The sequence below is a fragment of the Anomaloglossus baeobatrachus genome, chromosome 2, assembly GCF_048569485.1.
Source record: "Anomaloglossus baeobatrachus isolate aAnoBae1 chromosome 2, aAnoBae1.hap1, whole genome shotgun sequence".
NCBI classification, from domain to species: Eukaryota; Metazoa; Chordata; class Amphibia; order Anura; family Aromobatidae; genus Anomaloglossus; species Anomaloglossus baeobatrachus.
The window spans coordinates 800,788,760-800,860,848 of NC_134354.1; the positions used below are offsets into that span (position 1 = coordinate 800,788,760).

Genomic DNA, 72,089 nt, shown 5'->3' on the forward strand with positions numbered 1-72,089 from the left:
CTGGGAGGAAATTTCTTGGCGTATATGGTCAATTTTTTCTTTAAAGTAATTGGCCAGGTCATCTGCACTGAGGTTGGTGGTTGGGGCCAGAACTCTTGGTCCGAGGAGGGAATGGAAAGTATCAAAGAGTCGTTTAGGATTGTTGGCTAGAGAGGTGATGAGGGTGTTGAAGTCGCTTGTTTGGAGAGGTGAAGGGCAGCATTGTATGTTTTGAGCATAAACTTATAATGGATGAAATCTTCGGCTAGATTGGATTTTCTCCAAAGACGTTCAGCACACCTGGAACACCGCTGGAGAAAGCGTGTTTGCAACGTGTGCCAGGGCTGCTGCCATTTGCGCCGAGTTGTTCTGCGGATAGCAGGTGCAGCTTCATCAAGGGCGCTCTGTAGGGTGTCATTATAATGTTTTACAGCAGAGTCAGGACATGAGAGGGAGGATATTGGGGCCAGTGATGACTGCAACTTCTTCAGAAATTTCTGGGTGTTAATGATGTGTATATTCCTATATGGGAGGTAAATGGGGGCGTCCTGAGTGGGTTGACAGCTCTTGACCAAGAATGAAAGAAGGTTGTGGTCAGAGAATGGGAGGGGGGAGTTAGTGAAATCATGCACTGAGCAGAGACGGGAGAAGACCAGGTCCAGCGTATTTCCACCTTCATGCGTAGGAGAGTTAGTAAGTTGTGAAAGGCCAAGAGAGGAGGTTAGAGATAAAAGATGAGCGGCAGCTGGGGAGAGGGGATCATCAATAGGGATGTTAAAGTCCCCCATGACAAGAGTGGGGAGGTCACAGGCTAGGAAATGTGGAAGCCAGGTGGCGAAATGATCCAAGAACTGACTGGTTGGATCTGGAGGGCGATACACAACTGCTACTTGCAGGGAGAAGGGTCTGTAAAGCCTGACAGTGTGAACCTCAAAAGAAGGGAAGATAAATGAGGGAGCAGGAGGGATGACCTGAAAAGTGAAGTTTGGGGAAAGCAACAGACCAACACCTCCGCCTGATCTGTTGTCAAGTCTAGGGGTGTGTGAAAATTGTAGGCCACCATATGAGAGAGCAGCAGCTGCGGTGGTGTCTGACTGCTGAATCCAGGTCTCAGTAAGAGCCAGGAGGTTGAGGGAATTGGAAAGGAAAAAGTCATGGATGAAGGAGAGTTTGTTACATGCTGAGCGTAAATTCCAAAGGGCACAGTTAAGAGACAGAAGGTATGCAAGGAATATTAACGAGATTTAGGGGGTTTCTGAGAATGCCAGGGAAGGAATTGAGCTTACTATTATAAGAAGGTCCTGGATTAGGTGCAATATCTCCTGCTAAAAGGAGAAGGAGAAGAGAGTGAGCATGTGGTTAAGAGATTTATTAGAGTGTCTGTTACGTTGCATGGTGGGAGTGGATGAATCTGGATGGTTTATAATTTTAACATTATCATTATGGACAGATCGGACGCTCCTCAGCCGCCTCCTGATGACACATTATGAACAGATCGGCTGCTCCTCTCCCTAGTCGGCAGTTCTCCTGCCTGGTTGGTCATGTCCTACCTCCACATTATGTACAGATCAGCCGCTCCCCTGTCTGATTGCCCGCTCCTCAGTCTGGCTTTCCACCTCCAAATGACACATTATGGACAGATCGACTGCTCCCCTCCCTAGTCGGCAATTCTCCTGCCTCCACATTATGAACAGGAGATCAGCCGTTCCCCTGCCTGGTTGGCGGCTCCCATGCCTGGTTGGCCGCCTCCTGATGACACATTATGCACAGATTGGCTGCTCCCCTGTCTGGTCGGCCGCTCCTCTGTCTGGTCGGCAGTTCTCCTGCCTGGTCAGCCGCCTCCTGATGATACATTAGGCATAGATTGGCTGCTCCTCTCCCTAGTCGGCAGTTCTCCTGCCTGGTTGGTCACCTCCTGCCTCGACATTATGTACAGGAGATCAGCTGCTCCCCTGCCTGGTTGGCCGCTCCCATGCCTGGTTGGCCCCCGCCTGATGACACATTATGCACAGATCGGCTGCTCCCCTCCCTAGTTGGCAATTCTGCTACCTGGTCGCTCCCCTGCATGTTCGGCCACCTCCTGCCTCCCCATTATGTACATGAGATCAGCTGCTCCCCTGCCTGGTCGGCTGCCTCCTGATGACACATTATGCACAGATTCGCCGCTCCCCTGCCTGGTCGGCCGCCTCCTGATGACACATGCACAGATCGGCTGCTCCCCTCCCTGGTTGGCAGTTCTCCAGCCTGGTCGGCTGCCTCCTGCTGATACATTATGCACAGATTGGCTGCTCCCCTACCTAGTCGGCAGTTCTCCTGCCTGGTCGCTCCCCTGCATGTTCGGCCACCTCCTGCCTCCCCATTATGTACAGGAGATCAGTCGCTCCCCTGCCTGGTTGGCCGTCTCCTGCTGATACATTATGCACAGATTGGCTGCTCCCCTACCTAGTCGGCAGTTCTCCTGCCTGGTTGGTCACATCCTGCCTCCACATTATGTACAGGAGATCAGTCGCTCCCCTGCCTGGTTGGCCGCTCCCCTGCCTGTTCGTCCGCCTCCTGATGACACATTATGCACAGATCGGCTGCTCCCCTCCCTGGTCGGCAGTTCTCCTGCCTGGTCGGCTGCCTCCTGATGACACATTATGCACAGATCGGCTGCTCCCCTCCCTGGTCGGCAGTTCTGCCTGGTCGGCTGCCTCCTGATGACACATTATGCACAGATCGGCTGCTCCCCTCCCTGGTCGGCAGTTCTCCTGCCTGGTCGGCTGCCTCCTGATGACACATTATGCACAGATCGGCTGCTCCCCTCCCTAGTCGGCAGTTCTCCTGCCTGGTTGGTCACCTCCTGCCTCGACATTATGTACAGGAGAGCAGCTGCTCCCCTGCCTGGTTGGCCGCTCCCATGCCTGGTTGGCCCCCGCCTGATGACACATTATGCACAGATCGGCTGCTCCCCTCCCTAGTTGGCAATTCTGCTACCTGGTCGCTCCTCTGCATGTTCGGCCACCTCCTGCCTCCCCATTATGTACAGGAGAGCAGCTGCTCCCCTGCCTGGTTGGCCGCTCCCATGCCTGGTCGGCCGCCTCCTGATGACACATTATGCACAGATCGGCTGCTCCCCTCCCTGGTCGGCTGCCTCCTGCTGATACATTATGCACAGATTGGCTGCTCCCCTACCTAGTCGGCAATTCTCATGCCTGGTTGGTCACATCCTGCCTTCACATTATGTACAGGAGATCAGTCGCTCCCCTGCCTGGTCGGCTGCCTCCTGCTGATACATTATGCACAGATTGGCTGCTCCCCTCCCTAGTCGGCAGTTCTCCTGCCTGGTCGCTCCCCTGCATGTTCGGCCACCTCCTGCCTCCCCATTATGTACAGGAGATCAGTCGCTCCCCTGCCTGGTTGGCCGCCTCCTGCTGATACATTATGCACAGATTGGCTGCTCCCCTACCTAGTCGGCAGTTCTCCTGCCTGGTTGGTCACATCCTGCCTCCACATTATGTACAGGAGATCAGTCGCTCCCCTGCATGGTTGGCCGCTCCCCTGCCTGGTCGGCTGCCTCCTGATGACACATTATGCACAGATCGGCTGCTCCCTTTCCTGGTCGGCAGTTCTCCTGCCTGGTCGGCTGCCTCCTGATGACACATTATGCACAGATCGGCTGCTCCCCTCCCTGGTCGGCAGTTCTCCTGCCTGGTGGGCTGCCTCCTGATGACACATTATGCACAAATTGGCTGCTCCCCTCCCTGGTCGGCAGTTCTCCTGTCTGGTCGGCTGCCTCCTGATGACACATTATGCACAGATCGGCTGCTCCCCTCCCTGGTCGGCAGTTCTCCTGCCTGGTCGGCTGCCTCCTGATGACACATTATGCACAGATTGGCTGCTCCCCTCCCTGGTCGGCAGTTCTCCTGCCTGGTCGGCTGCCTCCTGATGACACATTATGCACAGATTGGCTGCTCCCCTCCCTGGTCGGCAGTTCTCCTGTCTGGTCGGCTGCCTCCTGATGACACATTATGCACAGATCGGCTGCTCCCCTCCCTGGTCGGCTGCCTCCTGATGACACATTATGCACAGATCGGCTGCTCCCCTTCCTGTTCGGCAGTTCTCCTGCCTGGTCGGCTGCCTCCTGATGACACATTATGCACAGATCGGCTGCTCCCCTTCCTGGTCGGCAGTTCTCCTGTCTGGTCGGCTGCCTCCTGATGACACATTATGCACAGATCGGCTGCTCCCCTCCCTGGTCGGCTGCCTCCTGATGACACATTATGCACAGATCGGCTGCTCCCCTTCCTGGTCGGCAGTTCTCCTGTCTGGTCGGCTGCCTCCTGATGACACATTATGCACAGATCGGCTGCTCCCCTTCCTGGTCGGCAGTTCTCCTGTCTGGTCGGCTGCCTCCTGATGACACATTATGCACAGATCGGCTGCTCCCCTTCCTGGTCGGCAGTTCTCCTGTCTGGTCGGCTGTCTCCTGATGACACATTATGCACAGATCGGCTGCTCCCCTCCCTGGTCGGCAGTTCTCCTGCCTGGTTGCTCCCCTGCATGTTCGGCCACCTCCTGCCTCCCCATTATGTACAGGAGATCAGCCACTCCCCTATCTGGTCGACCGCTTCCTGATGACGCATTGTGTACAGCAAATTACCCGTACCATATAAAAGCAGTAATTTATTAGAATCAAACCAAATAGCAAAAGAAAAGTCACAGCAGTCGACGGTGACACTGGTCGAGCAATGGAGTCAGGACCCGAGCCAGGGACGTACTGGGGGCCCATAGTCTCAGATCTGGAGTAATGGAGCCCGACTAGCCTTATCCTACTCGGGGCTTTTACCTATGTCAGGTCCTTGGCCCTCTGGTAACCTGAATTTGCCAAGATCAAAGACGTGGAAAGTAAAATCTCTAAAATTACAATCATCACACATTAAAGCCTCGAATGTGCAAATCTGCACTCCCTGAGATCAACAAAAGTGTCAGTGTGAATCTCCAGACTCCAGAAAATCCAAACCAGTGAGGTGCAGTCTGTACCCGGATGTGGGATAACTAAAGCGTCGCAGAATGGACCAGACACAGCGCACGTACTAATGATAGCTAATGTGCGATGCGGACCCAGCAACATTCATCTGAACAGAGGCGGATGGGGTGAGGCACAGAAGTACAGCTAGAGACGGAAGGACTGGACCATGGAGGGAGCTGGGGATACTCTGATGGGACTTGTCCTGACTCCAGTACAGGATATTTTCTGCAGCATGATGTAAGGGAATTGGGGCAGTTTCTGCTCCTCTTGCTTCTACAGATCCTTGTTTTGCTCCCGACAGTGGCCTCTGTTTGTTATCGCCCCAAGACAGATCCAGACACAGCGCCATCCTTACTATTAGCAATTATCATTTCTGGACTTAATTTTTTTTGTTTTTAGATCTTGAGGATCCATCTGGAGAATTCAGCTGTGTAACTGAGCGTCACAGTAATGACTTCAGAAGTTCAGGGTAATTCGGTGTCCCCCAACCAGTCACCGGGTCCCAACTGGGAGCAGCACAGAATCCTTGTGCTAGAACCTTGTCATCAAAACAAGAGAGGTGACATCCTTCTGTGACCTGAGGGTGAAAGCAGAAAGCATCATCGGATCAATAGGACGACGGGTGGCAGAGGGATCGGAATGAATGGTCAAGGTAGACTAGGACACCTGGGATCATTAGGAGAACGGTTCTATAGAGGTCTGGCTGGATGGTCGAGGTAGACTAGGACACCTGGGATCATTAGGGCAGGTGCTATAGAGGTCTGGTTGGACGGTCAAGGTAGACTAGGACACCTGGGATCATTAGGGCAGGTGCTATAGAGGTCTGGTTGGACGGTCAAGGTAGACTAGGACACCTGGATCGTTAGGACGGGTGCTGGAGGGGGTTGGGGATAGACTAGGGCACCTGGAGAACGTTTATTAGGATCCACCAAGATAAACCACTAGGTTTTGTGGTAAAATGTGAAACAAAAATGGGACACCTGCTATATGATGGTCTTACACAGCAACCCATATCAGGTGGTCATGGATGACCCTGCATTGTACAGAGAGCAGTGGAGACCCGGGGACTATATAACTAAGTTGTATGGAATTGTCTGATCTCATCGGTTGTATGCAGGTAGCAGTCATCGTCAGTCCTGCGTGGTGGATGGCTGCACACTTCAACTCTCCACGTCTCACCATAAGGCCCGTTTCACACGTCAGTGAAAAACACAGACGTTTTTCACTGGCGTGTAAAACACGCACATGTTCCTGCGTGTGCCGAAAATCACGGCACACGTGGGTTGTCTAAGTGCAATCCAGGTTCCGTTCTCCGTGGCCCGTGATTGCACTTAGAGATTCACTCACCTGCGCCCGCTCCCGCTCTCCATGGTGCTGATCGCTCCCGCGACGCAGCATCCGGCCGGCGGTGACCCCTGCAGGAGCTGCTTCCGGGTCGGCTGTGTCGCGCATAATGAATATGCGTGACAGTAATCAGCCGGCTTAGAAGCAGCAGGGAGAACGGGCTGCAGAGGACATCGCTGGACGCCGGGTCAGTTAAAATGTTTTTTATTTTAAAAGCACGTTTTTTGCTGGCACGTGTTTCACGGACCACACCACTGCGTGTTCCATGAAACATCAGTGATGCCAGAAAAAATGGACATGTCTCCGTGCAGCAATCACGCACACGCGGGTACGCCGCACGGAGACACGTGCAGTGACAAATCACTGATGTGTGAGCAGACCCATTCATTATAATGGGTCTGCGTATGTCAGTGATTCTGGGACGTTTACAAAAAAGCACAAACGTACCAGAATCACTGACGTGTGAAAGGGGCCTAAAAGCAATATCCTGCTGGATGAGACACCGGCACCACATGGGTTGCTTTTCTCTGGTCCATGAATTTAACTTACATCATACAGGGCATCAGTGTCGCTCCTGTGTAGCTGATACAGCGCTGGATTCAGGAAACCCAAAGGGGAGAGACCTCTCTTTATCCGCTGGTCATTAATTAGGGCGAGAATCCCACCAAACACCGGAGTGGACGCCTGCAACGTGACACAATAAGGGGACAGTGATGACAGGGATAAGACCGTGCACTGAACTTTCCTGAAAGAGGAGAAACTGAGGAGAATGAGAGAGGCAATGATGGAGGACATGGGGGGGAACTCTGAGGAGAGGATGGACGACACTGAGGAGAGGAGGGAAGACACTGGGGAAGGAGAGCAGAAAGAGGAGGGAAGACAACCGGGGAGGACACAAAAGGAGGGATAACACCAGTGAGGGGGAGAAGACACAGGGGGAGAAAACCAGGGAAGACAGGGGAGGAGAGGGAAGATACCGGGGGAGGAAACCAAAGAAAACAGGGGAGAAGAGGGAAGATACCGGAGAAGGCAACCAGGGATGACACTGGGTAGAAGAGGGAAGACACCAGTGAAGACCATAGAGGAGAAGAGGGAAGAGCGAGGAAGCAAAGCAGGGAGAAGAGTGAAAACATCAAGGAAGGCCATAGAGGAGTGGAGGGATGACACCGGGAGAGGAGACTAGAAATACACCAGGGGAGGAGATCAGGGAAGACATTTTGGAAGAAGAGGGAAGACACTGGGGAAAAAGATTAGGGAAGTCAACGGGGACACTGTAGAGAGGTGGAAAGAAAGCAAAGCCGTAAGAAAAGAAAGGAAGACCCCTGGGAGGACATTAGGAAAAGAGGGGAAGACACAGGGGAGAGGAGAGAAATTAGGGGTAATAGTAGGGAAGACCGGAGGGGAGGGAAGACAGCAGAGGAGAGGAGGGGAGGGAAGACAGCAGAGGAGAGGAGGGGAGGGAAGATAGCAGAGGAGGGAAGACACTGGCATGATACTGGAGAGAGAAGGAAAGAAGACACTAGAGAGTGGAAGGAACACTTCAGGCAGAGGAAAAAAAGACACCAGAGAGAGAGAATGCCAGGGAGACTAAAGAAGACACCAGGGAGAGAGGGAAAGACATCGGGGCAAGAGACCAGAAAGAGGAAATAAGACACCTGGCAGAGGAAGGAAGACACTGGGGGAAAAGAGGGGAGAGACTGGGGGAAGAAGAAATGACAGCGAGAAGAGACCATAGTAGGGTTTGAGAGAGAGAAGAGACATTGGGTATGGAGGACACGGGAGGACAGAAAACAGTGCTTGAGAATTAGATCAGGAGGGCCAAAGGACTGAATGGCTTGTTGGAGGTCGGCGGACACCTTATCACTGCTTCGTCTACATCAGGAGTGGGGAACCTCCGGCCGACGGGCCGTTTGCGGCACGCAATGACATTTTATATGGCCCCCGTGCACATTCCCGGGGACCACAGTGTTGTGGCAGTAACTGCAGTTTTCCCAGCTGCCGGCCCTTTCAATCCCATTGCGTGATGAGAGGAAGTGCACGCTTCTTGGCCTGTGGGTAGATGCTAAAATACCCCCTTGGTGATGTCTAAGCTCCCTCAGTACTGTCCATACCACCTAATGCTGTCCATGCTGCCGCCAGTGCTGTCCATGTCACGGTCTGTACTGTCCATGTGCCCTAGTCCTCTCCGTGCCCCCCTTATGCTGTCCGTGTTCCCCAGTACTCTGTACCCCCCCAGTGCTATGTGCCACCCTGCAGCACTGGGGGGGTGGCACACAGTGCTCTTTACTCGCCACTGCTGTCCGTGCCCCCCTAGTGCAGTCCGTACCCCCTCCTGCTGATATCTATGCTCCCCCAATCCTTTCTGAGCCCCTCCCGGGATGTCTACGCCCCCCAGCCTCTCCCGGGATGTCTATGCCCCCAGCCTCTCCCGGGATGTCTATGCCCCCAGCCTCTCCCGGGATGTCTATGCCCCCAGCCTCTCCCGGGATGTCTATGCCCCCAGCCTCTCCCGGGATGTCTATGCCCCCAGCCTCTCCCGGGATGTCTATGCCCCCAGCCTCTCCCGGGATGTCTATGCCCCCAGCCTCTCCCGGGATGTCTATGCCCCCAGCCTCTCCCGGGATGTCTATGCCCCCAGCCTCTCCCGGGATGTCTATGCCCCCAGCCTCTCCTGGGATGTCTATGCCCCCAGCCTCTCCTGGGATGTCTATGCCCCCAGCCTCTCCTGGGATGTCTATGCCCCCAGCCTCTCCTGGGATGTCTATGCCCCCAGCCTCTCCTGGGATGTCTATGCCCCCAGCCTCTCCTGGGATGTCTATGCAACAGCCCCTCCTGGGATGTATATGCCCCCAGCCTCTCCTGGGATGTATATGCCCCCAGCCCCTCCAGGGATGTATATGCCCCCCAGCCCCTCCAGGGATGTCTACGCCCCCAGCTTCTCCTGGGATGTGTATGCCCACAGCCTCTCCAGACCGAGACAAACATGGAAAAACAGTTGTGAGAAACAACATGATCAATATCACCGAACATCACAGCAGCACCAAAGAGAAGTAGCTCCAACCACCGCAGTAAGGGGGGAGTTAATTGGTTGACCAAATATAACAGGGTAGTTTTCAAGTTCATGATTTTGTGCGGCCCCCAAAGGTTGGTAGAAAATTGTAAATCTTCCCTGGCAGTAAAAAGGTTCCCCACCCCTGGTCTATGTCTAGACTGGATTTCCTGCACACATGACAAATGTATGATGACAACATGCACAGAAAGATAATCTGTGGATACTTACAGAGGTTCCCGACACCCAGGGCACTGGGACACGATTCATCACTACCCAGTAGTTGTCAGACAGAGCTGCCACGTCAGGATATGCTCGCCCGCTGCGGTTGTAGTAACTCTCTGGTGGCATCTTCACGGAGGATGTGAAATAATTTGATACTGCAGAAACCTTTGGGATATAGGAGTAGGGTGACCACAGAGCTCATGCCTCCAGACCAGCAGGTCCTAGGACATGATGGCACCTTACCTGGTAATCGGGCATAGGGAACACATTGCTGAATCCTCCCCCACTGATGTAATCCGTCACCTCATAAGTAACCTGGAAGGGATTCTTAAAAGATGTCCCCCCTACCGTCGTCACATATGGGCTGAGGAAAGACACAGACGTCAGGTGTGAGGCCCATTGGTCAGAGCATGGACCCCCGGCTCCATGGCACATGTGGCCTCTCACCTGGAGGCTGGGAAGCTCGGGCGGAACACGTTTTTGTCTTTAGACACTTGTCTGCATCCGGCGCCGTCATCACCTGGAGAATCAGCAGCAAAGCGCAGTTTTAGTCACTGAAGCAAAATTGTTGGGCAGAAAATATAGGGAGACATTACCTGGTGAGGTCCTCACCTTGAAGGGGCCCGACCTGCCCATTTCCCACGGCAGTAGTGGCGTGGCTGTGCCGATACTACTCCCCCCAATAAAAATGGGACCTTCAGAGAACCAATGTGTCAGTCATGAGAAATCTAACATAGAAGCCCCATGCAAATCCGGCTCAGAGTGCACGGGGGCGTCAGTTTAGTGGGATTGACACTCCTCCAGTGCACTTCCAGGCTGATTTGCATAAAGCTTCTACACTAGGTGTCTCATGACACATTGGATCTCCTCAGGAAAGATTAAAAATGTGCGGGCGTCTGGACCCCCCGACTGACTGTAAGGCCTCTCCTCGCAGCTGCGGCCCCATCAGACGGTGGAGCCGGCTGGGATACGACAGACGGAGCTCTGTCTACAGACCTGTTAGTCCTTGCTGGGCTTTGGTACAAACTCCGCGGGGTAGACACCGATTACCCCACAGAGGTGTAAACATCAGGCAAGTTCTCTGGTCATCATCCCATAATGACCGCGTAAAATTCACTATCTGTCTATGTAGAATCTGGTATAGGTACGGGGGGAACAAAGGGATGACACTGAACGTGAGAAGCCCGGATTATGGCAGGACCCGCGAGCGCCGGGCACACGTTATATCAGGGCCGTGTGCACGGACAGTCGTCACTTATAGGGACTGACACCAGGACCGTCCGCCAGGCTCCGGAGATCAGGACATTCCCCATATGATTACCTGATGCAAACAGGATGGAGAGGCCCCGGGCGGCCGCCTTCATGAACTCCACATTGATTCTCTGCATAAAGGCCAGGGACAGACTGTCTTCATCATCGCCGTAGCTGATGGTGTGGACCCAGGGGACAGCGGACGTGTTACTCAGCAGTAAAATCCAGTCTAGGAACGGCTCCTGGGACTCGTGGCGACCTGAGGAGATGTCACACTAGTGAGCCCCGAACAGGGACAGCCGAGCACTGCGGCCCAAACCTGCCGAAAACTTACCCGGGTTACTGAACACCCAGGTGGAGATGTTGGCCCCCGTACTCATGATGTACTCCACATCCAAGCTGGCCTCTATTCCGGCCCGTCCTCCGCCCTGCTGCCCGACCACCTGATCCACCGCACTCCGGTGCTCAAAACTTCTTCCGAAAAGGCTCATGAACTCAGAGAGGTCGGCAGGACTGAAATACTGCTCCAGAAACTGCGAAGAAACCAAGGATGAGAAATAAGGCGAACGGCGTGCACCATCATCAGCGCATCATACTGACCGCGGATTAACTGCCCTGCACCATCATCAGCGCCTCCTACTGACCGCGAAGCATCAACTGCCCTGCACCATCGTCAGCGCCTCCTACTGACCGCGGATTAACTGCCCTGCACCATCATCAGCGCCTCCTACTGATCGCGAAGCATCAACTGCCCTGCACCATCGTCAGCGCCTCCTACTGACCGCGGATTAACTGCCCTGCACCATCATCAGCGCCTCCTACTGATCGCGAAGCATCAACTGCCCTGCACCATCGTCAGCTCCTTCTACTGATCACGGAGAATTAACTGCCCTGCACCATCATCAGCGCCTCCTACTGACCGCGGATTAACTGCCCTGCACCATCATCAGCGCCTCCTACTGACCGCGAAGCATCAACTGCCCTGCACCATCGTCAGCGCCTTCTACTGATCACGGAGAATTAACTGCCCTGCACCATCATCAGCGCCTCCTACTGACCGCGGATTAACTGCCCTGCACCATCATCAGCGCCTCCTACTGACCGCGAAGCATCAACTGCCCTGCACCATCGTCAGCGCCTTCTACTGATCACGGAGAATTAACTGCCCTGCACCATCATCAGCGCCTCCTACTGACCGCGAAGCATCAACTGCCCTGCACCATCGTCAGCGCCTTCTACTGATCACGGAGAATTAACTGCCCTGCACCATCATCAGCGCCTCCTACTGACCGCGGATTAACTGCCCTGCACCATCATCAGCGCCTCCTACTGACCGCGAAGCATCAACTGCCCTGCACCATCGTCAGCTCCTTCTACTGATCATGGAGAATTAACTGCCCTGCACCATCATCAGCGCCTCCTACTGACCGCGAAGCATCAACTGCCCTGCACCATCGTCAGCTCCTTCTACTGATCACGGAGAATTAACTGCCCTGCACCATCATCAGCGCCTCATACTGACCGCGGATTAACTGCCCTGCACCATCATCAGCGCCTCCTACTGACCGCGAAGCATCAACTGCCCTGCACCATCATCAGCGCCTCCTACTGACCGCGAAGCATCAACTGCCCTGCACCATCGTCAGCGCCTTCTACTGATCACGGAGAATTAACTGCCCTGCACCATCATCAGCGCCTTCTACTGTGAGTGGAGGGGAATACACCCGACCCGTGCGGCCCCTTCTGCGGTGGAGGGGAATACACCCGACCCGTGTGGCCCCATCTCCTGTGAGAGGAGGGGAATACACCCGGCCCATGCGGCCCCCTCTCCTGTGAGCGGAGGGGAATACACCCGACCCATGCGGCCCCATCTCCTGTGAGCGGAGGGGAATACACCCGACCCATGTGGCCCCATCTCCTGTGAGCGGAGGGGAATACACCCGACCCATGTGGCCCCATCTCCTGTGAGAGGAGGGGAATACACCCGACCCATGTGGCCCCATCTCCTGTGAGAGGAGGGGAATACACCCGGCCCGTGTGGCCCCTCTCCTGTGAGTGGAGGGGAATGCATCCAGTCCGTGTGGCCCCATCTCCTGTGAGAGGAGGGGAATACACCCGGCCCATGTGGCCCCTCTCCTGTGAGTGGAGGCGAATACACCCGGCCCATGTGGCCCCATCTCCTGTGAGAGGAGGCGAATACACCCGGCCCATGTGGCCCCTCTCCTGTGAGAGGAGGCGAATACACCCGGCCCATGTGGCCCCTCTCCTGTGAGAGGAGGCGAATACACCCGGCCCATGTGCCCCCTCTCCTGTGAGAGGAGGCGAATACACCCGGCCCATGTGCCCCCTCTCCTGTGAGAGGAGGCGAATACACCCGGCCCATGTGCCCCCTCTCCTGTGAGAGGAGGCGAATACACCCGGCCCATGTGCCCCCTCTCCTGTGAGAGGAGGCGAATACACCCGGCCCATGTGCCCCCTCTCCTGTGAGAGGAGGCGAATACACCCGGCCCATGTGCCCCCTCTCCTGTGAGAGGAGGCGAATACACCCGGCCCATGTGCCCCCTCTCCTGTGAGTGGAGGGGAATACACCCGGCCCATGTGCCCCCTCTCCTGTGAGTGGAGGGGAATACACCCGGCCCATGTGCCCCCTCTCCTGTGAGTGGAGGGGAATACACCCGGCCCATGTGGCCCCTCTCCTGTGAGCGGAGGGGAATACACCCGGCCCATGTGGCCCCTCTCCTGTGAGCAGAGGGGAATGCTCAGAATGAGAATCTGCAGGAAGGCCCCGGTGCTGGCCCTGGTCCAGGCGACTTCGTGGGGATGGAGTTGCTACCTGTGCACAGGCCTGGCTGTTGTTTGGATGTGTCCCGACATCAGTAGCAGACAGGTTGTATCTTTGTCTCAGAACGGCGGGGGTAACGCCCAGGTGGAACTCCGCAGTCACGTTGTCTTCTGCCCCTTTCCTTCGTCTCAGAACTTTCCGCTCATTTGGAAACCGGTGAAGCCCTCCGACTGAAGAGACAGACCATGAGTGTGAGTGAGCTGGAAACTGCAGAGAGAGTGACCGTGGTCTCCATATATCTGTGCATACCCTCCGCACTCTAGACCGTCTACCCCTCCTACGCTGCGGCGGGAGACCGTCTACCCCTCCTACGCTGCGGCGGGAGACCGTCTACCCCTCCTACGCTGCGGCGGGAGACCGTCTACCCCTCCTACGCTGCGGCGGGAGACCGTCTACCCCTCCTACGCTGCGGCGGGAGACCGTCTACCCCTCCTACGCTGCGGCGGGAGACAGTCTATCCCTCCTACGCTGCGGCGGGAGACAGTCTACCCCTCCTACGCTGTGGCGGGAGACAGTCTACCCCTCCTACGCTGCGGCGGGAGACCGTCTACCCCTCCTACGCTGCGGCGGGAGACCGTCTACCCCTCCTACGCAGGATACAGTCTACCCTTCTATACACTGTGGCAAGTGACGATACTCCCGATCCTGCAGGTGGCTGTCTACCCCCCCGTTAATGCAGCAGGTGGCCATCTACCCAGTCTTCCCCCTGCAGGTGAACGCCTACCCCTGATTGTGCAGGTAAGTCTACCCTCTGCTCCTGCCGGTGGTGGCTGCAGTCCAACCCCCTGCAGATGAGCATCCACTCCTGGTTGTGGAGATATATCTTCCTCCTGCAGGTCACCGGTTACCCTCCACTTCTGCAGGTGGTGACCGTCTACCTCCCGCCGTTCCTGCAGGTGGTAAGCGTCCATCCCCTGCTCCTGAGACGAAAGTGTCTATCCCCCACACCTGTGTCTATCCTCGTTCTCATTGGTATCTCACCAAAGTCAATATGTGGAGCAACGTCCGGATCCAGCGAGTACGGGGCACTAGATCGAACAACGTGTTCATCTCCCTTCACGTAACGGACAAATCGGGCTCCGGGCAGCAGTTTCTCCGCGATCCTGTAAGATGAGATGGGGGGGTTATGAGGCGTCTTGGGTGCGGCAGGCAGAGCACCGCCAGGGGTAGCACCATTATCAGCAGCGTTACATTAAGAGTCTCAGAGGTTCCTTTCTCACCCCTTAGCAACAAGAATCCTGTGTTGTACATGGGGGCACATAGAAGGGTCACAGCAAAAAACAAAGGCCCCACCTCCCCCCATGCTGCTGACCAGCGGCCCTGTCTGCCTGGACTTATTTGGCTCCACCCCTTTCCTGGTATTAGCTCCTCCCTCTCATATTTTCCACCTTCCCTTTGGCACTGACAAGCATTGAATACATTGACCCTCGGGCTTTTTCTATGGCGTCACATGCCCCCGGCACACGGCTGACCTGCTGTATGTCTGGCACTGTAAGAAATCCCCCGTCACAATAGTATCACAACTCAGGATACCGTGATTCTCCAGCCAGGTCCTCACTGTCATCAGGGTATCAGGTGACGGCTGCACGAGGGTCCGGAGCTCCTCCAGGGATAGAAAGCGACCTGCAGGAGAAACCAGGGTAGACATCACAGGGCGGCCATCACCAGACCAACACAGGCCTCCATCCTGACAGATGACGAGCCCTCCGACTCCTTCAGCAGACGGGACCCTCACTGATGAGACCAGAATGGGTCACCAGTCAGAATCTGCCCGGAAGACAACATCCAGATGCTGTAGACATCAAAGAAGACATCACAGGGCGGCCGTCACCAGACCAACACAGGCCTCCATCCCGGTTGATGACGAGCCCTCAGGCTCCTGCAGCAGACGGGACCCTCACTGATGAGACCAGAACAGGTCACCAGTCAGGATCTGCCGAGAAGACGACATCCAGCCGCTGTAGATATCAGAGAAGACATCACAGGGAGGCAGATTTCCAGACCAACGCAGGCCTCCATCCCGACAGATTACGAGCCCTCAGACTCCTGCAGCAGACAGGACCTCTCACTGATGAGACCAGAACAGGTCACCAGTCAGGATCTGCCCAGATGACATCCAGCCGCTGTAGATATCAGAGAAGACATCACAGGGAGGCAGATTTCCAGACCAACGCAGGCCTCCATCCCGACAGATGACGAGCCCTCAGACTCCTGCAGCAGACAGGACCTCTCACTGATGAGACCAGAACAGGTCACCAGTCAGGATCTGCCCAGAAGATGACATCCAGCTGCCAGGCGAAGGGCAGAGTGTGGAGAAATCAGGGGCAGCGCTGGGAATATTCAGTCTGGACGGAAACAGATCATACATATTACATCTATATACAGTGTGTCCACCCATATCCTGTATACACCGCACCTATATACAGTGTGTCCACCCATATCCTGTATACACCGCACCTATATACAGTGTGTACACCCATATCCTGTATACACCACACCTATATACAGTGTGTACACCCATATCCTGTATACACCGCACCTATATACAGTGTGTCCACCCATATCCTGTATACACACCTATATACAGTGTGTCCACCCATATCCTGTATACACACCTATATACAGTGTGTCCACCCATATCCTGTATACACCGCACCTATATACAGCGTGTCCACCCATATCCTGTATACACCGCACCTATATACAGTGTGTACACCCATATCCTGTATACACCACACCTATATACAGTGGGTCCACCCATATCCTGTATACACCGCACCTATATACAGTGTGTCCACCCATATCCTGTATACACCGCACCTATATACAGTGTGTCCACCCATATCCTGTATACACCGCACCTATATACAGTGTGTCCACCCATATCCTGTATACACCGCACCTATATACAGTGTGTACACCCATATCCTGTATACACCGCACCTATATACAGTGTGTCCACCCATATCCTGTATACACCGCACCTATATACAGTGTGTCCACCCATATCCTGTATACACCGCACCTATATACAGTGTGTCCACCCATATCCTGTATACACCGCACCTATATACAGTGTGTACACCCATATCCTGTATACACCGCACCTATATACAGTGTGTCCACCCATATCCTGTATACACCGCACCTATATACAGTGTGTCCACCCATATCCTGTATACACCGCACTTATATACAGTGTGTCCACCCGTATGGTGTGCAGAGGCCAGATGTGCATTGCAGCCAGATACAGTATGCTGTGCAGAGGCCAGATGTGCATTGCAGCCAAATACAGTATGCTGTGCAGAGGCCAGATGTGCATTGCAGCAAGATACAGTATGCTGTGCAGAGGCCATATGTGCATTGCAGCCAGATACAGTATGCTGTGCAGAGGCCAGATGTGCATTGCAGCCATATACAGTATGCTGTGCAGAGGCCAGATGTGCATTGCTGACATACAGTATGCTGTGCAGAGCCCAGATGTGCATTGCAGCCAGATACAGTATGCTGTGCAGAGTCCAGATGTGCACTGCAGCAAGATACAGTATGCTGTGCAGAGGCCAGATGTGCAATGCAGCCAGATACAGTATGCTGTGCAGAGTCCAGATGTGCATTGCAGCAAGATACAGTATGCTGTGCAGAGGCCATATGTGCATTGCAGCCAGATACAGTATGCTGTGCAGAGGCCAGATGTGCATTGCAGCCATATACAGTATGCTGTGCAGAGGCCAGATGTGCATTGCTGACATACAGTATGCTGTGCAGAGCCCAGATGTGCATTGCAGCCAGATACAGTATGCTGTGCAGAGTCCAGATGTGCACTGCAGCAAGATACAGTATGCTGTGCAGAGGCCAGATGTGCAATGCAGCCAGATACAGTATGCTGTGCAGAGGCCAGATGTGCATTGCAGCAAGATACAGTATGCTGTGCAGAGGCCAGATGTGCATTGCAGCCAGATACAGTATGCTGTGCAGAGGCCAGATGTGCATTGCTGCCAGATACAGTATGCTGTGCAGAGGCCAGATGTGCACTGCAGCCAGATACAGTATGCTGTGCAGAGGCCAGATGTGCATTGCAGCCAGATACAGTATGCTGTGCAGAGGCCAGATGTGCATTGCAGCAAGATACAGTATGCTGTGCAGAGGCCAGATGTGCACTGCAGCCATATACAGTATGCTGTGCAGAGGCCAGATGTGCATTGCTGCCAGATACAATATGCTGTGCAGAGCCCAGATGTGCATTTCAGCAAGATACAGTATGCTGTGCAGAGCCCAGATGTGCATTGCAGCCAGATACAGTATGCTGTGCAGAGTCCAGATGTGCATTGCAGCCAGATACAGTATGCTGTGCAGAGGCCAGATGTGCATTGCAGCAAGATACAGTATGCTGTGCAGAGGCCAGATATGCATTGCAGCAGGATACAGTATGCTGTGCAGAGGCCAGATGTGCATTGCAGCCAGATACAGTATGCTGTGCAGAGGCCAGATGAGCATTGCAGCAGGATACAGTATGCTGTGCAGAGGCCAGATGTGCATTGCAGCCAGATACAGTATGCTTTGCTGAGGCCAGATGTGCATTGCAGCCAGATACAGTATGCTGTGCAGAGTCCAGATGTGCATTGCAGCCAGATACAGTATGCTGTGCAGAGTCCAGATGTGCATTGCTGCCAGATACAGTATGCTGTGCAGAGGCCAGATGTGCATTACAGCAAGATACAGTATGCTGTGCAGAGGCCAGATGTGCCATTGCAGCAAGATACAGTATGCTGTGCAGAGGCCAGATGTGCATTGCAGCCAGATACAGTATGCTGTGCAGAGGCCAGATGTGCATTGCAGCAGGATACAGTATGCTGTGCAGAGGCCAGATGTGCATTGCAGCCATATACAGTATGCTGTGCAGAGGCCAGATGTGCATTGCAGCCAGATACAGTATGCTGTGCAGGGTCCAGATGTGCATTGCAGCAAGATACAGTATGCTGTGCAGAGGCCAGATGTGCATTGCAGCCAGATACAGTATGCTGTGCAGAGTCCAGATGTGCATTGCAGCAAGATACAGTATGCTGTGCAGAGGCCAGATGTGCATTGCAGCCAGATACAGTATGCTGTGCAGAGGCCAGATGTGCATTGCAGCAAGATGCAGTATGCTGTGCAGAGGCCAGATGTGCATTGCAGCCAGATACAGTATGCTGTGCAGAGGCCAGATGTGCATTGCAGCAAGATGCAGTATGCTGTGCAGAGGCCAGATGTGCATTGCAGCAAGATACAGTATGCTGTGCAGAGGCCAGATGTGCATTGCTGCCAGATACAGTATGCTGTGCAGAGCCCAGATGTGCATTGCAGCCAGATACAGTATGCTGTGCAGAGGCCCAGATGTGCATTGCAGCCAGATACAGTATGCTGTGCAGAGGCCAGATGTGCATTGCAGCAAGATACAGTATGCTGTGCAGAATCCAGATGTGCATTGCAGCAAGATACAGTATGCTGTGCAGAGTCCAGATGTGCATTGCAGCCAGATACAGTATGCTGTGCAGAGTCCAGATGTGCATTGCAGCAAGATACAGTATGCTGTGCAGAGGCCAGATGTGCATTGCAGCCAGATACAGTATGCTGTGCAGAGGCCAGATGTGCATTGCAGCAAGATACAGTATGCTGTGCAGAGGCCAGATGTGCATTGCAGCAAGATACAGTATGCTGTGCAGAGGCCAGATGTGCATTGCTGCCAGATATAGTATGCTGTGCAGAGTCCAGATGTGCATTGCAGCCAGATACAGTATGCTGTGCAGAGGCCAGATGTGCATTGCAGCAAGATACAGTATGCTGTGCAGAGGCAGATGTGCATTGCTGCCAGATACAGTATGCTGTGCAGAGGCCAGATGTGCATTGCTGCCAGATACAGTATGCTGTGCAGAGCCCAGATGTACATTGCTGCCAGATACAGTATGCTGTGCAGAGGCCAGATGTGCATTGCAGTAAGATACAGTATGCTGTGCAGAGGCCAGATGTGCATTGCTGCCAGATACAGTATGCTGTGCAGAGGCCAGATGTGCATTGCAGCAAGATACAGTATGCTGTGCAGAGGCCAGATGTGCATTGCAGCAAGATACAGTATGCTGTGCAGAGGCCAGATGTGCATTGCTGCCAGATACAGTATGCTGTGCAGAGGCCAGATGTGCATTGCAGCTGACGGGGGCCACTAATGAGCGCCATATGCGTGACCAGCATTCAATGTTTTGGGGGTGGGGGAGGGGTGTCATGGGTTTCATATCATAGCATTTCTGTATGCAAGGTATCGATTCGTATTGAATTGATGATGTCCTACAATTTTGTAATTCACTTTTTTTCTCTATCTCGTTCCGTTTTCGAGATAAAAATGTTAACTCCGTTGTTTTCCACCAGGTGGCGCTATAGGTGGTTTCATTGCGTAGCGCATTGGTACTTTACTATACCTAGACACCACTTCTATGCCTATAGCTGCCGCCGTTCTCAAGTTAATGGCGGTGGAAAGGATATGGGTGGATACACTGTATATAGGTGCGGTGTATACAGGATATGGGTGGACACACTGTATATAGGTGCGGTGTATACAGGATATGAGTGGACACACTGTATATAGGTGCGGTGTATACAGGATATGGGTGGACACACTGTATATAGGTGCGGTGTATACAGGATATGAGTGGACACACTGTATATAGGTGCGGTGTATACAGGATATGGGTGGACACACTGTATATAGGTGCGGTGTATACAGGATATGGGTGGACACACTGTATATAGGTGCAGTGTATACAGGATATGGGTGGACACACTGTATATAGGTGCGGTGTATACAGGATATGGGTGGACACACTGTATATAGGTGCGGTGGATAGGATATGGGTGGACACACTGTATATAGGTGCGGTGGATAGGATATGGGTGGACACACTGTATATAGGTGCGGTGGATAGGATATGGGTGGACACGCTGTATATAGGTGCGGTGGATAGGATATGGGTGGACACACTGTATATAGGTGCGGTGGATAGGATATGGGTGGACACACTGTATATAGGTGCGGTGGATAGGATATGGGTGGACACACTGTATATAGGTGCGGTGGATAGGATATGGGTGGACACACTGTATATAGGTGCGGTGGATAGGATATGGGTGGACACACTGTATATAGGTGCGGTGTATACAGGATATGGGTGGACACACTGTATATAGATGCGGTGGATAGGATATGGGTGGACACACTGTATATAGGTGCGGTGTATACAGGATATGGGTGGACACACTGTATATAGGTGCGGTGTATACAGGATATGGGTGGACACACTGTATATAGATGCGGTGGATAGGATATGGGTGGACACACTGTATATAGGTGCGGTGTATACAGGATATGGGTGGACACACTGTATATAGGTGCGGTGTATACAGGATATGGGTGGACACACTGTATATAGATGCGGTGGATAGGATATGGGTGGACACACTGTATATAGGTGCGGTGGATAGGATATGGGTGGACACACTGTATATAGGTGCGGTGGATAGGATATGGGTGGACACGCTGTATATAGGTGCGGTGGATAGGATATGGGTGGACACACTGTATATAGGTGCGGTGGATAGGATATGGGTGGACACACTGTATATAGGTGCGGTGGATAGGATATGGGTGGACACACTGTATATAGGTGCGGTGGATAGGATATGGGTGGACACACTGTATATAGGTGCGGTGGATAGGATATGGGTGGACACACTGTATATAGGTGCGGTGTATACAGGATATGGGTGGACACACTGTATATAGATGTGGTGGATAGGATATGGGTGGACACACTGTATATAGGTGCGGTGTATACAGGATATGGGTGGACACACTGTATATAGGTGCGGTGTATACAGGATATGGGTGGACACACTGTATATAGATGCGGTGGATAGGATATGGGTGGACACACTGTATATAGGTGCGGTGTATACAGGATATGGGTGGACACACTGTATATAGGTGCGGTGTATACAGGATATGGGTGGACACACTGTATATAGGTGCGGTGTATACAGGATATGGGTGGACACACTGTATATAGATGCGGTGGATAGGATATGGGTGGACACACTGTATATAGGTGCGGTGGATAGGATATGGGTGGACACACTGTATATAGGTGCGGTGGATAGGATATGGGTGGACACACTGTATATAGGTGCGGTGGATAGGATATGGGTGGACACACTGTATATAGGTGCGGTGGATAGGATATGGGTGGACACACTGTATAGACACAGACACGGCAAGTCAGTGGTAGTTTGAGTCTCCGCCCATACAGCCAGCCATAAGCACATCACAGAGTGGGCGGGCTTTTTCACACTTTTTTTTGGGTTGCACAGTACATGTGATCACGCTGTTGTCACCGCCAGTGTGAGCTGTACAAAAACTGCAAGAGGGTCGCACTGGAGTGAGCACAGAGTGTACCCGAGCACAGCATTGCTCGGAAAGGTTTGTTCGCACATAAAGCATCCGAACCCCGAACCCAAACCTTCACTTTAAAAGTCAGAGTTCAGTACGAAAACCGAACCTCAGGGTCACTCATCTGTACACACAACACAATATAAACACCCCAGAAACACATCCCCCCCCCACACACCATATACAGTTAGGTCCAGAAATCTTTGGACAGTGACACAATTTTGGCGAGTTGGGCTCTGCATGCCACCACATTGGATTTGAAATGAAACCTCTACAACAGAATTCAAGTGCAGATTGTAACGTTTAATTTGAAGGTTTGAACAAAAATATCTGATAGAAATTGTAGGAATTGTCACATTTCTTTACAAACACTCCACATTTTAGGAGGTCAAAAGTAATTGGACAAATAAACCAATCCCAAACAAAATATTTTTATTTTCAATATTTTGTTGCGAATCCTTTGGAGGCAATCACTGCCTTAAGTCTGGAACCCATGGACATCACCAAACGCTGGGTTTCCTCCTTCTTAATGCTTTGCCAGGCCTTTACAGCCGCAGCCTTCAGGTCTTGCTTGTTTGTGGGTCTTTCCGTCTTAAGTCTGGATTTGAGCAAGTGAAATGCATGCTCAATTGGGTTAAGATCTGGTGATTGACTTGGCCATTGCAGAAGGTTCCACTTTTTTGCACTCATGAACTCCTGGGTAGCTTTGGCTGTATGCTTGGGGTCATTGTCCATCTGTACTATGAAGCGCCGTCCGATCAACTTTGCGGCATTTGGCTGAATCTGGGCTGAAAGTATATCCCGGTACACTTCAGAATTCATCCGGCTACTCTTGTCTGCTGTTATGTCATCAATAAACACAAGTGACCCAGTGCCATTGAAAGCCATGCATACCCATGCCATCATGTTGCCTCCACCATGTTTTACAGAGGGTGTGGTGTGCCTTGGATCATGTGCCGTTCCCTTTCTTCTCCAAACTTTTTTCTTCCCATCATTCTGGTACAGGTTGATCTTTCTCTCATCTGTCCATAGAATACTTTTCCAGAACTGAGCTGGCTTCATGAGGTGTTTTTCAGCAAATGTAACTCTGGCCTGTCTATTTTTGGAATTGATGAATGGTTTGCATCTAGATGTGAACCCTTTGTATTTACTTTCATGGAGCCTTCTCTTTACTGTTGACTTAGAGACAGATACACCTACTTCACTGAGAGTGTTCTGGACTTCAGTTGATGTTTTGAACGGGTTCTTCTTCACCAAAGAAAGTATGCGGCGATCACCCACCACTGTTGTCATCCGGGGACGCCCAGGCCTTTTTGAGTTCCCAAGCTCACCAGTCAATTCATTTTTTCTCAGAATGTACCCGACTGTTGATTTTGCTACTCCAAGCATGTCTGCTATCTCTCTGATGGATTTTTTCTTTTTTTTCAGCCTCAGGATGTTCTGCTTCACCTCAATTGAGAGTTCCTTAGACCGCATGTTGTCTGGTCACAGCAACAGCTTCCAAATGCAAAACCACACACCTGTAATCAACCCCAGACCTTTTAACTACTTCATTGATTACAGGTTAACGAGGGAGACGTCTTCAGAGTTAATTGCAGCCCTTAGAGTCCCTTGTCCAATTACTTTTGGTCCCTTGAAAAAGAGGAGGCTATGCATTACAGAGCTATGATTCCTAAACCCTTTCTCCGATTGGGATGTGAAAACTCTCATATTGCAGCTGGGAGTGTGCACTTTCAGGCCATATTATATATAGAATTGTATTTCTGAACATGTTTTTGTAAACAGCTAAAATAACAAAACTTGTGTCACTGTCCAAATATTTCTGGACCTAACTGTACATTCTACACAACACATTGTACACACACCACTATACAGAGACCATACACATACACATACACACCACTATACAGAGACCATACACACACACATTCTACACAACACACATTGTACACACACACCACTATACAGAGACCATACACACACTATACCCAAGCATCACACCATGCACACACATTATACACAACACATTGTACACACACACCACTATACAAAGACCATACACATACACATACACACCACTATACAGAGACCATACACATACACATACACACCACTATACAGAGACCATACACATACACACCACTATACAGAGACCATACACACACATACACACACATTCTACACAACACACATTGTACACACACACCACTATACAGAGACCATACACACACTATACCCAAGCATCACACCATGCACACACATTATACACAACACATTGTACACACACACACCACTATACAGAGACCATACACATACACATACACACCACTATACAGAGACCATACACATACACATACACACCACTATACAGAGACCATACACACACACATACACACACACATTCTACACAACACACATTGTACACACACACCACTATACAGAGACCATACACACACACATTATACACAACACATTGTACACACACACACACACCACTATACAGAGACCATACACACACTATACCCAAGCATCACACCATGCACACACATTATACACAACACATTGTACACACACACACCACTATACAGAGACCATACACACACTATACCCAAGCATCACACCATGCACACACATTATACACAACACATTGTACACACACACACCACTATACAGAGACCATACACACACATTCTACACAACACACATTGTACACACACACCACTATACAGAGACCATACACACACTATACCCAAGCATCACACCACACACACACACATTATACACAACACATTGTACACACACACACACACCACACACACACACCACTATACAGAGACCATACACACACTATACCCAAGCATCACACCACACACATTATACACAACACATTGTACACACACCACTATACAGAGACAATACACACACACATACACACATTCTACACAACACACATTGTACACACACTCCACTATACAGAGACCATACACACACTATACCCAAACATCACACACACACACACACACACCATATACATTCTACACAACACACATTACTATACAGAGACCATACACACACTATACCCAAGCATCACACCATGCACACGCACACACACACACACCATATACAACACACACCACTATACAGAGACCATACACACACTATACATAAACATCACACCACACACTACACAAACCATACACTCCAGTAACTATACACACCACACTACAGACAAACACACACACACACACACACACACACACACTATGATGACTCAGAGTCAATGAAGAATGTCTGGCCACTTGTTCGGGTGTGAGCTAGTCTTAATTTGCCAGATGTACCATTCCATTGATCATTATGTAAAGGACCATGAGCCATTGTTTCATGTAAGACTGTCCAGTGCCCCTTTTTGTATGCCAATTTGTGAAATTCCTGATGATTATGGATTGCATCAGCTCCCTTCTCTCTATTAGTCTGCATCATTTGGGGGACAATTATGCAGTCTAATTGAGCTAAAAATAAGGAAGCAGCCATGTTTATCTACCTCCCAATCCTGTGGGGCATAATGCTCTGAAATGGCAGCTGAGGGATATTAAAAAGGGCCTTGTCCCGGTCTCTGCTGATCCTACAGGACCTCATCCTAGGGACTGTTGTTCTAGCTGGTGGATTACAGAACTGCTCCACTGCCCAACACAGAGGCCACATATTTGTTTGGAGACTCCAGGTTGGGACAATCCAGTCTCCTGGCTACATACGTTGCTGTGCTCAGTTAGCTTCGTAAGTTTGCCGCTATCTCCTTTGAGTGGATGCCCACCAAAAGTAGGGTGCTGCTGCCTGGGGTAGTGGTCCTGGATGCCTCGAGGTTGCAGAGGATCTAATCCCTGGTGAGTAAGCAGAGAGACTCATTTGTGTCCTTGTGGGGAATGTACTATAAGCTGTTGACTGTTGGTGTCCCTATAAAGTCTTACCGGAGTGTAGTGACCTCACCCTGTGTTGTCTGTATCATCTTCTGCCTAGGAGCAAGGAGTATGGTGGTTCTGTGGGATGAGCCCTGTCCCATGCAGTTTTTCTAAAGACAGTCAATCCAATGGATGGGAGCACTCACAGACCCTCGGCACTTCACAACTGGTAGCAGCAGGGTATACCACTCAGCCCGGCTGATCTGGGGGAGATTAAGGGGACTGGTGTTCATAGACACTGTCCAAGGGCTCCACAACCAAGGAGGCATATAGGCATACCCAACAGGCCATAGGTGAGGCATACAATGCAGGTTTTGGACGACACCGTGTCCAACCCCATCAGCTCCATTTTGAGAAGAGGACCGGAGTGGACACAGCCACAACAGGATTTGGCAACTACAAGCGCTGTGTCAGCTTCGATAGCATGAGCACTGGGCCATTGACACCTGGACGGATTTGATCCAGGAATTGGTCTGTTGAGATGCCCAGAAAGTCTTTGAGGATAACGAAAACCCTGCCAAGGATGACCCAGAGGATATAAACTGCTTGTCTGTTCAATGAGCTGGCTGGAATTAATCAAGTCCCAAGCAGCTCGAATCAGAGTTATTTATCACATTGGGGCCCAGAGCATCAAGGGTGGGAGGGGGGGGGGGGGGGGAAGTCTTGTGGTATGGAAAATGATTTGGAAGTTCCAGATTTCTTACCACCAGCACATACCTCCATGATGGTCCACCAACAAGGAAATCATCCCCACTGCAGGGACATACCAGTATATAATGAGTCCAGCACCGAGCTAGATGAACCCCTGCAAAATTTTGAGCCCCCGATTCTGATGCACCAGATGCTCACAACTGATGGGGCCACATACCTGTGGACTAGTCTGATTGACTGGTCCCAGGAGGCTGTCCGGTCGCTTGAGTCTCGAAACTGCCTGGACTATTAAGGATACACAACGTGATAAAAAGGTAAACCAGCTCACCGCATGATCAAGATTCTGCGCAAGGAAAAACGCTCTGAAACATGGCATCTCTGAAGAAAAACTGAAGGTCCAATTCCCGGAAGCTGGAGCTTCAGTTTTTCTTCACTATTAAGGACACCCTGTTGGTCTTTTTTACCTTCACCCGCAAGAGTTACAGCACAAAGTTACAGACTTGGTCTTGCCTAGGGGCCTCCCATTTTTAATTTGGCAGTCAACTCAGATGGCACTGCAATAACTAGTATGATGGTGGGCTGCCCACTCCTCTGCTGCCCTCTGGAACGTAATCACACTTAACTTATGGAGAAGATGATTCCAGAAATACGAGAATGGGTAGCCAACTGGAAGCTGACACTCCAGAGCGAGCAGCCCGATTGGCTGACGAGTTTACAGCCAATCAACCTTGCTGGAGACACAATATGCCCAGCAATCCCAGGAGACCCTTCAATCAGGGACTCGAGTGGCCATCAGCCAATGGAGCAGGACTATCATGCTACCCAGCAGAATCCCCACCAGGACAAAAGTTTACCAACGGGGTCCGTGAATTGTCTAATCCACAACACATATACAGTATATAGGCAGGCATATATCCAAAAATTGTCGCCAAGGCCTCATGCCTAGAGCCCATCTGTTGGTCCAGCCAATCAATGTCTACCGAGACTAGCCATCGGGGTATGGGATACACCAGCAGTTGGGAAAGTGATATACCTGCCCACACCCCATACGGCAGGTTGACCACCCTATACCTGCCAAACTCCATCGCTACAACCAGCCGGTCAAAATCTGTTAACTCTAGACTCAGGTTTCAGGACACTGGGTCTTCCATCACTCTGGTCACCCGTGATATTTTCTCCCAGAACATTTGCCGGCCGCCAATTGACTATCTCCCTGGCTGGGAGTCAGTGGTTGGACAGCCCTCTGGCACCTATGCAGTTGAACTGGGGGACCGACCAAGGAGAGGTCTAACGGAGGCGCTCATGGACGGAATCCCATCCTTTACAACTCTTATTTTGGAGAACGATCCAGGATAAGGGCTATCCAGCCAGTTTATTACAGTCATCACCTGCAAACAAGCCCAGCAGCATGTAAATCCTTCTGTCACTCATTCCAAACCTCCCTCATCCTCCTCTGAGCCGGCGACAGTAAGTACACCTGACCAGACTGTGGCCATTGACTGGGGGGAGATAAATCGTAAGGAGTTTAGAGAAGCCCAACTCATGGATCCCATCCTAGAACTTATCCGGAGTATGGCTGCCCGACATGGGGAAAGAAATCAGAGGATGTGTATAGATGAGAGAAGGAGCTCATATATTGGGAAGAGCTTACATTCTGCCCAAAGAAACCAAGGATACATGTTCATTAGCTCAAGGGACCCCAGCAGCACAGACCCAAACTCCTGTGCTTGGCCCATCACATGCCTGAAGCTGGGCACATGGGTGAAGGGGGTCAAAAATTCCCGGGCCTGCCTGTTGTATAGTTTTTTTTGCCCGAGAATCACTCTGGAGGTGCAGAAATACCAACCCTCTTGTCCGCTGTGTCAATGGATGAGGGCTATTGTTGCCTCCTTCAATCCCTGCTCTTATTAGGTAAACTGTTCTAGGGGATTGTCATAGTAGGCCCCTTAGCTGTCCCCAGCTGCAGCGGAAACTGGGTCATCCTCTCCCTGGTTGATTTTGCTATCCGTTAAACTGTCATCCATAGATGCAGAGCACATGGCTCAAGCTCTACTGGATATCTTTAGTAGAGTAGGGTTCCCACAGGAGATATTGACCGACCTGGGGACCCCGTTCCAAAGCAACTAAATTCAGACTATGAGAAACATGGCTTCTGCCGCTTGCGCATCACCCCTTACCACCCTGAAACTATCGGGTTATGTGAGCGCTTCAACGGAAAGCTCAAACAGCTCATTAGCCGGTATGTGGAGTCAGAGGGGTGAGTGGGAGAAAACCTGCAGCAGCTCCTCTGCCAAACGGGAGGTGCTACAGTATTTTACAAGGTTCTCCCCCATTGAGTGCTGTACGGCTGAAAGATACGAGGGCCTTCAGAGCTGGTACAAGAGAGTTGGAAGGGCAATTTCGCCACAAAAGAGGTTCCCATTTTGGATTGTGTCAGACCCTGAGGATTTGCATATGGACAGAGGGTTCTAGTACTACTATGCTAAAAAAAACAACAAACAAATCTGTAAGCCACGTGGATGGGTACGTTCACCATTACCAGGAAATGCAAGAATAATGACTACACCGTGGCTGTGGCTCACACAGGGGTTTGTGTACGGCCCACCATGTCAACAGGCTAAAAGCTTATGAGGAACAGGAGGTCACCAACTTAGCAGTTTCTTGTCGCCCGTTTGATGACCCAGATATGGATCAGATCCCGGACTTATTCATGGACTCCAAAATTGGAATTGTGGTAACAGATGTCCAGTTGGGGCAGTGGCTTGGTCCATCACAGAAGCAAAAGTTAACAAACCTGCTAAGAACATATCGGCCTCTGCTCATGAGCAAGCCTAGTCGAACACCCCTGGTCCAATATTACAGGGGCAACCACCCCACTCAGACAGCCCGCCTACAGGGTGACACCTCCAGTGTTGGCAATAATGAAGGCTGAGGTGGATCAAATGTTCATTATGAGGGTCATCGTTCACTCCCACACCCCATTTGCTGCCAGTGTAGTGCTGGTGCCCAAGAAGGACAAGAGTACTCGCTTCTGCGTGGACTATTCGAGACTCAACGAAGTCCCAGTTACAGACGCCTATCCCATGCCCCGAGTGCATGAACTACTGGACGGGGTAGGTGGGTCTCGGTTCATACCCACCCTCGATCTGGGTATGGATATTGAAAGATCCCACTCGTAAGAGAGGCTCAAGAGAAATCCGCGTTCATCACCCAATTAACCTGTAAGAGTTTACCATTATGGCATTTGGGATGAAGAATCGCCTGTGAGGTGCAATATGCAGCCAGGACCACGGGCAGTACCCAGAGGTGTATACTGCTAATCCCTGCCTCACCGTCCCTGTATACACCAGCATAGATAAAGGGATCTTTACAAAAACTATGTCTAAAGATCCCATATGATATGCTAATGAGCAAGGGGACTAGTCCCAAGGGCGTTACTTCCCTTGGCTAGTTGGCGCCCTTAGCATGTATGCATGCCCCTGTGGGTGTACTATCACATGCTAATGAATGCGCAGCATCCGAGGATAGTCGCACTCCCCTCTCTGCTGCCAGCGCGTCCGACTCCTGGATTTTAACCCCGGAGTTTCGGTCATGCACACACTCGTCCCCCGGGGCTGCAGCGTCTGCGCAGACTCGTCCCCCGGGGCTGCAGCGTCTGCGCAGACTCGTCCCCCGGGGCTGCAGCGTCTGCGCAGACTCGTCCCCCGGGGCTGCAGGGGAAGGTGAGGACCTCCTTGGTGAGGCTCAGATCTTACGTCGGTTTCGGCACTGATGCATCAATTACCGTATTCGGGGGAGTCGGGTTCGGACACTCGTCTCACCAGCGCTTCCAATTTCTTCACATTTTGCTGCTTCAGAGCGAAAGTCAGAACAACCGGGTCATTATAGGCGAAATGCTCTGCAGGAAACCAACCCTGTGGGACGCTGGAGAAAAAATGCAGAGTATCACCCCTCAGCTGACGAGGATAAAACCCAAGAGGATAAGGTGCACAGGACGTGTATCTCCTGCAGGATAGTCCGTGCTGTGTATATATTACAGGCAGGATAGTCCGTGCTGTGTATATATTAAAGACAGGATAGCCGGGTGTACAGGACGTGTATCTCCTGCAGGATAGTCCGTGCTGTGTATATATTACAGGCAGGATAGTCCGTGCTGTGTATATATTACAGACAGGATAGCCGGGTGTACAGGACGTGTATCTCCTGCAGGATAGTCCGTGCTGTGTATATATTACAGGCAGGATAGTCCGTGCTGTGTATATATTACAGACAGGATAGCCGGGTGTACAGGACGTGTATCTCCTGCAGGATAGTCCGGGCTGTGTATATATTACAGGCAGGATAGCCGGGTGTACAGGACGTGTATCTCCTGCAGGATAGTCCGGGCTGTGTATATATTCCAGGCAGGATAGTCCGGGTGTACAGGACGTGTATCTCCTGCAGGATAGTCCGGGCTGTGTATATATTACAGGCAGGATAGTCCGTGCTGTGTATATATTACAGGCAGGATAGTCCGTGCTGTGTATATATTAAAGACAGGATAGCCGGGTGTACAGGACGTGTATCTCCTGCAGGATAGTCCGTGCTGTGTATATATTACAGGCAGGATAGTCCGTGCTGTGTATATATTACAGACAGGATAGCCGGGTGTACAGGACGTGTATCTCCTGCAGGATAGTCCGTGCTGTGTATATATTACAGGCAGGATAGCCGGGTGTACAGGACGTGTATCTCCTGCAGGATAGTCCGTGCTGTGTATATATTACAGACAGGATAGCCAGGTGTACAGGACGTGTATCTCCTGCAGGATAGTCCGGGCTGTGTATATATTACAGGCAGGATAGCCGGGTGTACAGGACGTGTATCTCCTGCAGGATAGTCCGGGCTGTGTATATATTCCAGGCAGGATAGTCCGGGTGTACAGGACGTGTATCTCCTGCAGGATAGTCCGGGCTGTGTATATATTACAGGCAGGATAGCCAGGTGTACAGGACATGTATCTCCTGCAGGATAGTCCGGGCTGTGTATATATTACAGGCAGGATAGCCGGGTGTACAGGACGTGTATCTCCTGCAGGATAGTCCGGGCTGTGTATATATTACAGGCATGATAGCCGGGTGTACAGGACGTGTATCTCCTGCAGGATAGTCCGGGCTGTGTATATATTCCAGGCAGGATAGCCGGGTGTACAGGACGTGTATCTCCTGCAGTATAGTCCGGGCTGTGTATATATTACAGGCAGGATAGCCGGGTGTACAGGACGTGTATCTCCTGCAGGATAGTCCGGGCTGTGTATATATTCCAGGCAGGATAGCCGGGTGTACAGGACGTGTATCTCCTGCAGTATAGTCCGGGCTGTGTATATATTACAGGCAGGATAGCCGGGTGTACAGGACGTGTATCTCCTGCAGGATAGTCCGGGCTGTGTATATATTACAGGCAGGATAGCCGGGTGTACAGGACGTGTATCTCCTGCAGGATAGTCCGGGCTGTGTATATATTACAGGCATGATAGCCGGGTGTACAGGACGTGTATCTCCTGCAGGATAGTCCGGGCTGTGTATATATTCCAGGCAGGATAGCCGGGTGTACAGGACGTGTATCTCCTGCAGTATAGTCCGGGCTGTGTATATATTACAGGCAGGATAGCCGGGTGTACAGGACGTGTATCTCCTGCAGGATAGTCCGGGCTGTGTATATATTACAGGCAGGATAGCCGGGTGTACAGGACGTGTATCCCCTGCAGTATAGTCCGTGCTGTGTATATATTACAGACAGGATAGCCGGGTGTACAGGACGTGTATCTCCTGCAGGATAGTCCGGGCTGTGTATATATTACAGGCAGGATAGCCGGGTGTACAGGACATGTATATCCCGCAGGATAGTCCGGGCTGTGTATATATTACAGGCATGATAGCCGGGTGTACAGGACGTGTATCTCCTGCAGGATAGTCCAGGCTGTGTATATATTACAGGCAGGATAGTCCAGGCTGTGTATATATTCCAGGCAGGATAGCCGGGTGTACAGGACGTGTATCTCCTGCAGTATAGTCCGGGCTGTGTATATATTACAGAAAGGATAGCCGGGTGTACAGGACGTGTATCTCCTGCAGGATAGTCCGGGCTGTGTATATATTACAGGCAGGATAGCCGGGTGTACAGGACGTGTATCTCCTGTAGGATAGTCCGGGCTGTGCATATATTACAGGCAGGATAGCCAGGTGTACAGGACGTGTATCTCCTGCAGGATAGTCCGGGCTGTGTATATATTACAGGCAGGATAGCCGGGTGTACAGGACGTGTATCTCCTGCAGGATAGTCCGAACTGTGTATATATTACAGGCAGGATATCCAGGTGTACAGGACGTGTATCTCCTGCAGGATAGTCCGGGCTGTGTATATATTCCAGGCAGGATAGCCGGGTGTACAGGACGTGTATCTCCTGCAGGATAGTCCGGGCTGTGTATATATTACAGGCAGGATAGCCGGGTGTACAGGACGTGTATCTCCTGCAGGATAGTCCGGGCTGTGTATATATTACAGGCAGGATAACCGGGTGTACAGGACGTGTATCTCCTGCAGTATAGTCCGGGCTGTGTATATATTACAGGCAGGATAGCCGGGTGTACAGGACGTGTATCTCCTGCAGGATAGTCCGGGCTGTGTATATATTCCAGGCAGGATAGCCGGGTGTACAGGACGTGTATCACCTGCAGGATAGTCCGGGCTGTGTATATATTACAGGCAGGATAGCCGGGTGTACAGGACGTGTATCTCCTGCAGTATAGTCCGGGCTGTGTATATATTACAGGCAGGATAGCCGGGTGTACAGGAATGTGTATCTCCTGCAGGATAGTCCGGGCTGTGTATATATTACAGGCAGGATAGCCGGGTGTACAGGACGTGTATCTCCTGCAGGATAGTCCGGGCTGTGTATATATTACAGGCAGGATAGCCGGGTGTACAGGACGTGTATCTCCTGCAGGATAGTCCGGGCTGTGTATATATTACAGGCAGGATAACCGGGTGTACAGGACGTGTATCTCCTGCAGTATAGTCCGGGCTGTGTATATATTACAGGCAGGATAGCCGGGTGTACAGGACGTGTATCTCCTGCAGGATAGTCCGGGCTGTGTATATATTCCAGGCAGGATAGCCGGGTGTACAGGACGTGTATCACCTGCAGGATAGTCCGGGCTGTGTATATATTACAGGCAGGATAGCCGGGTGTACAGGACGTGTATCTCCTGCAGTATAGTCCGGGCTGTGTATATATTACAGGCAGGATAGCCGGGTGTACAGGAATGTGTATCTCCTGCAGGATAGTCCGGGCTGTGTATATATTACAGGCAGGATAGCCGGGTGTACAGGACGTGTATCTCCTGCAGGATAGTCCGGGCTGTGTATATATTACAGGCAGGATAGCCGGGTGTACAGGACGTGTATCTCCTGCAGGATAGTCCGGGCTGTGTATATATTCCAGGCAGGATAGCCTGGTGTACAGGATGTGTATCTCCTGCAGTATAGTCCGGGCTGTGTATATATTACAGGCAGGATAGCCGGGTGTACAGGAATATGTATCTCCTGCAGGATAGTCCAGGCTGTGTATATATTACAGGCAGGATAGCCGGGTGTACAGGACGTGTATCTCCTGCAGTATAGTCCGGGCTGTGTATATATTACAGGCAGGATAGCCGGGTGTACAGGAATGTGTATCTCCTGCAGGATAGTCCGGGCTGTGTATATATTACAGACAGGATAGCCGGGTGTACAGGACGTGTATCCCCTGCAGTATAGTCCGGGCTGTGTATATATTACAGGCAGGATAGCCGGGTGTACAGGACGTGTATCTCCTGCAGGATAGTCCGGGCTGTGTATATATTACAGGCAGGATAGCCGGGTGTACAGGACGTGCATCTCCTGCAGGATAGTCCGGGCTGTGTATATATTACAGGTAGGATAGCTGGCTGTACAGGACGTGTATCTCCTGCAGGATAGTCCGGGCTGTGTATATATTGCAGGCAGGATAGTCGGGTGTACAGGACGTGTATCCCCTGAAGGATAGTCCGGGCTGTGTATATATTACAGGCAGGATAGCCGGGTGTACAGGACGTGTATCCCCTGCAGGATAGTCCGGGCTGTGTATATATTACAGGCAGGATAGCCAGGTGTACAGGACGTGTATCTCCTGCAGTATAGTCCGGGCTGTGTATATATTACAGAAAGGATAGCCGGGTGTACAGGACGTGTATCTCCTGCAGGATAGTCCGGGCTGTGTATATATTACAGGCAGGATAGCCGGGTGTACAGGACGTGTATCTCCTGTAGGATAGTCCGTGCTGTGTAAATATTACAGGCAGGATAGTCCGGGCTGTGTATATATTACAGGCAGGATAGCAGGGTGTACAGGATGTGTATCTCCTGCAGGATAGTCCGGGCTGTGTATATATTACAGGCAGGATAGTCCGGGTGTACAGGACGTGTATCTCCTGCAGGATAGTCCGGGCTGTGTATATATTACAGGCAGGATAGCCGGGTGTACAGGACGTGTATCTCCTGCAGGATAGTCCGGGCTGTGTATATATTACAGGCAGGATAGCCGGGTGTACAGGACGTGTATCCCCTGCAGGATAGTCCGGGCTGTGTATATATTCCAGGCAGGATAGTCGGGTGTACAGGACGTGTATCTCCTGCAGGATAGTCCGGACTGTGTATATATTACAGGCAGGATAGCCGGGTGTACAGGACGTGTATATATTACAGGCAGGATAGCCCGGGCTGTGTATATATTACAGGCAGGATAGCCGGGTGTACAGGACGTGTATCTCCTGCAGGATAGTCCGGGCTGTGTATATATTACAGGCAGGATAGCCGGGTGTACAGGACGTGTATCCCCTGCAGGATAGTCCGGGCTGTGTATATATTCCAGGCAGGATAGTCGGGTGTACAGGACGTGTATCTCCTGCAGGATAGTCCGGACTGTGTATATATTACAGGCAGGATAGCCGGGTGTACAGGACGTGTATATATTACAGGCAGGATAGCCCGGGTTGTGTATATGTTACAGGCAGGATAGCCGGGTGTACAGGACGTGTATATATTACAGGCAGGATAGCCCGGGTTGTGTATATGTTACAGGCAGGATAGCCGCGTGTACATACAATAACATATGATACTACGTCTCCTCCTGAATTTGTGACTCTCCTGTGGGGGGTTTGTAGTATATGATGTGGGGGCTGCACTGACCTGAGACTCTGGTCCAGCTCTGGGAAGACCCCACAATCCGCCATCTTCAGTTGGATGCAGAGTAGAACCAGAAAGCAGCAGGACCTGCGCAGGAACAGGCGCAGCGTTATACCAAGGCAATACCGGGGGCCACAATACACTGCAATACCGGGGGCCACAATACACTGCAATACCGGGGGCCACAATACACTGCAATACCGGGGGCCACAATACACTGCAATACCGGGGGCCACAATACACTGCAATACCGGGGGCCACAATACACTGCAATACCGGGGGCCACAATACACTGCAATACCGGGGGCCACAATACACTGCAATACCGGGGGCCACAATACACTGCAATACCGGGGGCCACAATACACTGTAATACCGGGGGCCACAATACACTGCAATACCGGGGGCCACAGTACACTGCAATACCGGGGGCCACAATACACTGCAATACCGGGGGCCACAATACACTGCAATACCGGGGGCCTCAGTACACCGCAATACCGGGGGCCACAATACACCGCAATACCGGGGGCCTCAATACACCGCAATACCGGGGGCCACAATACACCGCAATACCGGGGGCCACAATACACCGCAATACCGGGGGCCACAATACACCGCAATACCGGGGGCCACAATACACCGCAATACCGGGGGCCACAGTACACTGCAATACCGGGGGCCACAATACACTGCAATACCGGGGGCCACAGTACACTGCAATACCGGGGGCCACAGTACATTGCAATACCGGGGGCCACAATACACTGCAATACCGGGGGCCACACTACACTGCAATACCGGGGGCCACACTACACTGCAATACCGGGGGCCACAATACACTGCAATACCGGGGGCCACAATACACTGCAATACCGGGGGCCACAATACACTGCAATACCGGGGGCCACAATACACTGCAATACCGGGGGCCACAATATACTGCAATACCGGGGGCCACAGCACACTGCAATACCGGGGGCCACAATACACTGCAATACCGGGGGCCACAGCACACTGCAATACCGGGGGCCACAATACACTGCAATACCGGGGGCCACAATACACTGCAATACCGGGGGCCACAATACACTGCAATACCGGGGGCCACAATACACTGCAATACCGGGGGCCACAATACACTGCAATACCGGGGGCTACAATACACTGCAATACCGGGGGCCACACCCACCTAACCTCCCTCTACTCCCAGGGGACACATCTGTCCTCCTGCCAGTCCCAGTTCTCCCCAGGTCCCTGATGTCCTCCTGTTCCCGGCCTCTCCAATCCTCGCTCTAATCCTCTCGTTTTCTCCGGTCCTTGCTCTCCTCCTTCCTTCAGTCTCCCCGTTCAATCGGCCCTCGCTTTTCCCGGTCCCCACTATCCTTCCCTACGGGTCTCCCCCTTCCTCCCTGCGCTCCTCGCGTCTACCCGCTCTCACCCTCCGCCCCCAGGTCCCCGCTCTCACCCTCCGCCCCCAGGTCCCCGCTCTCACCCTCCGCCCCCAGGTCCCCGCTCTCACCCTCCGACCCCAGGTCCCCGCTCTCACCCTCCGACCCCAGGTCCCCGCTCTCACCCTCCGACCCCAGGTCCCCGCTCTCACCCTCCGACCCCAGGTCCCCGCTCTCACCCTCCGACCCCAGGTCCCCGCTCTCACCCTCCGACCCCAGGTCCCCGCTCTCACCCTCCGACCCCAGGTCCCCGCTCTCACCCTCCGACCCCAGGTCCCCGCTCTCACCCTCCGACCCCAGGTCCCCGCTCTCACCCTCCGCCCCCAGGTCCCCGCTCTCACCCTCAGCCCCCAGGTCCCCGCTCTCACCCTCCGCCCCCAGGTCCCCGCTCTCACCCTCCGCCCCCAGGTCCCCGCTCTCACCCTCCGCCCCCAGGTCCCCGCTCTCACCCTCCGCCCCCAGGTTCCCGCTCTCACCCTCCGCCCCAGGTCCCCGCTCTCACCCTCCGCCCCCAGGTCCCCGCTCTCACCCTCCGCCTCCAGGTCCCCGCTCTCACCCTCCACCTCCAGGTCCCCGCTCTCACCCTCCTTCCCCCCAGGTCCCCGCTCTCACCCTCCGCCTCCAGGTCCCCGCTCTCACCCTCCGCCTCCAGGTCCCCGCTCTCACCCTCCGCCTCCAGGTCCCCGCTCTCACCCTCCTTCCCCCCAGGTCCCCGCTCTCACCCTCCGCCCCCAGGTCCCCGCTCTCACCCTCCGCCTCCAGGTCCCCGCTCTCACCCTCCGCCTCCAGGTCCCCGCTCTCACCCTCCTTCCCCCCAGGTCCCCGCTCTCACCCTCCGCCTCCAGGTCCCCGCTCTTATCCTCCTTCCCCCCAGGTCCCCGCTCTCACCCTCCGCCTCCAGGTCCCCGCTCTCACCCTCCGCCCCCAGGTCCCCGCTCTCACCCTCCGTCCCCAGGTCCCGCTCTCACCCTCCGTCCCCCCAGGTCCCCGCTCTCACCCTCCGCCTCCAGGTCCCCGCTCTCACCCTCCTTCCCCCCAGGTCCCCGCTCTCAACCTCCGCCTCCAGGTCCCCGCTCTTATCCTCCTTCCCCCCAGGTCCCCGCTCTCACCCTCCGCCTCCAGGTCCCCGCTCTCACCCTCCGCCCCCAGGTCCCCGCTCTCACCCTCCGCCCCCAGGTCCCCGCTCTCACCCTCCGCCTCCAGGTCCCCGCTCTCACCCTCCGCCCCCAGGTCCCCGCTCTCACCCTCCGCCCCCAGGTCCCCGCTCTCACCCTCCGCCTCCAGGTCCCCGCTCTCACCCTCCGCCTCCAGGTCCCCGCTCTCACCCTCCTTCCCCCCAGGTCCCCGCTCTCACCCTCCTTCCCCCCAGGTCCCCGCTCTCACCCTCCTTCCCCCCAGGTCCCCGCTCTCACCCTCCTTCCCCCCAGGTCCCCGCTCTCACCCTCCTTCCCCCCAGGTCCCCGCTCTCACCCTCCTTCCCCCCAGGTCCCCGCTCTCACCCTCCTTCCCCCCAGGTCCCCGCTCTCACCCTCCTTCCCCCCAGGTCCCCGCTCTCACCCTCCGCCCCCAGGTCCCCGCTCTCACCCTCCGCCTCCAGGTCCCCGCTCTCACCCTCCGCCTCCAGGTCCCCGCTCTCACCCTCCTTCCCCCCAGGTCCCCGCTCTCACCCTCCTTCCCCCCAGGTCCCCGCTCTCACCCTCCTTCCCCCCAGGTCCCCGCTCTCACCCTCCTTCCCCCCAGGTCCCCGCTCTCATCCTCCTTCCCCCCAGGTCCCCGCTCTCACCCTCCTTCCCCCCAGGTCCCCGCTCTCACCCTCCTTCCCCCCAGGTCCCCGCTCTCATCCTCCTTCCCCCCAGGTCCCCGCTCTCACCCTCTTCCCCCCAGGTCCCCGCTCTCACCCTCCTTTCCCCCAGGTCCCCGCTCTCCTCACGGTCCCAGCTCTCCTCCTTCTCCCCAGGTCTCCGCTCTCCTCCTTCTCCCCAGGTCCCCGCTCTCCTCCTCCCCAGGTCCCCGCTCTCTTCCTTCTCCCCAGGTCTCCGCTCTCCTCCTTCTCCCCAGGTCTCCGCTCTCTTCCTTCTCCCCAGGTCCCCGCTCTACTCCTTCTCCCCAGGTCCCCGCTCTACTCCTTCTCCCCAGGTCCCCGCTCTCCTCCTTCTCCCCAGGTCTCCGCTCTCCTCACGGTCCCAGCTCTCCTCCTTCTCCCCAGGTCCCCGCTCTCTTCCTTCTCCCCAGGTCCCCGCTCTCTTCCTTCTCCCCAGGTCCCCGCTCTCTTCCTTCTCCCCAGGTCCCCGCTCTCTTCCTTCTCCCCAGGTCCCCGCTCTCCTCCTCCTCCCCAGGTCCCCGCTCTCACCCTCCTTCCCCCCAGGTCCCCGCTCTCACCCTCCGCCTCCAGGTCCCCGCTCTCACCCTCCTTCCCCCCAGGTCCCCGCACTCACCCTCCGCCTCCAGGTCCCCGCTCTCACCCTCCGCCTCCAGGTCCCCGCTCTCACCCTCCTTCCCCCCAGGTCCCCGCTCTCACCCTCCGCCTCCAGGTCCCCGCTCTCACCCTCCTTCCCCCCAGGTCCCCGCTCTCACCCTCCGCCTCCAGGTCCCCGCTCTTATCCTCCTTCCCCCCAGGTCCCCGCTCTCACCCTCCGCCTCCAGGTCCCCGCTCTCACCCTCCGCCCCCAGGTCCCCGCTCTCACCCTCCGCCCCCAGGTCCCCGCTCTCACCCTCCGCCTCCAGGTCCCCGCTCTCACCCTCCGCCTCCAGGTCCCCGCTCTCACCCTCCGCCCCCAGGTTCCCGCTCTCACCCTCCACCCCCAGGTCCCCGCTCTCACCCTCCGCCTCCAGGTCCCCGCTCTCACCCTCCGCCTCCAGGTCCCCGCTCTCACCCTCCGCCTCCAGGTCCCCGCTCTCACCCTCCTTCCCCCCAGGTCCCCGCTCTCACCCTCCTTCCCCCCAGGTCCCCGCTCTCACCCTCCTTCCCCCCAGGTCCCCGCTCTCACCCTCCGCCCCCAGGTCCCCGCTCTCACCCTCCGCCTCCAGGTCCCCGCTCTCACCCTCCGCCTCCAGGTCCCTGCTCTCACCCTCCTTCCCCCCAGGTCCCCGCTCTCACCCTCCTTCCCCCCAGGTCCCCGCTCTCACCCTCCTTCCCCCCAGGTCCCCGCTCTCACCCTCCTTCCCCCCAGGTCCCCGCTCTCACCCTCCTTCCCCCCAGGTCCCCGCTCTCACCCTCCTTCCCCCCAGGTCCCCGCTCTCACCCTCCTTCCCCCCAGGTCCCCGCTCTCATCCTCCTTCCCCCCAGGTCCCCGCTCTCACCCTCCTCCCCCCCAGGTCCCCGCTCTCACCCTCCTTCCCCCCAGGTCCCCGCTCTCATCCTCCTTCCCCCCAGGTCCCCGCTCTCACCCTCCTTCCCCCCAGGTCCCCGCTCTCACCCTCCTTCCCCCCAGGTCCCCGCTCTCACCCTCCTTTCCCCCAGGTCCCCGCTCTCCTCCTCTCCCCCCCCCCCAGGTCCCCGCTCTCACCCTCCTTCCCCCCAGGTCCCCGCTCTCCTCCTCTCCCCCCCCCCCCCAGGTCCCCGCTCTCACCCTCCTTCCCCCCAGGTCCCCGCTCTCCTCCTCTCCCCCCCCCCCCCAGGTCCCCGCTCTCACCCTCCTTCCCCCCAGGTCCCCGCTCTCACCCTCCTTCCCCTCAGGTCCCCGCTCTCCTCCTCTCCCCCCCCCCCAGGTCCCCGCTCTCACCCTCCTTCCCCCCAGGTCCCCGCTCTCACCCTCCTTCCCCCCAGGTCCCCGCTCTCACCTTCCTTCCCCCCAGGTCCCCGCTCTCACCCTCCTTCCCCCCCAGGTCCCCGCTCTCACCCTCCTTCCCCCCAGGTCCCCGCTCTCACCCTCCTTCCCCCCAGGTCCCCGCTCTCACCCTCCTCTCCCCCCAGGTCCCCGCTCTCACCCTCCTCTCCCCCCAGGTCCCCGCTCTCACCCTCCTCTCCCCCCAGGTCCCCGCTCTCACCCTCCTCTCCCCCCAGGTCCCCGCTCTCACCCTCCTCTCCCCCCAGGTCCCCGCTCTCACCCTCCTCTCCCCCCAGGTCCCCGCTCTCACCCTCCTCTCCCCCCAGGTCCCCGCTCTCACCCTCCTCTCCCCCCAGGTCCCCGCTCTCACCCTCCTCTCCCCCCAGGTCCCCGCTCTCACCCTCCTCTCCCCCCAGGTCCCCGCTCTCACCCTCCTCCCCCCCCGCCCCCCCAAGTCCCCGCTCTCACCCTCCTCCCCCCCCAGGTCCCCGCTCTCATCCTCCTTCCCACCAGGTCCCGCTCTCATCCTCCTTCCCACCAGGTCCCCGCTCTCATCCTCCTTCCCACCAGGTCCCCGCTCTCATCCTCCTTCCCACCAGGTCCCCGCTCTCATCTTCCTTCCCACCAGGTCCCCGCTCTCATCTTCCTTCCCACCAGGTCCCCGCTCTCATCTTCCTTCCCACCAGGTCCCCGCTCTCCTCATTCTCCCAAGGTCCCCGCTCTCCTCATTCTCCCAAGGTCCCCGCTTTCCTCATTCTCCCAAGGTCCCCGCTCTCCTCATTCTCCCCAGGTCCCCGCTCTCATCCTCCTTCCCACCAGGTCCCCGCTCTCATCCTCCTTCCCACCAGGTCCCCGCTCTCCTCATTCTCCCCAGGTCCCCGCTCTCCTCATTCTCCCAAGGTCCCCTCTCTCCTCATTCTCCCCAGGTCCTCGCTCTCCTCATTCTCCCCAGGTCCCCGCTCTCCTCATTCTCCCCAGGTCCCCGCTCTCTTCCTCCCCAGGTCCACGCTCTCTTCCTTCTCCCCAGGTCCACGCTCTCCTCACAGTCTCCGCTCTCCTCCTTCTCCCCAGGTCCCCGCTCTCCTCCTTCTCCCCAGGTCCCCGCTCTCCTCCTTCTCCCCAGGTCCCCGCTCTCCTCCTTCTCCCCAGGTCCCCGCTCTCTTCCTTCTCCCCAGGTCCCCGCTCTCTTCCTTCTCCCCAGGTCCCCGCTCTCCGCTCTCTTCCTTCTCCCCAGGTCCCCGCTCTCCTCCTTCTCCCCAGGTCCCCGCTCTCCTCCTCCTCCCCAGGTCCCCGCTCTCCTCCTTCTCCCCAGGTCCCCGCTCTCCTCATTCTCCCCAGGTCACCGCTCTCCTCACGGTCCCAGCTCTCCTCCTTCTCCCCAGGTCTCCGCTCTCCTCCTTCTCCCCAGGTCCCCGCTCTCCTCCTCCCCAGGTCCCCGCTCTCTTCCTTCTCCCCAGGTCTCCGCTCTCCTCCTTCTCCCCAGGTCTCCGCTCTCTTCCTTCTCCCCAGGTCCCCGCTCTACTCCTTCTCCCCAGGTCCCCGCTCTACTCCTTCTCCCCAGGTCCCCGCTCTCCTCCTTCTCCCCAGGTCTCCGCTCTCCTCACGGTCCCAGCTCTCCTCCTTCTCCCCAGGTCCCCGCTCTCTTCCTTCTCCCCAGGTCCCCGCTCTCTTCCTTCTCCCCAGGTCCCCGCTCTCTTCCTTCTCCCCAGGTCCCCGCTCTCTTCCTTCTCCCCAGGTCCCCGCTCTCTTCCTTCTCCCCAGGTCCCCGCTCTCTTCCTTCTCCCCAGGTCCCCGCTCTCCTCCTCCTCCCCAGGTCCCCGCTCTCCTCCTCCTCCCCAGGTCCCTGCTCTCTTCCTTCTCCCCAGGTCCCCGCTCTCTTCCTTCTCCCCAGGTCCCCGCTCTCTTCCTTCTCCCCAGGTCCCCGCTCTCTTCCTTCTCCCCAGGTCCCCGCTCTCCTCCTCCTCCCCAGGTCCCCGCTCTCCTCCTCCTCCCCAGGTCCCCGCTCTCCTCCTCCCCAGGTCCCCGCTCTCCTCCTCCTCCCCAGGTCCCCGCTCTCCTCCTCCCCAGGTCCCCGCTCTCCTCCTCCTCCCCAGGTCCCCGCTCTCTTCCTTCTCCCCAGGTCCCCGCTCTCTTCCTTCTCCCCAGGTCCCCGCTCTCTTCCTTCTCCCCAGGTCCCCGCTCTCCTCCTCCTCCCCAGGTCCCCGCTCTCTTCCTTCTCCCCAGGTCCCCGCTCTCTTCCTTCTCCCCAGGTCCCCGCTCTCTTCCTTCTCCCCAGGTCCCCCAGGTCCCCGCTCTCTTCCTTCTCCCCAGGTCCCCGCTCTCCTCCTTCTCCCCAGGTCCTCGCTCTCCTCCTTCTCCCCAGGTCCTCGCTCTCCTCCTTCTCCCCAGGTCCCCGCTCTCTTCCTTCTCCACAGGTCCCAGCTGTCCTCAAGGTCTCCGCTCTCATCACGGTCTCCGCTCTCCTCACGGTCTCCGCTCTCCTCCTTCTCCCCAGGTCCCCGCTCTCCTCCTTCTCACCAGGTCTCCGCTCTCCTCCTTCTCCCCAGGTCCCCACTCTCCTCCTTCTCCCCAGGTCCCCGCTCTCCTCCTTCTCCCCAGGTCCCCGCTCTCCTCCTTCTCCCCAGGTCCCCGCTCTCCTCCTTCTCCCCAGGTCCCCGCTCTCCTCCTTCTCCCCAGGTCCCCGCTCTCCTCCTTCTCCCCAGGTCCCCGCTCTCCTCCTTCTCCCCAGATCTCCACTCTCCTCCTTCTCCCCAGGTCCCCGCTCTCCTCCTTCTCCCCAGGTCTCCGCTCTCCTCCTTCTCCCCAGGTCCCCGCTCTCATCCTTCTCCCCAGGTCCCCGCTCTCCTCCTTCTCCCCAGGTCCCCGCTCTCCTCCTTCTCCCCAGGTCCCCGCTCTCCTCCTTCTCCCCAGGTCCCCGCTCTCCTCCTTCTCCCCAGATCTCCACTCTCCTCCTTCTCCCCAGGTCCCCGCTCTCCTCCTTCTCCCCAGGTCCCCGCTCTCCTCCTCCCCCGGTCTCCGCTCTCGGTCACCTTAGCTCCATGTCTCCTCTCTCACTGACGGTCACCGGGGAGAGAATCATGTGACTGTCACATGACGCCCCGCCCCAGCGCGCACGTGATCGGAGGAGGACGCGCTGATAATCACGTGGGGTCTAATCCTCTTCGGGAGGGAATGACCGTGTGTGACGCTGCTCCGTCCATAACAAGTAACGACCCCCTATACATGATGGATACAAGATACACCCCCCTATACATGATGGATACAAGATACACCCCCCTATACATGATGGATACAAGATACACCCCCCTATACATGATGGATACAAGATACACCCCCCTATACATGATGGATACAAGATACACCCCCTATACATGATGGATACAAGATACACCCCCCTATACATGATGGATACATCCCCCTATACATGATGGATACAAGATACACCCCCCTATACATGATGGATACAAGATACACCCCCCTATATATGATGGATACACCCCCCTATACATGATGGATACAAGATACACCCCCCTATACATGATGGATACAAGATACACCCCCCTATACATGATGGATACAAGATACACCCCCTATACATGATGGATACATCCCCCTATACATGATGGATACAAGATACACCCCCCTATACATGATGGATACAAGATACACCCCCCTATACATGATGGATACACCCCCTATACATGATAGATACAAGATACACCCCCCTATACATGATGGATACAAGATACACCCCCCTATACATGATGGATACAAGATACACCCCCCTATACATGATGGATACAAGATACACCCCCCTATACATGATGGATACATCCCCCTATACATGATGGATACAAGATACACCCCCCTATACATGATGGATACAAGATACACCCCCCTATACATGATGGATACACCCCCTATACATGATAGATACAAGATACACCCCCCTATACATGATGGATACAAGATACACCCCCCTATACATGATGGATACAAGATACACCCCCCTATACATGATGGATACAAGATACACCCCCCTATACATGATGGATACATCCCCCTATACATGATGGATACAAGATACACCCCCCTATACATGATGGATACAAGATACACCCCCCTATACATGATGGATACAAGATACACCCCCCTATACATGATGGATACACCCCCTATACATGATGGATACATCCCCCTATACATGATGGATACACCCCCTATACATGATGGATACAAGATACACCCCCCTATACATGATGGATACAAGATACACCCCCCTATACATGATGGATACAAGATACACCCCCCTATACATGATGGATACATCCCCCTATACATGATGGATACAAGATACACCCCCCTATACATGATGGATACAAGATACACCCCCCTATACATGATGGATACAAGATACACCCCCCTATACATGATGGATACATCCCCCTATACATGATGGATACAAGATACACCCCCCTATACATGATGGATACAAGATACACCCCCCTATACATGATGGATACAAGATACACCCCCCTATACATGATGGATACACCCCCCTATACATGATGGATACAAGATACACCCCCCTATACATGATGGATACAAGATACACCCCCCTATACATGATGGATACAAGATACACCCCCCTATACATGATGGATACATCCCCCTATACATGATGGATACATCCCCCTATACATGATGGATACATCCCCCTATACATGATGGATACATCCCCCTATACATGATGGATACATCCCCCTATACATGATGGATACAAGATACACCCCCTATACATGATGGATACATCCCCCTATACATGATGGATACAAGATACACCCCCTATACATAATGGATACAAGATACACCCCCCTATACATGATGGATACATCCCCCTATACATGATGGATACAAGATACACCCCCCTATACATGATGGATACAAGATACACCCCCTATACATGATGGATACACCCCCCTATACATGATGGATACAAGATACACCCCCCAATACATGATGGATACAAGATACACCCCCCTATACATGATGGATACATCCCCCTATACATGATGGATACAAGATACACCCCCCTATACATGATGGATACATCCCCCTATACATGATGGATACAAGATACACCCCCCTATACATGATGGATACAAGATACACCCCCCTATACATGATGGATACATCCCCCTATACATGATGGATACACCCCCCTATACATGATGGATACAAGATACACCCCCCTATACATGATGGATACAAGATACACCCCCCTATACATGATGGATACATCCCCCTATACATGATGGATACAAGATGCACCCCCCTATACATGATGGATACAAGATACACCCCCCTATACATGATGGATACAAGATACACCCCCCTATACATGATGGATACACCCCCCTATACATGATGGATACAAGATACACCCCCCTATACATGATGGATACAAGATACACCCCCCTATACATGATGGATACAAGATACACCCCCCTATACATGATGGATACATCCCCCTATACATGATGGATACATCCCCCTATACATGATGGATACATCCCCCTATACATGATGGATACATCCCCCTATACATGATGGATACATCCCCCTATACATGATGGATACAAGATACACCCCCTATACATGATGGATACATCCCCCTATACATGATGGATACAAGATACACCCCCTATACATAATGGATACAAGATACACCCCCCTATACATGATGGATACATCCCCCTATACATGATGGATACAAGATACACCCCCCTATACATGATGGATACAAGATACACCCCCTATACATGATGGATACACCCCCCTATACATGATGGATACAAGATACACCCCCCAATACATGATGGATACAAGATACACCCCCCTATACATGATGGATACATCCCCCTATACATGATGGATACAAGATACACCCCCCTATACATGATGGATACATCCCCCTATACATGATGGATACAAGATACACCCCCTATACATGATGGATACAAGATACACCCCCCAATACATGATGGATACATCCCCCTATACATGATGGATACAAGATACACCCCCCTATACATGATGGATACATCCCCCTATACATGATGGATACAAGATACACCCCCCTATACATGATGGATACAAGATACACCCCCCAATACATGATGGATACAAGATACACCCCCCTATACATGATGGATACATCCCCCTATACATGATGGATACAAGATACACCCCCCTATACATGATGGATACATCCCCCTATACATGATGGATACAAGATACACCCCCTATACATGATGGATACAAGATACACCCCCCTATACATGATGGATACGTCCCCCTATACATGATGGATACAAGATACACCCCCCTATACATGATGGATACATCCCCCTATACATGATGGATACAAGATACACCCCCCTATACATGATGGATACAAGATACACCCCCCAATACATGATGGATACAAGATACACCCCCCTATACATGATGGATACATCCCCCTATACATGATGGATACAAGATACACCCCCCTATACATGATGGATACATCCCCCTATACATGATGGATACAAGATACACCCCCTATACATGATGGATACAAGATACACCCCCCTATACATGATGGATACAAGATACACCCCCCAATACATGATGGATACAAGATACACCCCCCTATACATGATGGATACAAGATACACCCCCATTACATGATGGATACAAGATACACCCCCCAATACATGATGGATACAAGATACACCCCCCTATACATGATGGATACAAGATACACCCCCCTATACATGATGGATACATCCCCCTATACATGATGGATACAAGATACACCCCCCTATACATGATGGATACATCCCCCTATACATGATGGATACAAGATACACCCCCCTATACATGATGGATACATCCCCCTATACATGATGGATACAAGATACACCCCCTATACATGATGGATACAAGATACACCCCCCTATACATGATGGATACAAGATACACCCCCCAATACATGATGGATACAAGATACACCCCCCTATACATGATGGATACAAGATACACCCCCTATACATGATGGATACAAGATACACCCCCCTATACATGATGGATACAAGATACACCCCCCAATACATGATGGATACAAGATACACCCCCCAATACATGATGGATACAAGATACACCCCCCTATACATGATGGATACACCCCCCTATACATGATGGATACAAGATACACCCCCCAATACATGATGGATACAAGATACACCCCCCAATACATGGTGGATACAAGATACACCCCCCTATACATTATGGATACAAGATACACCCCCCAATACATGATGGATACAAGATACACCCCCCAATACATGATGGATACATCCCCCCTATACATGATGGATACACCCCCCAATACATGATGGATACAAGATACACCCCCCAATACATGATGGATACAAGATAATCCCCCGCGCTGGCTACCAGTACGTCACAATCGGGGGGTAACAAGTGGGGGTCACCCCTCCTTTATACCTCCCGACCGACAGACAGAGCACGTGACGCGCTCTCTAGCGCCCCTCTTATAGTCAGGCCAATTATGGAATTGCCCGACCATAAGCAAGGAGGCCGCTATACTACTTATGCCGATTATTGAAGGGTCCCCGGTGAGAGTAAGGTATATATTCCCCCGACCTCCGCGGGCGGAATATATAAAATCTCCCCGAATCTCACTGGCCTCCCCACAATAATCCTTGGCACAATTCGCTGCCACCAACCGATTTACGGTAACTATTAGCCGAACACACAGACGTGGGATTCAAGATCGAGATAACAGAACAGCCCAAGATTAATTATATAATTTAATCAGCCTAAAGCACACTAGAAACTACAATATATACAATAGGGAATCTACAGAATATACATATGTCAGAGTACAGTTACAGATAAAGCATGGGTTACAAACAGGCATACACAGTTCCAGCAGTTACCTTGTTGCGTCTGGCCACAGGGGGGCGCTGTAGACCAGGTTTCCAGGAACTCCCTCACAGGTCTTTCCCAACCAGGCCCCCGAGCAGAAGAACACTGGAAAATGGCCGAAGTAGGGTTATCAACCTGGGCAATCCAGGTCCCCTCCTACCTTAGTGACCTCACAGGGAAGCACTGCCACTCCCCCTGCATGGATCAGAATTATCCAGCAAAGGGGATATTGGCCATAACTTTGCCTGGGAGCGTCGTAGGCGGACGCCAATGCTCTCATTGTGACAGTTATGAATTTAGCTACAGAACGAGGGGACTCATGACCTGTCTGCCAGTTCCCCATTGGCTGATATCACGCCTGGGGCATTTCCCAATGTCCTGCTCCCATAAAAAGGGGGTGCCGGCATCGTCCACATGCGGAGACACCATTTTTATGGTTGCCATATTTATCGGAAATATGGCTTGCGAGATATGAACCATTTTTTACTGGAGTCGTTCTGTCTGGCTATTTCCATAGCCTTGCTAACTAGCTAGCTGCTCCTACTACAGGGTGACGGCAGGGAGTCATCCTGTGTCCATTGTCCTAAAGCCACCTAATTTCCATATCACAGGACATGGCCATGGGATTTGTTGCTAAACCAGTTGTGTGAAGGAAAGGGGGGGTGACACCAGGAGAGGGCTTCCTGACATACTTGAATATCATGATTTATCGTCATATCTCCGGATTTACCTCACACCTCCCCCCTTTTGAGGGCGCTAGGGGGCAGCACACTCCGGTGTTCCCCCGTGCGCCCGTCCGCGACCTCTCCTTGTCGGGACAGCCCGTCTGCGTTACCGTGGTCACGGCCCCTTTTGTGGCGAATGGTGAAGTTGTATTGCTGGAGCGCAAGGCTCCATCGCAACAATCGCCCATTCGTCCCAGAGACGGTGTGCAACCAGCTGAGGGGATTGTGGTCCGTCTCCACGATGAAGTGGCGCCCGTATAGATAGGGTTGCAGACGCTGCAGGGCCCACACTATGGCCAGGCACTCCTTCTCCATCGTGGAATAGGCAACTTCCCTTGGTAACAGCTTCCTGCTCAGGTACAAGACTGGGTGCTCTTGGCTCGCAGAGTCCACCTGGCTGAGCACCGCACCGAGGCCGAAGTCACTGGCGTCGGTCTGTACTACAAACGGCCGCGTGAAGTCGGCTGCCTGTAGCACGGGCGGGCTGGACAGGGCGTCCTTTAGGGCCCGGAAGGCTGTCTCGCAGTCCATTGTCCAATCGACTGCAGAGGGCAGCTTCTTCTTGGTGAGGTCCGTCAAGGGCTTTGCCAGGCTACTATAGCATGGAACAAACCTCCTATAGTACCCAGCGGTCCCCAAGAAGGACATCACCTGCTTCTTGGTCCTGGGGGTGGGCCAGGATGCGATGGCCTCCACTTTCTCAGGCTCGGGCTTCAGTGTTCTCCCGCCTACCCGGTGACCGAGGTACTGGACCTCGCTCATGGCCAGCTGACACTTTCCCGGCTTGATGGTCAAACCTGCCCGGTGGATCCGCCTGAGCACCTGTGCTAGATGCTCTAGGTGGTCCTCCCAGGTGGGACTGAAGACGGCAATGTCATCCAGGTACGCGGCCGCGTACCCTTCAAGTCCCTTGAGCAGGGTGTTGACCATCCGCTGGAAAGTGGCAGGGGCATTCCTCATCCCGAATGGCATCACCGTGGACTCGTACAGTCCAAATGGGGTAATAAAGGCAGAGCGTTCCCTGGCCTTGCGAGTCAGGGGGATCTGCCAATATCCCCGGCTCAGATCCATGATGGTCAGGTACTGAGCCCCGGCCAACTGATCGAGCAGGTCATCGATGCGTGGCATTGGGTACGCATCGGCGACCGTGACCGCATTGAGCCCCCTGTAGTCCACGCAGAACCGAGTGGTTCGGTCCTTCTTAGGGACGAGGACTACAGGCGAGGCCCAAGCGCTGTTGGATGCCTGGATCACCCCCAGCTTCAGCATCTCGTCAATCTCCTGGCGCATGTGTTGCTGCACCTCCAGGGAGACCCGATATGCTGAACGCCGGATCGGGGGATGATCCCCAGTGTCCACGTGATGGACAGCCAAGTCAGTCCTTCCGGGCTGGTTGGTAAACAACCCCCGGAAGGGGTGTAGGGTGGCCCACAGCTGGGACCGTTGGTCCTCCAAGAGCTGGTGGCCAACCTCCACATCCTCAATGGATCCGCCTGCCCTAACCTGGGCTAGCATATCCAAGAGGGTTTCCGCTTCTCCCTCCTCGGGCAGGTTGCACACGGGGAGCGCACATGCCTCCCGCTCATGATGTGCCTTCATCATGTTCACATGGAAGGGCTTCCGCCTTCCACGGGCAGGGTCCAGGGTGACCAGGTACGTTACAGGGTTGAGCTGCTGGTACACGAGGTATGGGCCTTCCCAGGCTGCCTGAAGCTTGTCCTGTGGTACGGGGACCAGTACCCACACCTTTTGACCCACTTGGTAGGTCCTCTCACAAGCGTTCTGGTCGTACCAACGCTTCTGATCGGCCTGGGCTTGAGCCATATTGTCGTGTACCAGTTGCGTCAAGGCCTGCATTTTGTCCCGGAAGCGCATGACATACTCGATAACCGGCACTCCAGGGGTGGCCAAATCCCCTTCCCAAGCCTCTTTCACCAGAGCCAGGGGGCCCCGCACACGTCGCCCGTACAGGAGCTCAAACGGTGAGAATCCTGTTGAGGCCTGTGGAACCTCCCGGTAAGCAAATAACAGGTGTGGGAGATACCGCTCCCAGTCACGCCCATGGGAGTCGACCAACATCTTAAGCATCTGCTTTAAGGTGCCATTGAACCGCTCGCACAGGCCATTAGTCTGTGGATGGTACGGGCTGGCCACCAGATGTCGCACCTGGACTTGCTTACAGAGGGCCTCCATCAGCTGGGACATGAATTGGGTCCCCCGGTCAGTGAGCATTTCCTGGGGAAAACCCACTCGGGAGAAAATCTCCAGCAATGCGGTGGCCACCTTGTCAGCCCGAATGGACGACAAGGCCACTGCTTCTGGGTACCGGGTGGCATAGTCCACTACCGTCAGTAGGAAGCGTTTCCCGGAGCTGCTGGGGATGGCCAGCGGGCCGACCAGATCCACAGCCACCCTCCTGAAAGGCTCATCGATGATTGGCAGAGATACTAGTGGGGCTTTGGGGCGTGGCCCCGCCTTCCCCACTCTCTGACAGGTTTCACACGAACGGCAGTAGGCAGCCACATCGGCCCCCATTTTTGGCCAGTAGAAATGCTGGTTTAACCTGGCCTTGGTCTTAGCGATCCCTAGGTGTCCGGCCATCGGAATCTCATGTGCGATCCGCAACAACTCCGTCCGGAACGGATAGGGTACCACCAACTGTCGGTCCCTGGGCCACGCCTCCGGTGAACCCTGCTGGACCGTGGCCCGGTACAGCCGTCCTTGGTCCCAGACCACTCGCTCCGGGTCCGAGTCCGAGGGAGGCTGTGCCGCCTGCTCCTTAAGAGCTTTCAGGCTGTCGTCAGCTTCTAACGCTGCCTGAAACCCCTGACTAGATGTGGCCAGAATCGACGAGACTGTCACATCTTCAGTCAGTACCCCGGGACCTGTGTCCTGGCCTCCACCTGACTCGGCTGCCACTTGGTCAGAAGGGGAAGAGCTATCGGACCTCCGGGAGGCCCCTTGGCTTCCAGCACTCCCACTGCGGGTGACAGCGGCCACAGCCGCTGCGACCGTGGGTCGTGCCTGCTCCTCCTCCGTTCCTGACCAAGTCGCCGGTTCAGGCAGACCTACCTGGCTTCCTGACACCCCGGTTGTGGGGGAACCATGCACCGAGATCTTACCTGGGAGCACTTCCGCTCCTGGACCGGCCCCAATCTCACCTGCCTGTTCCCCTCCTGCAGCAACAGAACCCCGCTGTGAAATCTCTGGGGACCCCACATTTGCTGTGGTAGCCCCCACCCCACACACTGGTCCTCCCCCTGCAGCACCCTGCTCTCTGCTTATCCCTGCAGAGGGCAACAGATCCCAGCTCACAGGCTGGTTACTTGTAGAGGCATTGTCACACCTTTCTCTGACCCCCTCCCCTGTCACAGCTGCAGCTGAGTGTGTGTCTATGGTGTCTATGCAAGCAGAAATATCAGAGTTCACTCCCTCCTCCCTTACATCATTCATAGATAACACATTAACATTGTCCGGAGGCATGTCAGTACGGGCTGAAGGTTCGGCCCTTGGTTGGGGCCCAAACTGGGAGGTTATCTGCCCCAAATCTGTCCCAAGTAGCACGTTTGCAGGGATCCGATCAGTTACCCCCACCTCCCTCACCCCTCGCCCTGCGCCCCAGTCCACATAAATGTCAGCAACAGGCAGCGCCGGGTCAGTGCCTCCAATCCCGGAGACAGCGAGGGTTTTTCCAGGGATCAAGTCTTGGGGGGACACCATCTCAGGCCGCACCAGAGTCACCTCCGAGGCGCTGTCTCGCAGTCCTATGGTCACAGACCGGCCGACGGTGACAGGTTGGAAGCTGTCCAGGGACCTACCACCACCCCCACCCACACAATACACCTTGGGCGGCCCTTGGGACGGGGACGGAGCCGGGGCCTTGGGACGCTGAGGGCACATGGCCTTGAAGTGTCCAGGTAGGTTGCACTGGTGGCACCGTCTTGGTTCCGCCACGGGCCTGGAGAGGGGAGTTGAGGGGGACACCCCCTGCAGTCTAGGGGCAGGTGGGGCAGTCGCAGAATTCATCTTACCCCCTCTCCAGGTGCTGCTGGTGGCCGCTCTCCTGGCCTCAGGGGCCCGGTTGTTGGTGTAGTCATCGGCAAGGGCAGCTGTAGCCGTGGACCCCTTTGGCTTCTGGTCTCGGATGAACTGGCGGAGATCCTCAGGGCAGTTCCACAAGAGTTGCTCCGTGATGAACAAGTCCAGGATCTCCGGTCCGGTGGAAAGCTGCAGGCCTTGGGTCCAGTGGTCGGCAGCTCGGGCAAGTGCCCGCCGGTGGTCAGCCCAGGAGTCCTTTGGTCCCTTCTGTAGGCTCCGGAACTTCTTGCGGTAGGACTCTGGAGTGAGGTTGTACTGTTGGATCAGGGCCCGCTTGATGGTGTCGTAGCCCTGATCTGCCTCAGCAGGCAAGTCCCCAAGGACATCCAGGGCCTTACCCCTTAAACGGGGGGTCAGGTATTTGGCCCACTGGTCCTTGTCCAGATGGTGCTGCAAGCAAGTCCGTTCAAAAGCAGTCAAGAAAGAGTCCAAGTCTCCATCCTTCTCCAGCACTGGGAAGTCCTCAACACGGACCTTTGGAAGTTTGGTGTCTCGAAGGTCACATGTGGCTGATGAGGGCCGGAGCTGAGCTAGCTGCAGCTGGTAGTCACGGTCTGCCTGTCGCTCTCGCTCTTCACGCGCTGCCTGCCGCTCTCGCTCCGCAGCCTCACGCTCTGCGTGCCGCTCTGCCCTGCGCTCTGCCAGGAGTTCCTTGTAGCCCTTCTGGTCTCCAGCCTGGAGAAGGGCCATAGCCATTTGAAGAAGGCTATCCGAGCCTCCCAGGCTCGGTGGAATGGCACGTGGTGATCTGCGGCACGCTGCGGAGCCTGGTGATTCACTGTCCCTTTCAGAGCGGAGGGCTGGCATCTGGCTCGTTGAGGAACCTTGGGTGAGCTCCTCCTCATCTTGTCCAGCAGTGCCAGGTTGCGCAATGTCCTCGGCAGAACGGTTTTCTGGCGTCGAGCTCCTGGAGGACTCGTGGGCAACCTCCTCATTGCTGTCCACAGCACCGTCCTCCCTCTCTTCGGCTCCTGCCTTAGCATTGGCCAGTTGCATAGCTCTGCTCCTGGTGCCATCAGCCATTCTTGCAGACTTTTGGTCACTGACACAGAACTGACACCTGATGCCTCCACACACCTTACAGTATCTGCACTCTGACACTCTAGTGTTGAGCTAGTCTGAAGACCCCAGCAGCCACAGCTGCTGCAGGCAGTCTTTAGTGTCTGGGAGTATGGGTCTCACACTCACACACACTATTATCTCGATCCCACCGCTATGCCACCAATATGTCACAAACCACCGGGGGGGTCACTCAGAAATCCCCCGCGCTGGCTACCAGTACGTCACAATCGGGGGGTAACAAGTGGGGGTCACCCCTCCTTTATACCTCCCGACCGACAGACAGAGCACGTGACGCGCTCTCTAGCGCCCCTCTTATAGTCAGGCCAATTATGGAATTGCCCGACCATAAGCAAGGAGGCCGCTATACTACTTATGCCGATTATTGAAGGGTCCCCGGTGAGAGTAAGGTATATATTCCCCCGACCTCCGCGGGCGGAATATATAAAATCTCCCCGAATCTCACTGGCCTCCCCACAATAATCCTTGGCACAATTCGCTGCCACCAACCGATTTACGGTAACTATTAGCCGAACACACAGACGTGGGATTCAAGATCGAGATAACAGAACAGCCCAAGATTAATTATATAATTTAATCAGCCTAAAGCACACTAGAAACTACAATATATACAATAGGGAATCTACAGAATATACATATGTCAGAGTACAGTTACAATCAAAGCATGGGTTACAAACAGGCATACACAGTTCCAGCAGTTACCTTGTTGCGTCTGGCCACAGGGGGGCGCTGTAGACCAGGTTTCCAGGAACTCCCTCACAGGTCTTTCCCAACCAGGCCCCCGAGCAGAAGAACACTGGAAAATGGCCGAAGTAGGGTTATCAACCTGGGCAATCCAGGTCCCCTCCTACCTTAGTGACCTCACAGGGAAGCACTGCCACTCCCCCTGCATGGATCAGAATTATCCAGCAAAGGGGATATTGGCCATAACTTTGCCTGGGAGCGTCGTAGGCAGACGCCAATGCTCTCATTGTGACAGTTATGAATTTAGCTACAGAACGAGGGGACTCATGACCTGTCTGCCAGTTCCCCATTGGCTGATATCACGCCTGGGGCATTTCCCAATGTCCTGCTCCCATAAAAAGGGGGTGCCGGCATCGTCCACATGCGGAGACACCATTTTTATGGTTGCCATATTTATCGGAAATATGGCTTGCGAGATATGAACCATTTTTTACTGGAGTCGTTCTGTCTGGCTATTTCCATAGCCTTGCTAACTAGCTAGCAGCTCCTACTACAGGGTGACGGCAGGGAGTCATCCTGTGTCCATTGTCCTAAAGCCACCTAATTTCCATATCACAGGACATGGCCATGGGATTTGTTGCTAAACCAGTTGTGTGAAGGAAAGGGGGGGTGACACCAGGAGAGGGCTTCCTGACATACTTGAATATCATGATTTATCGTCATATCTCCGGATTTACCTCACACCCCCCAATACATGATGGATACAAGATACACCCCCCAATACATGATGGATACAAGATACACCCCCCAATACATGATAGATACACCCCCTATACATGATGGATACAAGATACACCCCCCAATACATGATGGATACACCCCCCAATACATGATGGATACAAGATACACCCCCCAATACATGATGGATACAAGATACACCCCCCAATACATGATAGATACACCCACTATACATGATGGATACAAGATACACCCCCCAATACATGATGGATACAAGATACACCCCCCAATACATGATGGATACAAGATACACCCCCCAATACATGATGGATACATCCCCCCTATACATGATGGATACACCCCCCAATACATGATGGATACAAGATACACCCCCCAATACATGATGGATACAAGATACACCCCCCAATACATGATAGATACACCCCCTATACATGATGGATACAAGATACACCCCCCTATACATGATGGATACAAGATACACCCCCCAATACATGATGGATACAAGATACACCCCCCAATACATGATGGATACATCCCCCCTATACATGATGGATACACCCCCAATACATGATGGATACAAGATACACCCCCCAATACATGATGGATACAAGATACACCCCCCAATACATGATAGATACACCCCCTATACATGATGGATACAAGATACACCCCCCAATACATGATAGATACACCCCCTATACATGATGGATACAAGATACACCCCCCTATACATGATAGATACACCCCTATACATGATGGATACAAGATACACCCCCCTATACATGATGGATACACTCTCCTATACATGATGGATACAAGATACACCCCCTATACATGATGAATACACTCTCCTATACATGATGGATACAAGATACACCCCCCAATACATGATGGATACAAGATACACCCCCCAATACATGATGGATACAAGATACACCCCCCTATACATGATGGATACATCCCCCTATACATGATGGATACATCCCCCTATACATGATGGATACATCCCCCTATACATGATGGATACAAGATACACCCCCCTATACATGATGGATACACCCCCCTATACATGATGGATACATCCCCCTATACATGATGGATACAAGATACACCCCCCTATACATGATGGATACAAGATACACCCCCCCTATACATGATGGATACAAGATACACCCCCCTATACATGATGGATACACCCCCCTATACATGATGGATACAAGATACACCCCCCTATACATGATGGATACATCCCCCTATACATGATGGATACATCCCCCTATACATGATGGATACAAGATACACCCCCCTATACATGATGGATACAAGATACACCCCCCTATACATGATGGATACATCCCCCTATACATGATGGATACAAGATACACCCCCCTATACATGATGGATACAAGATACACCCCCCTATACATGATGGATACATCCCCCTATACATGATGGATACATCCCCCTATACATGATGGATACAAGATACACCCCCCTATACATGATGGATACACTCTCTCTATGCATGATGGATACAAGATACACCCCCCTATACATGATGGATACATCCCCCTATACATGATGGATACATCCCCCTATACATGATGGATACAAGATACACCCCCCTATACATGATGGATACACTCTCCCTATACATGATGGATACAAGATACACCCCCCTATACATGATGGATACAAGATACACCCACCTATACATGATGGATACATCCCCCTATATATGATGGATACACCCCCCCTATACATGATGGATACAAAATACACCCCCCTATATATGATGGATACATCCCCCTATACATGATGGATACAAGATACACCCCCTATACATGATGGATACACCCCCCTATACATGATGGATACATCCCCCTATACATGATGGATACAAGATACACCCCCTATACATGATGGATACACCCCCCCTATACATGATGGATACATCCCCCTATACATGATGGATACAAGATACACCCCCCTATACATGATGGATACACCCCCCCTATACATGATGGATACACCCCCTATACATGATGGATACATCCCCCTATACATGATGGATACAAGATACACCCCCCTATACATGATGGATACACCCCCCTATACATGATGGATACATCCCCCTATACATGATGGATACAAGATACACCCCCCTATACATGATGGATACAAGATACACCCCCCCTATACATGATGGATACAAGATACACCCCCCTATACATGATGGATACACCCCCCTATACATGATGGATACAAGATACACCCCCCTATACATGATGGATACATCCCCCTATACATGATGGATACATCCCCCTATACATGATGGATACAAGATACACCCCCCTATACATGATGGATACAAGATACACCCCCCTATACATGATGGATACATCCCCCTATACATGATGGATACAAGATACACCCCCCTATACATGATGGATACAAGATACACCCCCCTATACATGATGGATACATCCCCCTATACATGATGGATACATCCCCCTATACATGATGGATACAAGATACACCCCCCTATACATGATGGATACACTCTCTCTATGCATGATGGATACAAGATACACCCCCCTATACATGATGGATACATCCCCCTATACATGATGGATACATCCCCCTATACATGATGGATACAAGATACACCCCCCTATACATGATGGATACACTCTCCCTATACATGATGGATACAAGATACACCCCCCTATACATGATGGATACAAGATACACCCACCTATACATGATGGATACATCCCCCTATATATGATGGATACACCCCCCCTATACATGATGGATACAAAATACACCCCCCTATATATGATGGATACATCCCCCTATACATGATGGATACAAGATACACCCCCTATACATGATGGATACACCCCCCTATACATGATGGATACATCCCCCTATACATGATGGATACAAGATACACCCCCTATACATGATGGATACACCCCCCCTATACATGATGGATACAAAATACACCCCCCTATATATGATGGATACATCCCCCTATACATGATGGATACAAGATACACCCCCTATACATGATGGATACACCCCCCTATACATGATGGATACATCCCCCTATACATGATGGATACAAGATACACCCCCTATACATGATGGATACACCCCCCCTATACATGATGGATACATCCCCCTATACATGATGGATACAAGATACACCCCCCTATACATGATGGATACACCCCCCTATACATGATGGATACACCCCCCCTATACATGATGGATACATCCCCCTATACATGATGGATACAAGATACACCCCTCTATACATGATGGATACACTCTCCCTATACATGATGGATACACTCCCCCTATACATGATGGATACACTCCCCCTATACATGATGGATACATCCCCCTATATATGATGTATACACCCCTCCTATACATGATGGATACAAGATACACCCCCCTATATATGATGGATACAAGATACACCCCCCTATACATGATGGATACAAGATACACCCCCCTATATATGATGGATACATCCCCCTATACATGATGGATACAAGATACACCCCCCTATACATGATGGATACAAGATACACCCCCTATACATGATGGATACAAGATACACCCCCCTATACATGATGGATACACCCCCCTATATATGATGGATACACCCCCCTATACATGATGGATACAAGATACACCCCCCTATACATGATGGATACACCCCCCTATATATGATGGATACACCCCCCTATACATGATGGATACATCCCCCTATACATGATGGATACAAGATACACCCCCCTATACATGATGGATACACTCTCCCTATATATGATGGATACACCCCCCTATACATGATGGATACACCCCCTATATATGATGGATACACCCCCCTATACATGATGGATACATCCCCCTATACATGATGGATACAAGATAAACCCCCCTATACATGATGGATACACCCCCCCTATACATGATGGATACACCCCCTATACATGATGGATACAAGATACACCCCCCTATACATGATGGATACACTCTCCCTATACATGATGGATACACTCCCCCTATACATGATGGATACACTCCCCCTATACATGATGGATACATCCCCCTATATATGATGTATACACCCCTCCTATACATGATGGATACAAGATACACCCCCCTATATATGATGGATACAAGATACACCCCCCTATACATGATGGATACAAGATACACCCCCCTATATATGATGGATACATCCCCCTATACATGATGGATACAAGATACACCCCCCTATACATGATGGATACAAGATACACCCCCCTATACATGATGGATACAAGATACACCCCCCTATACATGATGGATACACCCCCCTATATATGATGGATACACCTCCCTATACATGATGGATACAAGATACACCCCTCTATACATGATGGATACACCCCCCTATATATGATGGATACACCCCCCTATACATGATGGATACAAGATACACCCCCCTATACATGATGGATACACTCTCCCTATATATGAAGGATACACCCCCCTATACATGATGGATACACCCCCTATATATGATGGATACACCCCCCTATACATGATGGATACATCCCCCTATACATGATGGATACAAGATAAACCCCCCTATACATGATGGATACACCCCCCTATATATGATGGATACACCCCCCTATACATGATGGATACAAGATACACCCCACTATACATGATGGATACACCCCGCTATATATGATGGATACACCCCCCTATACATGATGGATACATCCCCCTATACATGATGGATACAAGATACACCCCCCTATACATGATGGATACACTCTCCCTATACATGATGGATACAAGATACACCCCCCTATACATGATGGATACATCCCCTTATATATGATGGATACAAGATACACCCCCCTATACATGATGGATACTGTGACGGGGTGTACATCAGAGCAAAGAGAGACAACAGGCCGAGGATGATCCAACAGGTTTACTAACAGGAATACAGGAACAGCACACGACAAGTCCAAATAAAACAGATTCGGGGGCACCTCCCGATAATCCAAAGTGCCAGATCACAACGTAATAGTCCTTTTCAGAGTCCCAGAAATCCCACACAATCCACTGGACGGCGAGGTCTGTCCGCAGATTCAGATCTCGCTCCCTTCCTCTTCAAAAACTCAACTCCCAACAGCATTTAGAAACAGGAGTGAATTGTTTGAGCTCGTGGGCCCGCCCCTCAAGGGTAGGGGTCTATGCAATGGTTGGGCCCACTAGAAGATTCTAGAAGGTTGGCTCCGAGATGTCTACAGGTTTGTGTAGTTGGCGTTATCCACTGCTTACGAAACAATGAGAAGTTCCCCTGGCTGTGTGGACAAGAGATAATTGCATTATGGGCCCAGAGACACAGGAGATGGGGGGAAGGTATGGTTACTTACATCCCAAGACATTTCAAAGTGTTCAGTAAGTACAACCAAAGGAAAGTGACATCACATCCTGACATAGTATTACAGCAAATACAGTGAGAAGGTAAAATACATCATGACAATTCCTTCCCCTCCCAACTTGTGTACGTACTAGGGACCTCTACAGGTCGCTGGTTAAGTACACGCAGGCATGGCTGACAGGACTCAAGGCTCCTCTTGCCTGGACAGTCCATCTGCATTTTGGTGTTGGCTGCCCCTTCTATATTGTATGGTAAAGTTATAGGGCTGCAGAGCCAGGCTCCATCGCAGTAAGCGTCCATTGTCCCCAGAGACTCTGTTCAGCCAGGTGAGGGGATTGTGATCAGTAACCACAGTGAATTCCCGTCCATACAGATACGGCCGTAGTTTCTTAAGGGCCCACACTACAGCCAGACATTCCTTCTCAACAGTTGCATAGGCCACTTCTCGGTCCAGCAGTTTCCGGCTGAGATAGGCGATGGGGTGCTCGTCCCCAGCTGCATTCACCTGGCTGAGGACAGCTCCCAGTCCATAAGCAGAGGCATCCGTTTGCACAATGAATCTCCTCTTGTAGTCTGGAGCAGCCAGGACAGGATCGCAGATCAAAGCATCCTTCAGCCGGTTAAAAGCCTCATCACAGGCTGGAGTCCAGATCACCAGCCGGGGCATTGTTTTCTTGGTCAGGTCGGTAAGAGGCTTGGCCACAGTACTGAAATGAGAAACAAATTTTCGGTAATAACTGGCAGTGCCCAGAAAAGCCATAACTTGTTTCTTAGTTTGGGGTACAGGCCAGTCTCTAATAGCCTGGATTTTGGCAGGCTCAGGTCGGAGCTTCCCTCCTCCCACTCTATGTCCTAGGTACTGGACTTCCCCCATCCCCAATTGGCATTTATCGGGTCGAATAGTTAGGCCGGCTGCAAGAATCAGGTCCAAAATAATGGCTACTTGATTCAGATGTTCCTCCCATGTGTGGCTGAAGACGGCGATATCATCCAAGTAGGCACAAGCAAAGTCATCACATCCCCGGAGGATCTGATCCACCATTCTCTGGAAGGTGGCCGGGGCATTTTTCATTCCAAAAGGCATGCTTAGAAATTCATACAGACCAAAGGGGGTTATAAAAGCGGACCGTTCTCTCCCTTCATCCGTTAGAGGGATCTGCCAGTATCCCTTACTGAGATCCAAGGTAGTGACATATCGGGACCCAGCCAGTTGGTCTAGAAGTTCGTCAATACGAGGCATTGGGTAAGGATCGCTGACGGTATGGTCGTTTAGTCGCCGATAGTCCACACAAAATCGAGTACTCCCATCCTTCTTGGGTACTAACACCACAGGGGAGGCCCAAGGGCTATGGGAGGCCTGGATTACCCCAAGCTGTAACATCTCCTCCAGTTCGTGCTGCATGGTGTTTCGAACTGATTCAGGTACCCGGTAAGGAGCCAGTTGTATGGGACGGATGCCCTGAGTGTCCACATGATGTTGGGTGACGGTGGTTCGACCTGATTGGGATGAGAAAGCAGCCCGTCTCTGTTGAAGCACTTCCAGCATCTGGATTTTCTGTAAGGAGTCCAGGTAATCTCCCAGGGGAACCTGTTCCACAGTGGATGGGGCTCTCGCTGCTTCCACGAGATCAGGTAGAGAGTCCTCATCCTCTTGACCATCTTCTGAAGCCAACCGACAGCTTGCTATCATTGGAATGTTCCGGTCATGGTACTCCTTAATCATATTCACATGGACAGTCTTTTGCCTTAGCCCCTGATCATCTAAAGCAAGAAGGTAATTGGTATCATTCAGTTTTCTGAGAACCCGGAAGGGACCCTCCCATGTGGTCTGCAGTTTATTCTGCCGATGGGGAACAATCATTAAGACTTGTTGTCCTTCTACAAACTCCCGATAGCGTGCGTTACGGTCATACCATGTCTTCTGTCTGGTTTGAGCCATACGCAAATGACTCTGTGCAAAACTAGCAAGTTGAGCCAAGGTTTCTCGCAGCTTTAGGACATAAGGGACAACAGGGGTTCCTGTATCTTCAACTTGCCCCTCCCAGTATTCCTTGAGCAGGGTTAAGGGTCCTCGGACCTTTCTTCCATAGAGTAGTTCAAAGGGGGAGAACCCAGTGGACTCCTGGGGAACTTCCCGATAGGCAAACAAGAGATGGGGTAGGTACTTCTCCCAGTCTGAATCTCGGTCCGTGAAGGCCCTCAGCATATTCTTCAGAGTGCCGTTGAATCGTTCACAAAGTCCATTTGTTTGGGGATGATACGGGGTCGTTCGGATCGCTCGTACTCCACAGGTGCGCCACAGACACTGGACCAACTCTGACATAAACTGGGAGCCTTGGTCCGACAAGATCTCACTGGGGAATCCTACTCTGGTAAAAATAATAACCAAGGCCTCGGCCACCTTGGCTGCAGAGATACTTGACAAGGCCACGGCTTCTGGATATCGGGTGGCGTAGTCCACAACAGTGAGAATGTACTGCTTTCCAGATTTACTTGGTTTAGCCAGAGGTCCAATGATATCAACAGCTACTCTTTGAAAGGGTTCTTCTATTATAGGGAGCGGTTGCAGGGGTGCCTTTGGGTGATCTCCGGGTCGCCCTCTACGCTGACATATGTCACAAGTTCGGCAGAAATGCGCCACTGCTTGGGAAATCCCCGGCCAATAAAAAGTTTGAGTCAATCGTCTCTCGGTGCGGGTTTTGCCTTGATGGCCAGCCGTAGGAATGTCATGAGCCAGGTGTAATAGGGGAATTCTGTACTTCTGAGGAACAATCAGCTGTTTGCTATAAGTCCAGGGATTATCTAGGGAGTCGGCATTGGCAACCCGATACAGAAGTCCATTTTCTCTGATAATTCTTTCTCCGTTTTCCCCTAGCTGCCCTATTTCAGCCCGAGTTCTAAAACTAGCAAGGGTGGGGTCAGTCTCTACTTCTTGTCTAAACTGAACTTTATCCCAAGTAACATTCATATTATCCCCACAAGAAGAATCACTCACCGGCTGTAATGGCAGTTCTGGTGGCCTCAGTTCCATGGATGGGTTGTACACGTCCACATGGGCTGCTCTCTTGGCTTGACTTCTGGTTACCGCACCGACAAAGTGGCAATGAAGATTCCCCACATCATTTCCTAGAAGAACGTCTGCAGGGAGGCCGCTCATCACACCGACCACACATTGTTTTGCCCCAAAGCCATAATCCAGGGTCACACTCGCTCTTGGAATATATCTCTGGGTACCTCCTGCCAGTTCAATGGCAATTCCTGGTCCCTTTTGAATTGCTTGTGGTTGAATTACTCGGGGATCGGCTATGGTGAGGAAAGCCCCAGTGTCACGGAAGCCAACAACATTTTGGCCATCCAGCACGACCTCCTGTAGATGTTTGTCCTGAAGATCAGAAGAACAGGTGGCTGGAGCTCGCACCCCATAGACTCCGGGTAGGGGAGCCAGGATATCTGAGTCACTTGGCAAGTCATCAGGCACAGAATCCAGCTCTTCTCCTGGTGAAGGTGTCTGTAGGTAATGAACAGGCAAAGGCGGTCTGTAGCTGTTCTGTCTACGAACACCTGGACATTGGAATTGCATGTGCCCAGGCTGCCCACATCCATAACATCTGCGCTCTGGGATTCTTCCTCCGCGTCGTATTCCCAAAGGTGGAGCATGAGTAATGCGAGGCACAGTCACACGAAGGTCCCCATGAGTTGACGGTCTAGGGTGATGGTGAACATTGGGGCCAGAAGGACCAGGGGCCACCAGCGTTGGGGGGTTGGTGTTTTTTTTCTCACTGGGTAGTAGTTTTTTCCACTGAGGCTTGATGGTGAGAGCCTCATCAGCTAGAGCTGCAGCTTCCTCCACAGTGGCTGGTCTCCTTTCACGCACCCATTCCCGGATCTCAGCGGGGCACTTGAAGTAAAACTGCTCTTTTAGGAGGACCTGGAGGACGGTCTCCAAGGTTAAGGCCTCCTCTGCCTCCAACCAACGATGCCACAGATGTTTGAGTTTGTGGGCATACATCTTGAAGGACACTTCCTCATCACATGCTAGAGTACGGAACTGAGTCCTGTAAGTGTCTGGCGTTACAGCATAATGTTCTAGAATAGTCTGTTTAATATCCGCATACTCACAGTTCCACCGAGGGTCCATACCTCTATAGGCTGCAGCAGCTCCACCCTCTAAGAGCCCAACCAGATGCCGGACGCGCTCCCTTTCTGGGACTTCCATTAATCGACACTGATGCTCAAAGTCCTGGAAGAAGCCCTCAATGTCACCAGCAGCCTCATTAAACTGCTTGAAGTCTTTGCGGGACACTCTGGGAAGTTCCCTCATGATGGGTGCTAGGGTTACAGTCTGTCTGGAACCTCTCGCGGCTTCCACAGCGAGCTGCTTATCCAGCAATGCCATCTCCTCCATCCTGCGCTCCTTCTCTTCAGCTCCACGCATGGCCTCCCTCTTATCTTCTATGGTGGCCTCATCTCCAAGCAGTGCCATCTTTTCCTTGTACCACACAACCCATTGACTTTTTTGGGTATTCACCTCCGGCTCCCGTCTTTGCTCCCCTTGCTGTGGAAATTGTTCCTCGGTGCCATCTTGCAGGCAAGCGTGTTCCAATGCCTCAATTAGTTGCTCCTTAGAGAGTCCTTTGTAGCCGACACCTAATTCACGGGCCTTTGTTTGTAGACTCGCCACAGTCCAGTTCCTGTATCCTGAGGTTCTGGTTTCAGACGTCGATTGGCTGTTGTCCTCCATTTCTTCTGCTCTGATCCCGCCGCTGCCACCAGTTTGTGACGGGGTGTACATCAGAGCAAAGAGAGACAACAGGCCGAGGATGATCCAACAGGTTTACTAACAGGAATACAGGAACAGCACACGACAAGTCCAAATAAAACAGATTCGGGGGCACCTCCCGATAATCCAAAGTGCCAGATCACAACGTAATAGTCCTTTTCAGAGTCCCAGAAATCCCACACAATCCACTGGACGGCGAGGTCTGTCCGCAGATTCAGATCTCGCTCCCTTCCTCTTCAAAAACTCAACTCCCAACAGCATTTAGAAACAGGAGTGAATTGTTTGAGCTCGTGGGCCCGCCCCTCAAGGGTAGGGGTCTATGCAATGGTTGGGCCCACTAGAAGATTCTAGAAGGTTGGCTCCGAGATGTCTACAGGTTTGTGTAGTTGGCGTTATCCACTGCTTACGAAACAATGAGAAGTTCCCCTGGCTGTGTGGACAAGAGATAATTGCATTATGGGCCCAGAGACACAGGAGATGGGGGGAAGGTATGGTTACTTACATCCCAAGACATTTCAAAGTGTTCAGTAAGTACAACCAAGGAAAGTGACATCACATCCTGACATAGTATTACAGCAAATACAGTGAGAAGGTAAAATACAAAATGACAGATACATCCCCCTATATATGATGGATACAAAATACACCCCCCTATACATGATGGATACATCCCCCTATACATAAGCCAGGGAAGGAGTCTTGCGAGGATAATTTGCATATTCCCAGTGCCTTCTGGGATAAGTGAAGAGTCACCGCAAGCTCAAGGAGAACCGGGTTTTGGCCGTTACAGCCGGAAGGAAGACTTCTGAAAACCGCGCACCGCCTGTCTTCTTCATTGTGAGCGTGAGTGAGCAAAGTGTGAGCAAAAGAAAGTGTGAGTAGAATTGTTTGTATTTAGTTGTTTAATTACTTAACATTTGTTTAGTGCTATCCCCATTAGAAAATGTGCTCCACTATTGCTAATGCGATCCAGTGTACATCTTGTCTCATGTATGCAGTCCTTGAAAAGCCGTTCGAGGGTGCATACTGTTGTTGGAGGGTACATACTGTTGTTGGAGGGTAGTGAAACAGGATTTTGCCCAGCTCACCTGTGCAATGGAAGCCAGTAATCCTGGGCTGTGCACGGAGAAAGGTTTGGAGAGCCAGTCCATGTACATAAAGGTAGTTGAAGGATTTCACCAGCACAAAACTCCAGGCATGTTGTACTTTAAAATAAAAACTTCTTTATTTTCTTATCATTAAAAAGTCCATGCTATAGTGGTAAGCCCATGTCAGAGAGGACGCGTTTCGAACATCCAGTTCTTATTCAGTCTCTAAACCATCTAGTCACAGAACTGTTTAAAAAGGGCTGATCCCAAACATGTGATCAAAGGCAAGGAGAGAGCAGTGCAATACAAAACTATTAACTAGAATTACAAAATTACTTGGTGGATGTGACTGAATTTTTGCTTAAAAACAATTATTTCACCTTTCTCAACAAGGGATATGTCCAGCTACAGGGATGTTCAATGGGCGCACGATTTTCCCCTTCATTAGCGGGCATATTCATGTTTTGGTGGGAAGAACAATATATTTTCAATCAATGTAATCCTTTTTTCTCGGACATAGCATTATATCTAAGATTTATAGATGATGTACTTATTGTATGGCAAAACCCAAATAAAAAAATTGAGGATTTTATATTTTACATCAATAACAATGCCCATAACCTTTTTTTCACTTTTTTTCATGATGTATCAAAAATTAATTTTTTGGATATACAATTCCATGGGAAGGGTGATAATGGGGAAATCAATTGTAGCCTCTATAGAAAACCTATATCAGGCAATTCACTGTTACATGCGGAAAGTTGCCATCCAAGGCATGTCATAGATAACATCCCTACAGGTGAATATGTCCGTGCCAGGAGGTGTTGCAACACCCAATGTGGTTTTGAGGTGGAATGTAACATTATTGAAAATAGGTTTTTAGCAAGAGGCTATAAAATGAAAAACCTTCAAAAAGCCAAAATCAAGGCAAATAAAGCGAGTAGGTCACAGTATTTGGAGATGAACAAAATCAAAGAAAATCCCCAAAAAAATCTTTCAGTTGTTTTTTCAACAACATACAGTAAAAACTATTGTGATGTAATCAAAATTGTGAAAAAATATTTGCCCATCTTGACTACGGACGATACATTATATCAGATTTTAAAAAATGGAGTTAAATTTGTTTCAAAAAGGAACATTACATTGGGATCCATGCTATCACCTAGTGATCATATGAACAGGTGCGGTTCCAATAATGAAGAAAAAAATGCCAGTAATTGGTTACCAAGCACAGGTTCATTCAAATGCAGCCATAGATCTTGTGGATTATGCGGTTATATGTTAAATGTAAAAGAATTTTCTTCATTCACTGATAAAAAAACTTATAAAATAATGTCACTTATAAACTGCAGTTCAGACCATGTGGTTTACTTGATATCTTGCACCATTTGTCAGCTGCAATATATAGGCAGCACTTGTCGCCCCCTCAGAAAGAGAATATCTGAACACATCTATGATGTGAATAATGCTACCACGAGAAAATTATCAGGAGCGTCTCAACATTTCCGTGACGCACATGCAGGGGATTTGAAAGGCATGAAAGTCAATGCTATTGAAAAAATGAAACTACCTAAGAGAGGTGGAAATTTGAAAGATATCCTTTTTCAGAGGGAAATAAAATGGATGTTTTTAATGGGTACAAGATTTCCCAAGGGTTTAAACAAAAGAAATGAATTGATGTTTGCATATTAATCTTGCTTTGATACTATGTATGTATAAGTGTTCATGGCACTATATGGATTGACTCACCCTAATGGGTTAATAGTTTTGTATTGCACTGCTCTCTCCTTGCATTTGATCACATGTTTGGGATCAGCCCTTTTTAAACAGTTCTGTGACTAGATGGTTTAGAGACTGAATAAGAACTGGATGTTCGAAACGTGTCCTCTCTGACATGGGCTTACCACTATAGCATGGACTTTTTAATGATAAGAAAATAAAGAAGTTTTTATTTTAAAGTACAACATGCCTGGAGTTTTGTGCTGGTGAAATCCGTCAACTACCTTGTTGTTGGAGGGTGTATACTGTTGTTGGAGGGTGCATACTGCTGTTGGAGGGTGCATACTGTTGTTGGAGGGTGCATACTGCTGTTGGAGGGTGCATACTGCTGTTGGAGGGTGCATAGTGTAGTTGGAGGGTGCATAGTGTTGTTGGAGGGTGCATAGTGTTGTTGGAGGGTGCATACTGCTGTTGGAGGGTGCATACTGCTGTTGGAGGGTGCATACTGCTGTTGGAGGGTGCATACTGTTGTTGGAGGGTGCATACTGCTGTTGGAGGGTGCATACTGTTGTTGGAGGGTGCATACTGTTGTTGGAGGGTGCATACTGCTGTTGGAGGGTGCATACTGTTGTTGGAGGGTGCATACTGCTGTTGGAGGGTGCATAGTGTTGTTGGAGGGTGCATACTGCTGTTGGAGGGTGCATAGTGTTGTTGGAGGGTGCATAGTGTTGTTGGAGGGTGCATACTGCTGTTGGAGGGTGCATACTGCTGTTGGAGGGTGCATAGTGTTGTTGGAGGGTGCATAGTGTTGTTGGAGGGTGCATACTGCTGTTGGAGGGTGCGTACTGTTGTTGGAGGGTGCGTACTGCTGTTGGAGGGTGCGTACTGCTGTTGGAGGGTGCGTACTGCTGTTGGAGGGTGCGTACTGCTGTTGGAGGGTGCGTACTGCTGTTGGAGGGTGCATACTGCTGTTGGAGGGTGCATACTGCTGTTGGAGGGTGCATACTGCTGTTGGAGGGTGCATACTGTTGTTGGAGGGTGCATACTGTTGTTGGAGGGTGCATACTGTTGTTGGAGGGTGCATACTGTTGTTGGAGGGTGCATACTGCTGTTGGAGGGTGCATACTGCTGTTGGAGGGTGCATACTGTTGTTGGAGGGTGCATACTGCTGTTGGAGGGTGCATACTGCTGTTGGAGGGTGCATACTGCTGTTGGAGGGTGCATACTGCTGTTGGAGGGTGCATACTGCTGTTGGAGGGTGCATACTGTTGTTGGAGGGTGCATACTGCTGTTGGAGGGTGCATACTGCTGTTGGAGGGTGCATACTGCTGTTGGAGGGTGCATACTGCTGTTGGAGGGTGCATACTGCTGTTGGAGGGTGCATACTGCTGTTGGAGGGTGCATACTGCTGTTGGAGGGTGCATACTGTTGTTGGAGGGTGCATACTGTTGTTGGAGGGTGCATACTGTTGTTCGAGATGTGCGCAAGTTGCACATTTGGAAGCCCAGATACTGGATGTAAATGAGCAGCTGGCAACTCTGAGATGCGTTAGCAATATGGAGAGGAGTGTGCCGCTCACTGAGCAGCAGCTTGCTGGGTCAGATGTGGGGGAGGATCGTAGTAGGGAGCGGCAGGACGGTGAGGTAGGTAGCTGGGTGACAGTTAGAAAGGGGGGTAAAGGGAAAAGTGCTAGGAAGGCTAGTCCTGAACTGACACACCCCAATAGGTTTGCAAACTTGGCAGATGAGGGGGATGTCATTACAGGGGTAGCATTGCTGCAGCAAGGCATGACCTCTGAACGCCAGAGGAGTGTCTGCTCCTGTAAGGGGGGGAATAGGAGTGCGGGGCAGGCAAGACAGGTACTGGTAGTGGGGGACTCAATTATTAGGGGGACAGATAGGGCAATCTGTCACAAAGACAGGGATCGCCGAACAGTGTGTTGTCTTCCTGGCGCTCGAGTTCGGCACATCGCTGATCGGGTTGACAGATTACTGGGAGGGGCTGGGGAGGACCCAGCGGTCATTGTACACATTGGCACAAATGACAAAGTTAGAGGTAGGTGGAAGGTCCTTAAAGATGATTTCAGGGAATTAGGTTGTAAGCTTAAAGCATGGACCTCAAAGGTGGTATTTTTGGAAATACTGCCTGTGCCACGAGCCACACCAGAGAGGCAAAGAGAGATCAGGGAGGTTAACAGGTGGCTCAGGAATTGGTGTAGGAAAGAGGGTTTTGGGTTCCTGGAGAATTGGGCCGACTTTTCAGTTGGCTACAGATTCTATGCTAGGGATGGGCTGCATCTTAATGGGGAGGGTGCAGCTCTGCTGGGGCAGAAAATGGCTAGAAGGTTGGAGGAGTGTTTAAACTAGGAATGGGGGCGAGGGTATTCACTTTATAGAAGGGGAATGTAGTGCAGATAGTGACCAGGGCACAAGTAATGAAATTGGGGGTG

The 72,089-nt window shown here is 52.4% G+C and overlaps 1 protein-coding gene across 1 annotated transcript; it reads right to left on the reverse strand.

Annotated features, from left to right (window-relative positions):
- Positions 1–4,624: 4,624 nt before the first annotated feature.
- Positions 4,625–44,349, reverse strand: TPP1 (tripeptidyl peptidase 1). The gene is made up of 13 exons (XM_075337739.1): positions 44,269–44,349; positions 36,025–36,108; positions 30,563–30,702; positions 15,174–15,324; positions 14,683–14,804; positions 13,693–13,871; positions 11,194–11,392; positions 10,930–11,118; positions 10,056–10,128; positions 9,852–9,972; positions 9,615–9,773; positions 6,884–7,018; positions 4,625–5,567 (listed from the first exon to the last, which is right to left on the reverse strand). Exons 1-13 carry the CDS (start codon positions 44,316–44,318, stop codon positions 5,433–5,435), a joined length of 1,737 nt encoding a protein of 578 aa, XP_075193854.1. The 5' UTR covers positions 44,319–44,349; the 3' UTR covers positions 4,625–5,432.
- Between the last annotated feature and the right edge of the window lie 27,740 nt (positions 44,350–72,089).

Bases quoted from the DNA above. Each gene is read 5' to 3' on its own strand.
- TPP1 (XM_075337739.1), bottom strand. From the start codon at position 44,318: ATGATTCTCTCCCCGGTGACCGTCAGTGAGAGAGGAGACATGGAGCTA. The intron at 15,325-30,562 runs GTAATTGATGCA...TTTCTCCTGCAG, and splicing joins ACCCGACTCCCCCGAATACG to GTCGCTTTCTATCCCTGGAG. The intron at 5,568-6,883 runs GTAAGTTAAATT...TTTCACCCTCAG, and splicing joins ACACTGATGCCCTGTATGAT to GTCACAGAAGGATGTCACCT.